The 72,089-nt window shown below is 40.7% G+C and overlaps 1 protein-coding gene across 2 annotated transcripts; it reads left to right on the forward strand.

The window, feature by feature from the left end:
- Positions 1-15,231: 15,231 nt before the first annotated feature.
- On the forward strand, positions 15,232-42,658 carry TRIB2 (tribbles pseudokinase 2). Of its 2 annotated transcripts, none has more exons than XM_058178687.1 (3): positions 15,232-17,000; positions 21,985-22,277; positions 39,860-42,658. In XM_058178687.1, exons 1-3 carry the CDS (start codon positions 16,731-16,733, stop codon positions 40,326-40,328), a joined length of 1,032 nt encoding a protein of 343 aa, XP_058034670.1. In that variant the 5' UTR covers positions 15,232-16,730; the 3' UTR covers positions 40,329-42,658. The 2 variants fall into 2 exon arrangements, with proteins under 2 accessions (XP_058034670.1, XP_058034677.1); XM_058178694.1 differs by lacking the exon at positions 15,232-17,000 and adding an exon at positions 18,955-19,119.
- The last annotated feature ends 29,431 nt before the right edge of the window (positions 42,659-72,089 follow it).

The following is a 72,089-nucleotide window of genomic DNA, read 5'->3' on the forward strand; positions in this document are numbered from 1 at the left end:
GGTTATTGCAGCTTCCATGAATGTAGGAATATTCACACAGGGCAGGCTCTCTTCCCCAGTGCTATCAATTCTCATCCCATAATTGATACTGCTTAGGAAAAACTACCATTGTCTCAGCAAACATTCCTGATTTTACAATGATGTGACCATTTCTCTTGTCTTTACAAGTTGGATTTTCATGACCGTAGGAATACATGATACCACATTGATTTTTCTTCAGTGATGACAATTTGGCTGCGTGTGTCAGATACTCAGTAGAGAATATGCAGGAAGTATATTGAGAAATCCCTTTGCATATCGAAGAATGACAACGCAACTTGGGAGCAGAATTTCTCATGGGAAACAGTATGAGAATGTTTCCTGTTTCATAGTTATCATGTTTGTTACTTTCTGAATGTCCTTTTTATTTTTCTCTCTCATGGATAATGGAATGATGAGCAATGAGTTGATGGTCATTCTTTTATCACAGGATGCAGCTACCGCCTAAAGGCATCTGGATTTCCTTTTGTAAACAAAAGATGAAGATGAAAGTCAAAATAATAATTATTTTGTTTCTCCGTATGTTCTCAGCCTTAGAAATTCCAGAACACGCCATAATCTTAGCAGATGTCTTCTATGTGATGGGTTTGCCGGGAATTGTATCGAATTCTGTCAGCATCTCATTCTAGCATGCAGACTTTCTGGGAGCTAATCCTTTGTCTCTAGTAGAACACAAATGGGCTTATTTTATATTTAGCAGCCTTCTTTTGTGTTTAGGAAATAAAAGAGCTTGATCTTCACTAAGCAGAAAGTACGTGGTTGGATTTAAAGGTTTTTTTTAAAAATTAATTATTATGGCTGTCAACTTATATGTAATTCCATTTATGATAGGCTGAACTTACTGGAGGAATTTTGAAGGCACAAATGAACAGCATTTTGAATTTTAAAAGCATGTTATGATCACTTTGATAAATGGCTGCTACTTGGAATGATTGTGTCTTTTATGGGAGACAAACTGATAAAGAAAGTGGTGAAGTTGCTACCATTTCCCCTTTTTAGTTCTCCAGATGTTCTTTTCCATCTTAGCTTAAATTTGTCTTTTTTTTTTTTTCCTTAGCTGGTGGGGACAAATCCAAAGCAAAGTAAGCACCAGGCTGTCGCTACCCATTATTTTTATTTTCCTAGAATAAAAATAAAGACTTATATGGATCCCGGAGGACTTGTTGGAAATAAAGTTGATGTTGGAAGCTGGCAGAGGGCTCTGCAATGCGTCACTCCTACTTTTAAAAAGGTTGTATATTGCGCATATTGTATCTACTGCAGTGGTGAAATTCAGCCAGTTCTATCCGGATTGCGCGATCCGGTAGCGGTGGCAGCAGGAGGCTCCGCCCAGCCACCTGGAGGTTATCACGTCCCATTTTTAATCCTCTGTGCATGCGCAGAAGGCTGTGCACATGTGTGGACACATTTGTGGTGCACTCACACTCACATTTGTGAACTGGTAATGAAGGTAAGTGAATACCACCCAGGATCTACTGTATAATACACATGTGCAATGGGGAGGGGTAAGAGTTCTATGAGCCTTCTGGGCATCAAGAGAAGTGTTCACAGTTGCCACGTTGACTAGCCTTAACTGGTGAATCTAGTTATTATTTGTAGCTTATCTATACAGTTGTTCATTTTGATTGTTCCCTTTTCTTTTGTCCTTTAAGTCAGGCCTGATTAAACAATGCATGCAACCTAACTTGAGACATATGCCATGAATGTGGATGAGAGTCATACTTATTTTACAGCAGAATTAGTTTCTTTCAGCAAGTCAAGGATCTCCGGTTCAGTTCATGTACACAAATACAATAATGGAAGGGCGGAATATAGAATATTAGGGAAAACTCACCAGCCTGCTCTTTCTTACATATGGTCAGTCTACATATCCTCTGTTATTTCTTGGAAATACCTCTGTTAGAAACATTGACAACTTCTTACAGGTCTATCAATGGACATCCTTTATAGCAAAACATATTATAAATCATGCACCTTCTCACTGAAATCTTTCTCTTCTTTCTTTTTTCTTTCTTTCTTTCTTTCTTTCTTTCTTTCTTTCTTTCTTTCTTTCTTTCTTTCTTTCTCTTTCTTTCTTTCTCTCTCTCTCTCTCTCTCTTTCTTTCTATGGTTTGTACTGGAAACCTTTTCATTACATAAAATAGCAGCTGAGAAGTAGGTGGTGGCAAAACTGTTCAAGCAAAATAGCCTCTTTCCACCAGTATTTGTTTCTTTATATTTATATCTAATTGATTGCATAAATGCCATTATTAATGACGTCTATGGTTGATTTCTGAAATGTCAATTTTAGAAATTGACATTTTAGACACACAGTTCCTGATTCCTTTTTGGCAATCCATCAGCTGTGGAAGCTATAAGACAAAACCAGAAAGAAAAATCAGAGATTAGGAACCATGTTCCAGCAACTTCCAGCAAATGTTTACATTGACATCACCATTCAGCTGGGCTATTGTAGCATGCTCTGCATGGGGCTGCTTTTGGAAGTGGTCCAGAAGCTGCAGCTAGTGTAAAATAAGGCAACTGATGGAGCAGTCCCACCCGGTATAGACTAATACTAATTTTCAAAATTGCTATACTCATTACCAGTAGACTTCCTGGTTCAATTCAAAGTGATGGTTATTGCCTTTAAAACTCAGCAATGGGATGAGTCAAGCAACATCTTGCCAGAATAGAATCTACTAACATAACTTTACTGTAAGTTTACAGTAACTGACTCTTGCAAGTCTGAAAGCACCATTCCATTATCTTCACTTTATAAGGCATTTTCTCCACTCTCATTCCTTCTGCGGGATGAGAACTCTTTTCTCTGACCATTGTCTAGCCTGTGGCTCTCCCTTAGATTGTTCCCACAGCCCATTAAATTGGAGGCTATATCAGGGGGAACCTCATTCCATAGAAGTTATATTGAGTAAGTTAAGGCAATTATCCCAAAGGTGCTTTTTCAAGAGGCAACTGGACTTTCTAGTTTTTCTTTGAAGACGTTTTGCTTCTCATCCAAGAAGCTTCTTCAGCTCTGAGTGGATGGTGGGGAGTGGGGGGGGAAGAACCTTTGGGACAGCCATGACCTGGATGATTGAGAATCTCCATAGACATTTGGGGCCATTATGTTTTTACTTTCCCAGCGCTGAACGGTAAGTCTTTAGCTCTCAGTAAGCAATGAAGGATCTTCTATCTTTGTCCAGATGTCAATTGCTATTGAATAGGATTGTAGTTCAAAAGTGTATAAGCATCTAGCATCTAAGAATATTAAATCCTGTCTCAAAGTTGAATTAATACATGTAATAACTTCCTCCCAACAAGGAATAATTATAGGACACTTTACAAATGTATGTTTTAATTAATTCAATCAATCTCACAGCAACCACCTGATGATTTAGTTAAGCTTTTTTCTATCTAAGCATAGTACAGTTCAGTGAATCTAAAATATTATTTTTGTTGAATAAAATGCAATCTAAGATCCATTGATGCCTTTGGTATCTTAAAAATGCTTGCTGTTTTCTAAGCAAAACAGGAGCCTTTAATTCTGCTCTCTAGAGATGTATTAGAAATTATGAAGATATTTAGAGGGCTCCAGATTGGCAAAGTTTGGCTAAAACATGGCAATTCTCTAATTCTACTATTGAAACATTGAATTCACACACTATGCTAAACTATATCATAGTATGGCTTTAGCATATGGTGTTGTGCAAGCTTTTTCTGTGGATAACAGTGGTAGCTATAAAAATTCAGGTTCTTATTCTAGACCATAAAATTAAAGTAAATAAAGCTATAAATAGTGGCCATAAGTATGCAGATATAATTCCAACGTGTAGAGGTAGAATCCTCTAATAATATTGAGAGGGACATGGCATTCATCTTCTTATTGGGTATCAAGAATCCAGCAAAAGCAAATGAGTTAAATTTCCTATCCTTCTTATAATCTCTAGAACATCCTGGACTTTAGGTAAGGATAAAATAGCTTCCACATTGCTAGTGATATAAAAACCAAGTCCCCCAATTACCAAAGGCTCTTGCACAGCCTTAAAAAAAACCAAATCTATTATGGTGTCAATTTTAGTAGATTAGTCATCAGTGCAGCAGATGTAATGGCTACAGTCCACCAAAAATATGCATAATCAATACATTCGCCTTTAAGATGTCATAATTCTCACCAATGCTTTGGCTGTAGTAGACTATCCTTCTATTTGTCTGAAGACTCTAAGACGAGCTGAAATTGTATTTTACTGTTGTTGGCAAAGGAGGCTTTCTGGAAAAGCAATTTTATAGGAATGTATCCAGATTCTAACCTATCATCACAGTGTTAAAGGTAAAGGTAAAGGTTCCCCTCGCACATACGTGCTAGTCGTTGCCGACTCTAGGGGGCAGTGCTCATCTCCGTTTCAAAGCCGAAGAGCCAGCGCTTTCCGAAGACGTCTCCGTGGTCACGTGGCCAGCATGATTCAACACCAAAGGCGCTGTTACCTTCCCACCAAGGTGGTCCCTATTTTTTCTACTTGCATTTTTACGTGCTTTCGAAACTGCTAGGTTGGCAGAAGCTGGGACAAGTAACAGGAGCTCACCCCATTACACGGCAGCACTAGGGATTCGAACCGCTGAGCTGCCAACCTTTTGACCGACATGCTCAACGTCCTAGCTCCTGAGCCACCGCGTGTTCACAGTGTTACCCTGCTGAAATAGGGGAATTGCCATTGGTTCTTTATTCTACCATGGTATATACAAGACTGGATTCCCTGAGCATCCATTCTTTCATCCTTGGTAGAGATGTAAAAAAGCTAGAAAATATTGGGATCAAATTTGTATCTTGATTCAGAAGATTTTAAAGGTAAAAATACAACTGAAACCAGAGGTTTTTCTTGTGGGATTACTGGATAACCAAACAGAAATATCCTATGGAATTTTGTTTTTATCTATATTTATCACATTTATTTTATCACATTTAATAGAAGAAGTGAGACTTTATATTTATAAATACAATAGAAGCACTGAGACGTCTATGTCCACAAAGTGGAAGGATTTACAAATAGCTACACTGGACGAAATGATGATTAAGTTGATGTAATTGATGAAGAGAGCTTTGATCAAAGAAAATATTTCGACTATTTTTAAAATCTTTACTTGGAAACCAATTTTGAACTTTTAGTGAGAAACAAATCAATAGTGAACTTTTGATATTGGGATTTGATGATTAGAATTATATGGGATTATAGAAATAATGAGGACTATTTTAATTTTAGAGTAAGACTTGGATGTGTGTTTTTTTATCTATATCTATACCAAATAAATTAGGAAATCATTCTTTTTCTTTGTTTCCTTTTCCTTTTCTTTTTCTTTTTGCATCTTTATCTTGTTTTTTTAATCCAATGTTTACTTTCTTTTCAATTCTTTTTCTTCTTGCCTGTTTGGTTGGTTTTTTTTAATCTATGGTGGGTTTTTTTTTAATTCAACAAACTTTTTTTTTTTTTAAATACTGAATTTCTACATCCTGCTAAACAATTGCGTGTTGAATTATGGATCATCTGCTCAGCTGTCAGGCTCCAAGAAAACAAGACAGACATGCTGAGGTCCTTCTAAGCTTTATTGTTCCTTACCTGTAGACAGAAATCTTGCCAAAGTAAAGCTAACTACTTGCACCGTTAAGCACATACTCTAAGAACTCCTGGGGAGAGCTGTCTTTTACTCTCACACAAACTGTCTAAACTGTCATCTGCACCTCTGGAAGGCCCTCCCTCCTTCTTGTGAATCTGGACTACATTTCACAGCCAAACCTCACCCATCAAGCTATGACTTACGTCTATGTGCTTCTGTTTATTTAGTCCATTGAGAATAAGCAAACCATATCTTGCCCTGATGCAGGAGGCCAGTCAAGCAAGGTACTAAGGCTTGAGATAAGTTTGTTGTATAACATAGGAACCAAGGTGCTTTTCTGCGATGGGGCAGTGAGTCCGCCAAGAAACTTGCCTTCCCTACATGTTACATCATAGAAAACCTGGAATTTGAGCCCAGGGTGTGGTGTTAACACTGATACTCAAAGCTGGAAAGACAGATTGTGCGATGCCAGTCTGTGCCAATTTCACTTCTCTTTTGCTCCTAGAGACTGCGTTTAAAACTCCAGTTCTATACTGTTTAAGATATTTTAGAAAACACTTCATCCTAAAACTTGGTTTTGTCAATGAAGCACTTCAGTCAGATTGGCAGGAATTTGATATTATTTGATGGGAACAAATAAGCTGTTTAATTATGGTGATTATAATGATGGAATGACCTCTTCAGAACCACTTGATTTGGTTTTCTCTTTGCTTTCTCTCCAACAGGCCTTTCAAATGGTTCTTTCAGTGGGCATCTTGGAAAGCTAATGAGAATCTTTTATTTCACAGATTCAGCTGCTCTTTTATTTTTTTATTTCCTCCTTCATGGTGGTTACTGTATGCTTTTCTACACCAACAAATTCTGTCTCCCATTGCACTTCTAGGAGAGTTTTCAGCATCCAAGGATTCTCAAGAGTTTGGGGTTCCATTATATCTTGCCTTTTTGTATATTTCTTGCAAACAGACTAGACTTCCTCTTCTTCTCCCTTGCCAATTAGGGGCTGGTCAGTGATTATTGTGATACTATAATGAATTCCTTTTGATCTTTTGTCAGACATTAAACAGCTTTTCTTCATGGCGAGTTAATATGAAAGCTCAAGAATCTCAGGGCTAGAAGCTGTGGTGAAATCCAATTTTTTTTACTACCAGTTCTGTGGGCGTGGTTTGGTGGGCGTAGCATTGCTTGGTGGGCATCGCTTGGTAGGCGTGGCAGGGGAAGGATATTGCAAAATCCCCATTCCCTCCCCACTCTGGGGCCAGCCAGACGTGGTATTTGCAGGTTCTCTGAACTACTCAAAATTTCCACTACCGGTTCTCCAGAACCTGTCGGAACTTGCTGGATTTCACCTCTGGCTAGAAGGCTTCCTGATGGGTCAGCAAGAACTTCTGTAAGCTGCAAGTCAGCATGATTAATTGTCAAGGATTCAGGGAGTAATACAGTAATTGAAAAGAACTTCTGGGAAACACCCAACCCCCTAAATCATATCACCGTCCAAACTTTTTTTTTTTAAGTGTAGTTTTGATGATGGGCTTGTAAATTGCACTAAAATTTATTTACGACAGCGTTTCCTAATCTGAGCACCTTCAAGAAGTGTGAACTTTATTTCCAGAATTCCCCAGCTGGTGCAGCCCTTGTTAGGCATTCTAGCAGTGGTGAAATCCAAATTTTTTTACTACCGGTTCTGTGGGCGTGGCTTGGTGGGCATGGCAGGGGAAGGATACTGCAAAATCTCCATTCCCACCCCACTCCATGGGAAGGATACTGCAAAATCTCCATTCCCACCTCATTCTGGGGCCAGAGTTTAGGCTAGGTGGTGTTTGCCAGTTCTCCGAACTACTCAAAATTTCTGCTACCAGTTCTCCAGAACCTTTCAGAACCTGCTGGATTTCACCCCTGAATTCTAGGAATCAAAGTCTGCAGACATCAAAGTTGCCCAGGTTGAGAAACACTGATTTAGGACTTTCCTCGCATTCAAGGATCCTCAGAATCTATTAGGGTTGCAAGTTCCAGAATTCCTAAATAGCACCATGAAACATTTATGTTGGCTGGATACTCTAGGAATTGCAGACCCAGCGCAAACCAACTCAAGTTAGGGTTGAGTTGATTTACACTGTCCTGGATAGCAGTTAATTTAATTCATTCATTCTTCAGAACAATGAGCCATTTGAATGGTATACATCTGTACCAAACAGATGTCACATCTCCAGTGCAGTTCATTACATGGTTGCACAGCTTGCATCCATTTCTTTTCTGCTGTTCCATTAGTGCAACCCGTAGTCCTGTGGCTATTTTAATCCACATCATATTCTGCTGGGTCACCGTTGCTGTCAGCTCCTAAAGTTAAAATCTTTGGGCTGGCAGCAAATCACACTCGGAGTCTCTGCAGTTCTGAAGTGTACTTATTTTGGATATCAGCCAGTGTCATAGTTTGGCAAACTGTAGAGTGCAGAGTTTGCTATTCATACTGGGTGTTGCTTGGTTTTTGTTTTTGTTTTTTGGTTTTTTTTAAAGTAACAGTTGCATCATTCTGGCAGCAGCACATTAATTACAAAACTACTTTCTCTCTTCCCCGACACTGAAAACAAAATGTACAGCTTTGCATTTATGAAAGCTATTCTGATGCTTTAACGTGCATCTCCCTCCATCACAGAAGGTATATAAACAATCATAATGGCAAATTATGACTAGGCAACTTTTGATGAAATCGAAAGAGCATAATTGCTGCCATACTCCTAGCCCACATGCTAAGTCGGGTGATTATAATTCAAAAGTTCTCACCCAGGGTAGGGTTTTATCTAAAACTATTCATCCTTCAGCCACATAAGGACTCCTGAGATCATTTTTTTTTGCTCTGGTAGAGAAAACAACCTGGATGAATCTGTGAAGTCTCCAAGAATCAAATTTAATTAAAGGGGAATCTGTATGCCCAACTGTGTTATTGAAATGTAAATATTTTTCCAAGTTCACACTGAATATCAGTGGCTCAGACGCTGAGCTTGTCGATCAGAAGGTCGGCAGCTCAGTGGTTCGAATCCCGAGTGCCGTGTAACAGGGTGAGCTCCCGTTACTTATCCCAGCTTCTGCCAACCTAGCAGTTCAAAAGCACTTAAAAAATGCAAGTAGAAAAATAGGGGCCACCTTTGGTGGGAAAGTAAACAGCATTCCATGCGCCTCTGGCGTTTAGTCATGCCGGCCACATGACCATGGAGACGTCTTCGGACAGCGCTGGCTCTTCGGCTTTGAAACAGAGATGAGCACCGCCCCCTAGAGTTGGGAAGGACTAGCACGCGTATGCAGGGGAAACCTTTACCTTTACCTATATTATTATGAGAAGCAAGAACCTCACAGGACAAGCTGAGTCCATGGCTTAGACCTATTTTAGCCAAGATAGAGGTGGATATTTTATCAGCTGGAGCCCCAGGTAACCATCAGGCCAAACCTAAAAAGTCTTTTGGGATACATGATGTATGTGGTGTCCCCCCCACATACATCATAGGCAAAAAGCAGGAATCTCCCCAGGCCTAGTCCTGTTCTCCAGCCACTGTGTCACACATTACACATTATGGTCTCACTACAAAATAGATGGAAATCTTTAATCTGGCTTTTTGTTTCTTTGACAATATTTCACTTCTCATCCATGAAGCTTCTTCATTTCTTCAGGAACCAAAGAATCTTCATGGATGAGAGGTGAAACATTTTCAAAGAAAAAAACCAAGAAAATCCAGCTGCACTGTTGAAAAGTGCCTTTGGGACAGCCATGACTGGATAATTGAGAATCTCCATAGACAACTCTTATAGAAAAAACAAGGACATCCAATATTGCTATAGGGATAAATTTAACTTGGTAGTAAGAAATTAACCATTCCAAGTTAAACCAAGTTTACCAGAAAGGGATTCATTGATTACTGACAGAAAAATGCTTTCAGTAACAGTAACAGAACTGAAAGGGACCTTGGAGGTCATCTAGTCCAACCCCTTGCTCACGCAGGAGAGCTATACTAGGGATTCAAACCACCGACCTTTCTGATCCACAAAGGGGGAACCACCTCTTTCCCTAATTGATTCCTGTAATATACTGTACATCAAAGGAACCAATTTCCAAAATATTGGGCTGGTAAGTACCGTGTTTCCCCGAAAATAAGACCCTGCCTTATATTTTTTTTGAACCCTGAAATAAGTGCTTGGCCTTATTGCCATGCGCTCAAAAGCCCAATTGGGCTTATTATCAGTGTATGTCTTATTTGGGGGAAACGGGGTATCTTTGCTGCTGGTTTTTATTGAAATAGCAATGTTGTTTTTCTTCTTAGAAAAATGACAGTAGAGATTTTTAGCTTTGGGGAAGAGTCTGTGGTTTTTTCCTGATTTGTTTCCCATAAACTAGGTGGGAAAGCTAGGAAGTTTTGCTTTAAAATATTAAGAGAAGCTGTGGCTTCTGTGCTCTCTTTCTACCTCTCATTTTGGTACCAATTCTATCTTTCCTTACCTTTTCATGTGTGCAGAAAGCAAACAATGAGTAAGCTCACTGTACTGAGTGACAATGTACTGACTTGGTTCTGGCTTAGGAATGTTAGGTAAACCCAAGAATTGTGGTTTGTAAGCCATGATGTATGGCTAAGGTCAGATTTATGGCATGGCATGGGAACCAAACTCCCAAGCTGGAACATCCAGAAGCAACTCAAATTTCAGCTCGTTTTTTGCAAGATGTAAAATTTGAAATGGGAACATAAAGCTTTTACAGGGTACCTTCTTTGCTCAAAAGTTACCCTTCAATGCCCCTTCCAACCAACAAGGAGCGGAAAGGTTTGATTACACCAAATCAAAGTAGCAGTCAAAGTCAATAATTCTTAATTCAGACTCTGGATGAAAAAAGGCAGCTTCCTTCTGGTTTAGTATTTCATATTAACAGAGCTGATAAAAAAAAGTAATAATAATTCCCTGGAGGCACAGATGGGTATTCTCCAAATGCTTTCAGGCATTTGGAATGCGTTACAGAGTTCTTTTTATTCTACTTGCCCTATCTTGTTTGTATTTTGATTAGCTCACATTTATATACCTTTTTTTTTTTTTAAGGAAACCAGTCTTCCTGCGCATTTCTTCTCTGGATACTTTTCCAGGTATAAGAAGCACATCAGAAATGGAAACAAAGGAGAAAGGATAAGCCTTTCACCATTTGTAAAGCAACCAACCATGCATGCCAGCTGGGTGAATTTCTTTTCCCCAAGTCTTGTCCCTAAATCACAGACAGATGACTACCTAAAACCACTACAGCATGGCAACCTTAGTTCTCTGGCAGATGGCCAGGAGACTGACATATGTAAAAAAAGGGGGTGAGGCTTTGGTCAGGAGGCTGCAGCTCCCCATCTTGACTTTTTAGAACCTTCTTTGGATTCCCTGTTCCAGGGGTCTCCAACTTGGTCCCTTTAAGACTTGTGGACGTCAACTCCCAGAGTCCCTCAGCCAGCAAAGCTCGCTGAGGAACTCTGGGAGTTGACGTCCACAAGTCTTAAAGGGACCAAGGTTGGAGACCCCTGCCCTGTCCCATTCTCTTTTTCTGTCCTCCACCCCCACCCCCCACCCAACAGAGCAAGTTACCTAGCTCACTGAGGCTCAAACTTTGCAGTAGTTGGGCTTTTTAGATGATTGGATCTGCCTCTCATCTCCTCTTTCACAATATTTTAGGCTAGTGCTCATGGCTTTTAGTTGTGTCTTCAGGCAAGGTCTTGCCTGCTGATGAATTTTAAAAAGGCACAAAGTAAAATTTTCGCACGAACATCTGTTTTTCAAGAACCTTGACGAGGATTGCTAAAGTTACACACATTTCAGCATTTGTTAAAAGCTCTTTGAACCTTGTCACCATGAAACCATCTCAATCTACTGGGTAGCTTTTCCAAGTTTTTCAAAGGGATTCCGAGCTATGCTTTCTACTTGAAGAAAATTGCTTTCACACTTTGCTAAAGCTAATCAAAAATTCATTTTGCCACCCATCTAGTTTTGATTTATATTGGTATCCTGGGTACATTTTCTCATCAGGAGATAATAGTAGGCTTTTTTTCTGTCTTCAAATGATACATTCTTTTATGAAGTTTTTTTTTCTTTGATAGTCATTGTTTTCTCTTTAGCATACTCTTGGGCTCAGCACTGTTTATTTGCCTTGCTGGCCTGATACAAAAAAAAAAGTAGTGAGCTATAAAGGGCAGGAAAATAATGATCACTGCATTCATTTCCATCAGTCACATTATTAAAATAAAGTGTTATTAAAACTATGGGGCCTGTGTAGAGAAGTTACCCCATTACAATGTGTCAGATAAAAATGTTTGGTTTTTTTTGCAGTACTTCTCTGTGTCAAACTCTTTAATTTATCATCCCAGAAAACAACCATGATACAAGTCAAGAATCCTCTAAGTTGAGTTTCCCCCATAGCTGCAGTAGGTTCCTCCCACCCCACTCTTAATTTTCTATTTTCTTCTTCCAGAATATTTTTGTCTCCAATTTCTCAGTCTATTCCAGGGGTCTCCAACCTTGGTCCCTTTAAGACTTGTGGACTTCAATTCCCAGAGTTCCTCAGCCAGCTGCGTAGTCTGCACTGGCTTCCTGTGGTCTTTCGGGTGCGCTTCAAGATTCTGGTTACCACTTTTAAAGCGCTCCATGGCTTAGGACCCGGGTACTTACGAGACCGCCTGCTGTTACCCTATGCCTCCCACCGACCCTTACGCTCTCACAGAGAAGGTCTCCTCAGGGTGCCGTCCGCCAAACAGTGTCGGCTGGCGGCCCCTAGGAGTAGGGCCTTCTCTGTTGGAGCATCAACGCTCTGGAATGAACTTCCCCCTGGCCTACGTCAAGTGCCTGATCTTCGGACCTTCCGTCGTGAGCTAAAAACATATTTATTTATTCAAGCGGGACTGGCATAATGGTTTTAATAGTTTTAATCTTAACTGGGGTTTTTATTGGGTTTTTTAAATTCTTTTATAATTTTAAATTTAAACTTTTAATTATCAGCCTTTTGTAATTTGCTAGGTTTTAATTGTTGGTTTTAATTGTATATGTATTGTGTTTTATCTTTGGCTGTACACCGCCCTGAGTCCTTCGGGAGAAGGGCGGTATAAACATTTAATAAATAATAATAATAATAATAATAATAATAATAATAATAATAATAATAATAATAATAATAATAATAATAAAAAAAAAAGGGACCAAGGTTGGAGACCCCTGCTCTAATTAATAGCCAGGGATTTTCTAGTGACCTCCCATCTAAGTACTAAAACAGGAGCGTCAAACTCATGACATCATGGCGGCACCACGTGACTTATTAGGACTTCCTCCCCATCGCTAAACTTGAGTATGGGCGTGGATAGCACGTGACACATCCGGCCCATGAGCTGGGAGTTTGACAGACCTGTACTAAAAGATCTAGTCCTACTAAGTTTCTTGAGATCAACCAAGAATGGCTAGATGGCAACAAAAATGCATTTATGCATTATTGATTCAAGAACACTTTGGTTTTTTTTGCTGAGGGTCCAAATCAACTGACAATACAAATTCATAAGCAGCCAGTTTTTCAACTGCACTATAACTTTGTCTTTGACTTTGTTCAACTTTGTTCAGTTCAAGGGCCACATTTTAGAGAGTTGTGCCCTCCGATACAGTAATTAAATACTCTAGGTCAGAGGTGGGTTTCAGCAGGTTCTGACCAGTTCTGGAGAACCAGTAGCAGAAATTTTGAGTAGTTCGGAGAACTGGTAATAAAACTTCTGGCTGGCCCCACCTCCATCTATTCTCTCCCTCCCGAGTCCCAGCTTATTGGGAGGAAATGGGGATTTTGCAGCATCCTTCCCCTGGAGTGGGGAGGGAATGGAGATTTTGCAATATCCTTTCCCTGGATTGGGGAGGGAATGGAGATTTTACAGTATCCTTTCCCTGGATTGGGGAGGGAATGGAGATTTTGCAGTATTCTTTCCCTGGATTGGGGAGGGAATGGAGATTTTAGAGTATCCTTCCCCTGCCAGGCCCACCAAGCCATGGCTACCAAGCTATGCCAAGCCCACCAAGCCACGCCCACAGAACCAGTAGTAAAAAAATTTGAAACCCACCACTGCTCTGGGTAATAGATGAGGTCAGGAGAGACTCTAATTTCATTTCCTTTTTATTTAATTACAATTAAATATAATTAATGTAGTTACTCTACAAAAATATTAAATATTTTCCATCTTCTGAGATGAAGCCCTTTAGCCTCTATATTCTGCAAAGGGTAACACTGGCTGGATTCTCATGTGCTAACCATAGTTTGTTGATTAAGCCATATATGTTAGTTGGAGTCACATGTTAAACTCAAACAACATCTACTACAGTGCAGTGTGGGAATTTAGCCATTTGGATTGCTCCAGAATAAAGTGGTGATGTAGTGGTGATCATATTGATACCTTAATATGTTATACCTCACCTATTTCACCAGCAAAAATGCTAGGCTCTGAACTATCAAATGAAAATTTGCCAAAAGGGCAAACGAAACCGCCTGCAGGTAGACTGCTGTTGACAGAGGTTGGGTCGAAGGAAGATTGGATGAATGGGGTGTATCTCATTTGAGCAAACAGAAAGGGGTTGCTCCATCAGATAAAAATCATCAGCTATCCCAGACTAAGCCAAAAGATGAGTTCACACCTTTACAACCATTAATGTTAAGTTTGATTGGGGTTGATAAACCATAGCTGACAAGGCTTAGTGCAGTATGTTCTTAAACCACGTGCGATTTAATCAAGCTGTGCTTCATCAAATCATGACCATTAACAGAATGTATCATCCAAATTGAAGTTGCCTGGGAAAGTGCAGCCTCCTGCTACCACGGTATAATTTTAAGACATTAGCCATTTGGGTGGGAGTATGCTGGCCTCCTGGGCTTTCCAGAGATTTAAAAACATGACCTGCATTTTCTCTTATTAGCCAACAAAAAACATAGGGGGGAAAAAAGCTTTAGTTTAGCATTATGCAATCTATCTAAATACTGTGCCTTGGTGTGGTTTTTTTTTTTTCTTCTCTCCTCAAGATGATCTTTTTATATCCCAGATGAGCAAACGATCCATTTTTGTTACACAAGGTAATAAGGAAAATGCTTTTCGGTGGAAGAGCCTGCAGTGTTTACACACCATCCGTTAAAGCGAGTCATTTTTAATTCATAAAAAAGGCCCAAATGCACTTGGATAATAAATGGACAGAGAACTCCTCCCATCTCTCCGGGGAAAGCGCACACACAACCCACACACACAGAGAGACAGAAGAAAGAACTCGGCCCAAACGGAAACGCGCAGAGGTCAATGAAACGCCGTAGTAGCAGTAGTAGCAACAGTAGCCGCTAGAAACTGCTCACAAAGCTCGTATTTCACAGCCTGCTCAGCGGAAGGATATTTCACCTTGTTTACCCTGAAACCGGCTCATTGAATGAGTGGAAAGAAGAAAGACGAGGAGGAGGAGGAGGAGGAGGAGGAGGGAGGAAGAGGAGGAGAGGGAGGAGACTTCGAGGGGGTTGGCCGGCTGCTCGCCTGATTGACGCTTCCTTGGCTCAATGGGAAAGGCGCTGGGGTCGGGGCGGGCGTTTCTGCTGGCAGCCAGAGCGCTGCGCCGCGGTGAGGAGCGGGCAGTCAGCCTGTGCGCGGTGTCCGTGTAGGGTCGGAACCGCCGCTGCTCTTGCAGCCGCCGCCGCTTCTGACCCCCGAGTTAGGGAGGCACGGCGAGCCGAAGAAAGACTCTAAGCCACGTAAGTAGCTATTCCTACGTGGTGAAGAGACGATGGCTTGCTGAAAGGGATTGGCTCGGCCATCCCTTTCCTCCCCACTCCTACCTCTAGGAATAAAGAACGGCGCCTGCAATATACATTTGTTCGCATTGAAGTGGCTGCATCGCCTCCTTCCTTCCCACCTTTTCTGCATCTCAGGACTCTGGCGAGGGGGCTAAGAAGATCGTAGGGAAGGTGATTTTTTTCCCTTTCTGCAGCGCTTTCGCTCTTTCTCTCTCTCTCTTTTTTTTTACGTCCTTTGTGGTCTTTTTTTCTTCTTCGTTTTGGCTTGCATGTGCAACTGCACTCGAACCATCCGGGGGAACAACGGAGAAAGACCGGACGTCCCCAGGCCAATGGAAAGCTAAAGAGCATCGATTTATTCTTGCCCTTGATTGCACTTTTCCGTCTGATCGAAGGAAGCCCCAACGCGCACGCAACCAATTTCCGCGCTGCAGCTCCTGGAGCTTTGCGCACTTCGTATCCTGGTAAAGGAGCGGCGCTTTTTTAGTTTGGGAAACGTTGTTTTTTGGGTTTTGTTTTTTCTTCCGCCGAAAAAAAAGGAGGCTCCTTCAATTCGAAGAAATCCGGATCTGATCCCGCACCGTTAGCGGAGCTTCTCGACCATCCGCTGAAGTTAAATACTCCGCTGCTATTTTTTATTATTATTATTTATTTGTCTTCGGTTGCTTCTCTGAATATAGTCCTTTCCACGAGGGGAAAAAAAAGGATCAGACGCCCTCTACAGTTTAAAGCAAGTTATTAAACAAAAAAAAAAACCCTATTGAAAAAGCAAGAAAGAGAAAGAAAGAAAGAAAGAAAAATTCAAATAACCCGTGTGAAGATTTCGACGCGGGCGACTGGGAATCGGAGACTGATAAAGGAAGCCTCGGCCCTTTGAAACGCCTTTCCCAGACGTTTGGATTTTAAACCCCGCGGCGTTTCCTTGGGGGAAGGCTCCGCTTTTGCTCTTGTTTGCTACTTTGCGGGACTTCGCCGCTTTTTGACTTACCGAGAGAATACGCAACGTTCGAATCGAACGCGGCGGGGAGAATCGTTCGATTGATCGCCGCCCCCCCGTCCACTCTTTTTTTCCCCCATCGACGAGCCATTCATATTCTCCTGCTTCCTTGCGCTGGATAAAGCGGACTGTAGACCTTACAGAAACCTGCCATCCGAAGCACTCTTTCCCTTTACTCAGCAGCACAAAGGCATTCTTGCGGCCGGCCTGATAATCGCCAAAGAATTGTGAGTGTGTGTGTGAGAGAGAGAGAGAGAGAGAAAGAAAAGAAAAAATTGGGGTTGGGGGATTTCTTGGGAGGGTTTGTTCTCCATCCCCATGAACATACAAAGGTCAACCCCAATCACGATAGCGCGGTATGGAAGACCTCGGAATAAAACTCAAGATTTCGAAGAGCTCTCGTCTATAAGACAGACTGAATCCAGCCAGAGTTTTAGCCCCAACCTTGGCTCGCCGAGCCCGCCAGAGACTCCGAACTTGTCGCATTGCGTTTCTTGCATCGGGAAATACTTATTGCTGGAGCCTCTGGAAGGAGACCACATTTTCCGGGCCGTGCATCTGCACAGCGAGGAGGAGCTGGTTTGCAAGGTAACTTTTCCTTCCTTCTTCCCTCCCCTCCTGCCTTCCTGCAACCGAAAGCTCGCAAGCGCAGCGTGGCCTTTCCCTGCGTCTAGCAAGTTTATTTTTAGAAGGATACTCAAAAAGTGTGTGTGTGTGTGTGCGCCTTGCCCGGGAAAGGGAGCCTCCGGTTTAAGGCGCTGGGTGAAATTTAATTAAACAAACAAAGCCTTGCATAATTAAACGGCTCTCGGCAACTTTGCAGACAATGGGCCACGTTTATAACGGTGGCCTAGAGCCAAAGCCGCGGGGGGAAGAAAGACTGGAAAAAGAGGGGGGGGGTTGGGTTGAGAAGCGGAATCCCTGGATACAGCGCTTTCCTTTCCTTCCGATTTTTTTGTTTTTTAACTTTGCACGATGCCAATTCTTCCTAGACTCAGGATATTTTTGAGGGGGGGGGAGGTGGAGGGAGGGAATAATATGGGGGGGGGGGAGAATAAAACATTTTTTTTTAGCCAAGTTAATAATTGCAGGCTGGTAGCTTCGCCTGCCTAAGGCTGCAAGTTTCCCTGTACTGTAAGTACTTATTTGGGAACAAGCTTGGTAGAGCAGCGGTTTCTCTTCCAATAAAAATAAAAATCATCCGAAGGTTTGAGCTTGCAGGTCTGATTTATTTTAATCCGGCTTTTTCTTTTTTTAAAACCCAGATGGGTTGTTTGCAAGCACCATCCCCCACCTTGGAGCAACCATTCAAAAACCTTGCAGAATTGCATTTTTAAGACAAATAATGTTGCTTACCCTTGCTGGGATGCTGGCTCCCCATCCCGCCTAGCGTCTTTAGTTTCATTGTCAATGCGGGGGGGGGGGGAGAAAGGAAACCCCCCTCATGCTTGTCTATAGGGAAACTAGCACCCATTCACCGAGGCCATTCTGTTTCCTTTGTTCCTAAAGGGCTGCCTACAGTATACTCTTCCTGGCTGCTTAATGCACCAGTTTTCTATGCCATTCATCAGTTTTAACAGATGGCAACATAGAGAAAATGGTCATTTTTGTACCTTTTCAGTTTTAGGGTTTTTCCCCCCCAAAATGCACAGTAAAGGTCCTTTGAAAGAATTAAGTAGAGGTCTTGTAATCCTGCGTTTCATTGAGGTCTGGAAGCAAACAAGAGGCCCATTAACATCTTAAAATAATTAAAATAGCTTTGTACAGTCCTGCTGACTGGTGAATGATTTTTATTTAGATTGTTATGTGGTGGGAAAATTAAATTGCACTCTCTGGTTGCTTGTAAAGACTTGCTGTGCAGGGCAGTGTAAATGCATTGGTCACTTGTGAATCATGGCTCCTGGATGTTAATGAAAATTTAGTTTTCAGTATTTTATACTGTTGTTTATATTACACTGAGGATTTGATCTTGCCTGTTGTCTATTGCAAGGTGCTGGAAAACAGGGATATTTGTATCATATTATTTAAAATGTGTTCATTGGCTTATTAAGAACGATGGAGATTAAAATATTCTGCAAAAAGAATAACTGATATTTCCAAATGAGATGTTTACATGTGAACATGCAAAGAGCTTGTATACATTCACTGGAAATATTTAAGAAGTGAATTTTTTTGGGGGGGGGTGTCTTCCCATAATGCCTCTTGCAACCAGGAAGAAATCTGCCTTATAACAAACATGTAGATTCCCCCAAGAATTACTACTTTCAATTATGGTCATGATAAATATCTTGCTTTGTCATACTAATATAACCTTGGAGGATCCATTAAGCATGCTTCATAATTAAAAGTTAAATGCTAATGAAAGATAGTTGAATTGCAACCCTTGTAAATTTCCAATAATAGCTGCATTCACATAGTTGCTGATCCTCGTTTCTTCTAAATATGATTTCTGTGTCAGATAACAATCTTAATTTCATTGGGCATCTCTTTGTGACTGTGACACTTCTTCTGTATGAACTCTGCTTTCCTTCTCAGAACTCAAAGTAGTTAAGAATCAGGCATTCTGATCTAAATAATACAATTCAACTAAGAAAAAAGCCTTTGAAAAATCAGCCAGTTTTGCATGGCTGTTAAGGAAAATGCTGTTGAAAGCCTGCACCTTTTCCTGTGCTTGAAAATTGATCTGATTTTTCATGGAGACACAGTTGTGAGTATAGTCATTCAAGGTTGAAGTCTACTGCACCAGCCCTACACATTAAATAGTTGATATTTCATTCTGAGTAGACTTCATACAGTATTATCAAAATCGGCTTGCACTTCCTCTTCCTCAGATAGGCACTGGGACAGTGATTAATCTGTCCAAGTAAAAGGTTTTCATTTTGTCATCCACATTTCAAAGATCTAGAGGAGCAATACAGATGTGGTGAAACAGTTCATAGAATGCCAAAGTTCAGTTCTCGGGAAACATTTTGCTAGAGTGTGATCAGACTGGTAAGGATAGATGCTTTAATCTCGTGCATGCTAACCTTGGAGCATGACCCACTGAATTAGGCAGTCTTATTTCTACATACGGTACATAGAAATGCAGCAAGTGTTGTCCCATGTCAGAAGATGTCAAAAATAGATTCTGACATACGATAAGAACAAACTCCCCTCCTTAGTCTTTCACTTATAACAAAAGCCTACATTTTTTCCCCTGTAACTTCCGCAGTAACAAAGTAAATTCCATTTAACCTTAAATTGGACAACCTGGTGTCTGGGGGCAATCTTAGTAGTAATATTAACCTGCCTTTGTAACTTTTCTGACCTTCATTCCTAAGGGAAACAAGTGCAGGGAATTTACCCATAATATTGGTCTTATCTACCTGTGGTACTTCACTATTTTCAATGAAATGATTGCACTCTTACGAATCTCCTACATGTCTCAAGCACTGATTCATTCATGATTGGTCGATTTATATAACTTTTTAGTGTTGGGAGTCTTGGAGCGCTTTCATTCATAAGTCATCAGGAATAAGCTTGCTCTTAAAGAGACACTTGCCTAGAAGTGTCAGAAGTCTGAATTCTTGCACTAAATGCAGTGGGGCCCAGTCCAACCTAAAGGTAATCTATGTATCCCTGTAATTTTCTTCAGAAGAATTTCTAGGCACTTCTGTTGTTTCCTTTTAATTGAAGTGGTCTGAAAGCTGAATCATTACATGTATCTTCTGTCTCTCTTATACAAGCTCTCACAAGCAAAGAGATTTTAAAACTTACTATATCCCACAACCTTTCTTATTCTCCTATGTATTTCGAATACATACCACGAGACTTGCTCAACTCCATATCTCCCTCCATCTTTTAAAAGCAAAGAAAGTTCCTGTGCCTCCTAGCTATAGATCCTTTTGAACCCGGTGAGACTGCTCATATAAAACCTTTGCCCATAGTTAATGCAACCACATTTTATTGAATCAACCCAATCGTTAAAAGTTTGCCCAAAATAGTGAACCAGAAACTGGTCCCCTACAGCTTGGGTTTACATAAAGAGCTAGATTAAAATGTGGTCATGAATTTCTCACATGATTTCAGCCAAGGAACATGTATGATTGAGTCCTGAAGTATATACAGAGATTATAATCTTGCTAAAATTGTAGTTATAAATCAGTTTTGAGTTCACAAACACGCTAACACCAAACCATACAAATTACAGCTGACAGTATGAAGACCATCTGCTGGGAGATTAATGGGCTTCCTTGTACAGTTGTTTTGGCCACTATGTGCACCGCTGGATGAGAAGGGCCAGGAGTCCAAATTGGGAGGGCACTGCTTAACATCCTTGCCCCAAAGGTGCATTTTCAAGAGGAAGCTGGGCTTCCTGGTTTTTCTTTGAAGACCTTTCACTTCTCATCCAAGACGCTTCTTCAGCTCTAAAGGTTGAGAAGCGAAACATCTTCAAAGAAAAACAAGGAAGCCCAGCTGCCTCTTGAAAATGCACCTTTGGGACAACCATGAGCTGGATGACTGAGAATCTCCATAGATGTTTGCTTATGTCCTTATTACCACATTGGGAAAGGGAAGAGAAGTATCTTTTCCTCTTTATCTTGGAAAGCACAGCTAGATTAGTAAGAAGCCTTGGCTGAAGGACCTTTTAGTTTGGTAATAAAAACCCAATATGGATGCAGAAATCCTTTAGCCTTGTCTGTCTCCCTGTCGGAAAGTGGAGCCAATATATTAATGACTGATCTGTAGGTCTAAATGGTTTTGCCCACAGTTTGAAAGGAAAAATAACCTCCCTGTTTCTTTCCACCAACCATCAGGGAAGAAAAGTGGACCTTTTCATGCAGGGAGTCCACTGTGTTATTGGCAGAGCTGTGCTGGCAAGGCCTTGTGTAGCTGTGATGACACAGGTCTTTCCAATAAAAATAGGGAGCCCTGCTTATTTTGCAAATGCTGTTCTAGAATTCCATTCGAATTATCAGTTGAAAGCACAAGACTTGCAGGCTGGTAAACTTCCTTTTAATGTAGGGCAGCAGCCATTGTATCTCAAATAGAAAATTAAATCAGATGCTAGGCCCATCAGGGATTTTTAATTCTCCCTCATCTAGAGAGCTTTTTTTTAAAAAAAATAATAATAATCTGTCCCCTTTTTGTTTTCATTGGGGGAAAATACATCCCTTCCCTTCCCCAGCTAAAACCTTTTACATTTTAACCAGCAAGCTTTGGGAGCTGGAGGGGAGGAGAAGACAAGAGTTTCATTATGGAAAATGCCTGCCCAGGGCATTAAGGATTCAAGTAAAAATGGCTCTTACAGTTTACTCCTTTGTCAGCCTTGTCACCCTGCAGACGTATTGGGATTGCCGCTTCCAGAATCCCCCAAATCTCGACTGTCTGGGGAAATTTTGGGGTTTATTGTCTCAACCCACTGGGAAATAGCTGATTTAATAAAGCTAATTTCTTAATCTTGGGTTGACCAGTTCTAACTCTGTATGCCTACAACAAAACTTTGAGGGGTGTGTTTTTTGGGGACGGGACGGGGGAGGGAATTGGTCTTTCTTTTGGTAACCCTTTCTTTTACTGCAAACTCCAATTCTAGGTGTTCGATATTGGCTGCTACCAGGAATTACTGGCACCGTGTTTTTGCCTGCTTCCTCATGACAACATCAACCATATTACCGAAGTCATTCTTGGAGAGACGAAAGCCTACGTGTTCTTTGAGCGCAGCTATGGGGACATGCATTCCTTTGTTCGTACCTGCAAGAAGCTGAAGGAGGAAGAGGCAGCCAAGCTATTCTATCAGATCGCCTCCGCTGTAGCACACTGTCACGATGGCGGGCTGGTCCTGAGGGACCTCAAGCTGCGGAAATTCATTTTCAAGGATGAAGAAAGGTGAGGAAAGGCATCTCTCTCCCCACTCCCCTCAGGGAAAGCATGGTTGTGGTTTGCCATTTCAAAAGGTTTCTTTTCTGACTACTGTTCCTGGTATCTTCCTCAGTTAAATTTGGAGTTTGGTAATAAAAGAAGATTTTAATGGAGTTTGAGGGAAGCTGGTAGCCCATCTTCACTTCCTTGAGAAGTCTGGGTTGAGGAGAAGCCACCATTTAGCTTGTTGGTCTCCCAGGTGTCTATTTGGTTACAAGATGGATGCCCTTCCAAGTGTTCAAGGCAGCTTACATGGGCTGAGAGGAAATGGTTATCCCAAAGTTACTCCCATCAATTTCCATGGGTGGGGGTAATCTTCAACTTAGGTCTCTCCGCTATCAGACCCAGAGCCGTGGTGGCGCAGAGGTTAGAATGCAGTATTGCAGGCTAATTCTGCCAACAGCCATCAGTTTGATTCTCATCAGCTCAAGGTTGACTCGGCCTTCCATCCTTCTGAGGTTGGTTAAATGAGGAGCCAGATTGTTGGGGGCTGATTCTGTAAACCGCTTAGAGAGGACTGTAAAGCACCGTGAAGTGATATATAAGTCTAAGTGCTATTGCTGTATCTTGGCTGCTGTACCTGACCTACAACTCCGAAAAGGATGAATAGGGTTGTTGGGGTATGTAGTTCAGTAATCTTTGAAAAACCATAGGTGCCCCATCCATATAAAACCTAACTATATCCCACGTTGACTAATCTACAAAAAAAGAAAAGAAAAAGAAATTTTCCCATGAGATAAACTTTTGGATTGTAGTTTCATAACAAGTTGCTTTAATATATAGAGCTATTAATATTACTGTTGCGCATGAGTTGTTTCAGCTGTGTTTTTGGCCTTTCCCCTTTCAGTGGGTTCACTAGGAAGAGCATTTAATGTGGTTGTACTCTTGAGCCCAACCTCTTGTGACAGCTAAAATCTAGAAGCACAAATTCTTTTCTTTCTACCCCCGAAAACTATTTTATGCACCTAGTCTTAAACTCTAGAGTTATGCTACAATTTTTAGCTGTTATGTGTACATTTTCATCATTTCCAAATCGGTGGCTATCTCCGTTGCGATGAAAACAAGAGTAACAGTTGGATCATCTCCGGAGTTTTCAGAGGCTACAGTTTGATTCATTCATTCATTCATCATTCATTTACGAAATACCTATTGGGAACATGGGGAAGGTGCCAAACCAACCACTTTGATTGTTTCTCAGGTTTTTTTTTTTAAAAAAATGTTGCCTAATCAGAATTGCCAGCGTGCTACTTTTAAGTGCTTTTCTAAAAGAAATAAAAAAATAATAAAACAGATGGGATATTTTTACAACATTTGAGTTGTATTTCAATTTTGGTGTGGTAACCTGCCTCGTGATCAGGGATGAAATGCTCCCGGTTCTGACTGGATCTCACGATCCAGTAGCAATTGTGGCCAGTGGTTTGGCAATCCGGTAGTGACTGCTGACACCCTCCACCCAGGTATCATTACTTCCTGGTTTTAACCAGGAAGTAATGTGTTTTTTACCTTCTGCATGGCATGTGGACTTCCGAGCCGGTAAGGAAGGTAAGTAGATTTCACCCCTGCTCGTGATCCTTAAAGATCTCATTCTAGAAAGTTGATCTCCTTCTGTTCCACTCTGCATCAGTTGCGAGAGTCTGGCATTGGTAGGTCACCAGCAGGGATATGTAGAGCTTGCCAATTTGGAAGCAACACATTCCAGTCTTCCTCTGGACCATGCTTTAATTTCATTTGACTTCTTGGCCCATGCTGTTCTGGAGGAATTTGTGCCTTCCAAAAGTAAGTTCTCTAGTCTGCTTCCAGTTAGAGAATTTGCTTCCAATCCCCTCAGAACTACTGCCAGGGTGGCATGTCGGGGTGGGGGGGGGCGGGTAGGTGCAGAAGGTTCAGTATGATCCGGAGAGGGAGGGGAATGTCCTATGGTTCTCCGGGATTGATGCACAATCCTTAAGCATTAGGCTGCCCTTCATTGCTTACTGGAGGTGATGCCTTTTGAAAAAGAGCATCTGACATAGCTTAAAGCTCTCACTTAAGTGGCATCAAAAGCAACACACAATGCTACAAAATGGCTTGTTTGGTTTTAGCTCAGAATGCTATATGAATATTTTGTATCTTGTAGTTTATAACTCATGGATCAGGCGGTTTAGGTCATTTTAAACAAACTTGGGTTCCATAGTATAGGGCAGTGTTGGCATGCCAGAAACCAGAAGAGCAGTTGCTTGGCATGCGCGCACCGGGCAGCTGTTCTTCCGGTTTCCGGCACACGCATGCGCACCGGCCACTTGGTCTTCTGGATTCTGGCATGCATGTGCATGCAAAGACCAGCTGTCTGGTGTGCATGCGCGCACCAGAAACCAGAAGAGGAAGATGATTTTCTGGTTTCTGGCACATGCATGCAGAACGGCCAGCTAGTCTTCGCACACACATGCGCACCAGAAAACCGGAAGACCAGGTGGCTAGTGTGCATGCAGTGCAGAAAACTGGAAGAGCAGTTGCCTGGTGCGCGCATGCGTACCAGGCTGCTGCTCTTCTGGTTTCTGGCACTCCTGTGCGTGTGAAGACCAGCTGGCCGTTGCGCCGGAACCCGGAAGAGCAACAGGCGATGGCTTGCGTGCCTGGAGAGATGGCGCTGCGTGCCACTTCTGGCATGTGTGCCATAGGTTCACCATCACAGGTATAGGGTTTAGATTCCCTCCCTCCACTGGAGAAATGGACCTCAGATCTGGGGAAAATGTTAGCTAATGCCAGTGTTCTCTTGCTCTTTCTACCCAGTGGTCCTCTTAATGACCCACATTGTGTGACTTAATGACCGCAATTGGGAAAGCCAGGATTGCAGGCCTTCATCAAAGCAGTCCTGTGGCATCTCACTTAATGACCACTTTACTCAACTACTCAAATTCTGGGCCCAATGTGATCATAGGTAGAGGGACTACCTGTGTGAGTCTGGGGTATGGAGAGGACAGGATTGTAGAGCATGTGACTTCACTTGGCTTGACTCTGCTCCCATCCCTGTGAGATTACATGTTTTATCCTGTACACACAATCTTTCAATGTGACTTTGGATTTAGAACTTTTGTAGGGAACGCAGTTGGATTTTGCAGCGTTCCAGCTGTGATTCAGAAGATACATTTTACAATGCACAGGAATATGAAAGGAACACCTGGTGTTGACTCACTAAAGCAGCTTCATCTGTTCTTAGGATTTCACTATCCTGAAGAACAACTTGATATTGGAAATGGACACCGTTGCTTTAATGAGTCCCCGTGTGGATGCTTCCTTTGTGTTTCCACACATTTCAAAACATTTCTTCAGAACTGAATCTGAAGCATTGTACAGAATTAGAACATAGGAGGAAAAATGGCTAAACACTTTTTTGTTGTGAAACAAAGCCAGGTTGCATAGGTAAAATAAAAATATTGATTTGGTGCGTAAATCTGTTAGGGTTGACCAGTTTACATGGCACTTATATCACTTCATTTTGGTCGTAGAATTTCTTCAAAAATCCGGTAATATTTCATAAGCCTTACAGAAATCGCTATCTGGGCAGGGTTAATTTGTGCAAGCCTACAACACCCTGTTAATATTAGTTATTCAGCAATACTATAGTGGCAATAGTTCTCCCTTTCAGCTTCACATTGAGTGTACGTTCTTGGTAATTACTAAAAGTTGTGGGCGAATGGTTGCTTTTAAGAGTTCCAGACTTCATCATTGCATTCATTCCTTCTGGAAAGTCATACGTGTTTAGAATCAGTATACAATGGCTGTTTGATTTAAGATGTGTAGAATGTGGAATGCATTTCTTCGCCTGCTGAGAAGGAACCTCTAATTCATACTGAGGTCTTTTGCTATGGTGTATAGTGAACGCAGAGGGTGAATAATGAAACACACCAGCTCAATCTGCGTCCCATGTGTTTTCTCCATGAGGAACATAGACCCACAACCAGAGGCTTCTGTGCTCTTTGAAACCGCGAAGGTTGTATAAAATAGGGCGGTAATTCCTTGTATAAATCAATCCCCATTCTTGTTCCATAAAGTGCACTTCTATTTCCTAGCATTCTTGTTTACTCCTTGCTTCTTCCTGATGAGGGTGCCTTGTCCACATGAGTCCTGCTTATTTCCTGTTTGAGAATAAAGCAGCATATATTTTGAGACGCAGTCTTCGTTCAGAAGTTCCACATAGCGGTGTATTCCCAAGTATGTACTTTGCTCTGAACTGGTGTCTTGCTTTGATGTATTCTTGGTTGTGATATAATATTCTGGTGCTCAACCTCATCTTGCTGGAGATTAATAGGCAGTCGTTACTACATGAATTGTGTTGCTCCATGCTTGGTATTTTACAACCTTGACATGTGCACAAGAGAGGGGAGTAAGGCCTTGGATCCTGATGAATAAGATCAACTATTATGTCTGAATTAGTGTTTAAAGAATGCTCACTTGAACTATTACCTTTTGTGTGGCACAATGTGATGTACCGTATTTTTTATATGTATTATTTTATGTTTCCATTAATAGATTTAAGAGATTTGCTGGCAATTGATATATCTCTCTCTTTTTTTTACTGAATTGTTGAGTGTTTTGCCATTTATGCCAGTGCCCAAACACAAAAGATCGATCTCTTCTCACTTTCATTTAATTGATTATTTTGATTAATGTTACTTATAGTCAAGCTATTAGCATTGCCTAAAAATAACTAAGATGATGTTTTGAAATTAAAATAATATGTTCAGCTTTTGTGTTATCACTTTTTTCCTGTTGCAATCATTTTGTCCTGCCAGTAAATTATATTCAGTGAGTACTTTTAAAAGTCTTCAATTAAATTCAAATGTTGGCTGTCATAATATTTAATGCTTAGCATTCATACTTGTTAATCAGTTTTGCTAGTAACATTTTTAAAAGGATTCTATTATTTTAGAAGCTTTTTGCATTCTAGGTGGCCATTTTTTAACAGTGGGAAGTATCTCTGGATTGGGAAGGCAGTAATGTTTTCTCATTATGTTAAGTGTTAGGAACAATACAAGAATTTTAATGCATAGATATACAATTTATCAAGATGGAGAGAGAGAGAGAGAGAGATAGATAGATAGATAGATAGATAGATAGATAGATAGATAGATAGATAGATAGATAGATAGATAGATAGATAGGATTCCATATGTGGACAGAATATAGACCCCCAAATCGGATGGATTTCTTATGACTACCTGGTTAAGACATCAGGCTAGAAACCAGGAGACTGTAAGTTCTAAGAAGCCATCTGGGTGACTTTAGGCCACTTCTCTCTTAGCCCAATTCACCTCACCTCACCGGATTGTTGTTGTGGGGAAAATAGGAGGAGGAAGGAGGATTATCTAAGTTTGCCCCATTGAGTTATGTATAAAGTAGTAAAGGTGGGATAAAAATCTAATTAAAGAAACATAAGGAAGTCACTTCAACGAGTCAAGACTTCACTGGAGGGGCTCAAACCAAGTATAACCTTACCTCTTGTTCTGAAGGTAGAATTAGTCCATTCTAGGCTTTGGTTTTGCAAACTTGGGGAAAGGAAATTATCCCCAAAATATGACCAGTGATACAAGCTCTAGCATTCCCTACTTCTTGCCAAGTGATAGATTCGTCTTAAAGCATTGGCTCTTTGTTCTTCACCTGATAATATGTGCTATGACAGTCCGCTGCTCTTCAGTTGCTTAGCTCTAACAATGCTTTCAGGAAGAACAAATCCATATGCTGCCTTCCTCGAAAACAAACCAAAGGAGCCCAGTCTTCTAGGAATTACAAGTGACACAATAAGGCTATTTTAAGATATATCTTAACACTGAGTTTCTCAGCTGATTTGCATGAAAACAGGCAGTAGAACAATGTATTAATCTTTGTAATAATAGGCGGTCGTGGAATACGGTGTGGTCTTTACATTAAATCGTCCTCTGTGCAACCAGATGAACAATATTGGTTTTATTTCCATTTTTGCAACTGAGGAACTGAATCTGACAGTTCCTTGCTGAAGGCCGCACAGGAAATTGGCGAAGCAGCCTCTGAGAGCAGATTTCCCAGATGTTTCTGCCACAAGCAGAAGTAATCCTAGGTACCCTCATCCAGTGATAGCACTAGCACTTAGACTTATATACCACTTCACAGTGGTTTACAGCCTTCTCTTAAGTGGTTTACAAAGTTAACCTATCGTCCCCAACAATCTGGATCCTCATTTTACTTGGAAGGATGGAAGGCTGAGTCAGCCTTGAGCTGGTCAGGATCAAACTGCTGGCAATGGGCAGAGCCAGCCTGCAATACTGCATTCTAACCACTGCGCCACCACGGCTCAACGATAGGGCTCACCATTTACTGAAGATAATCTTCCCGATTATTAGATGGCGATTCAGATTTTCAGATATTCAGCCCATCGGGGTTGCTTTAAAAATATATTCAATGAAGAGAGGAAGCTGGGCTGCAGCCATGCCATCTGAAAGACTGGTTTTTGAAAGAAAAAAAAATTGGTTGTTGTTAGTTGCGAAGTCAGGTCCAACCCATTGTGACCCCAAGGACAAAAAAAGTTATATACTTTTCAGAAAAAATATTTTGATATTTTAAAATATTAAATATTTTTTCTCTTTTTGCTACTCCCACTATGTACACACCAAAGCGAGCAGGGCCTGTTTTATGTACTTCTCATTGTATGTCTTGTCTCTTAATGGCATGTAGCGTCTTAAGTTCAACCGGTTTAATATTTGTGGTTTGCATCATTCTTCTTCTGGCAGCAATTCCCTGTGGCTAGCTAAACTGGAATTGTGGATAAAGAGGAAAAAAAGAGCGCCAACAACAAGTGGTGTGCTTGGTGCAGCAGTTGCCCCGTAAGCTCTGCTATTTGAACAGATTTGGCTTCTCCATTATCTTCTGTTTAGCCTAGCAGGGATCAGCAGAGCCCTCATGTAGTTTGTGGGTTTGTCTGACTCACTAAAAACTAGACACCAGGGAAGCCCTTGTTGTGAATTGCACACTCAGGCATGGGTAGGATGGTAACTTTACGCTAGCAGAACACTTGGAATTTAAACAGGTATGCTCCTGGTATGACTGCTGTGATGGGGCTTGTCTGTTCATTAAAGTCTGACTGACTAGTGCGTGTAGCCATGCCATGGAGCATATAATTTACTCTAGAAGCCAAATGGACGTCCTTTCCCCAACTCCAGATGTTTACCTTTGACTTTTTCCCTTCAGCAAGTTGGCCCTTCCCCAAACAAAGCAGCCACCCAACATTTTTGTCATCCCAAAGGTGCTTTTTCCAAAGGCAAGTGTTTTTCCTTGAAGACGTTTTACTTCTCATCCAAGAAGCTTCTTCAATTCTGTATCGCGTAATGCTTCACACCTGAAGAAGCTTCTTGGACGAGAAGCAAAACGTCTTCAAGGAAAAACAAAGAAAGTCCAGTTTCTTGGGGAAAACCATGACCTGGATTACTGAGAATCTCCATAGACAATCAACTTTTTGGTCATTTTCTAAGGATGCTTCTGTGAATCAAATGGAATCCATACTGGCATGTACTTATTTAGTGTAAACAGTATGATTTTATAGAGACTGATTTGCAGCTTTGCAGCATCCTTCCATCCTATCTACCTTTCTTCCTGTCTGTCTGTCTGTCTGTCTATCTATCTATCTATCTATCTATCTATCTATCTATCTATCTATTTTTGTTAAGAAAATCTACTGTAATCAAACAGGAAGAAACTTTGTAAAAATTCGATCAGTTGGGGGACAGAGCCAAGCAGTATAGCTGTAATGTCTGTCTTGGTTCATTTTGAACATTTAATAACATTTAAGAAGACAGAGAGGAATGCATTTGAAATACATATAAATCAATCTACATCATTTTAGGACAACAGGATTGGTTTTACAATGAGGGCAGATTGGCAATAATTGTGCAGTATTCCTAATTCCACTTCCCATCACTCTTTTCTAGAACCTTTCATTTCTCCGCCAGTAGATTTTTGTGTTTTTCTTTCTTTCTTTTGCTTGATCTAATATGCATGCTGGGTCCATATCATTCCTTGAATCTTTTTGCCTCCCTCCCCTCCCCCCCCCACCCCACCAAGACATAGTTATGGATATGAAGATGAATAGACCATATTAACTCGGAACAGAATGAAAAGCTGCAAGGTCAAATGGAATAGCTCCTTAGCTGTAGAAGGTGAAAGGAGAGGTTACCCTTCATCCCAGAAAAATAATGCCTTTCCTAATGAATTTTGAATTTGCCAGCGTGTGGGGAGGCGGATTTTTGTCCTCCCTGGCAGCACATCTCATTTATCAAATGGTAAAAAGTGGATTAGTTATGTAATTTCATTTGGCTTCAAAGTACCTATGTACTGCTTTTTTCTCTATTGAGCAAGCTCACTATTAGATTCCAACTTTCTTATTGGGGATTATTGTGTTTTGTAAGGTCTGCGTACGTTTCAGTTTTTTAAAAGGCGGCATTCTGAAATTCTGAATCAGGGAATTGGAAAATTCCTCGTTCAGTATTAAGAAAGTTTGTCCATTTCTGTGGGATGGGTTTGCCATAGTCTTTAAAACAGATGTGTTGCATTTCATAATTCCTGTTCTTATGGGGAAAGGATTATAATTCCAACGTATCCTAGGGGTAGGGAAGAGTACAAGGGAAAGGGAAAGGTTTCCTACCTTAAACTATTCCAATGTTCCAAAATTTTAGATGAATTTTAATGGGTTTTTAGTTTTTAAATGTTTTATAATTCCGGCCAATTGTATAATAAGTTTTTTAATTTGTTCTTAATTGTATATTGTTACTGTTTTATTTTTGGCTGTAAACCGCCCTGAGTCCTTCGGGAGAAGGGCGGTATAGAAATCTAATAAATACTACTACTACTAATAATAATAATAATAATTTCTATACTTAGCTTTTTTTTACAAACAATATTTGTATCTTTTTTGTTAGGTTAGTATCAAAACGATACAGGCAGTCCTTGATTTATAGCAGTTCATTTAGTGACCTTTTAAAGTTACAAAGCCACTGGAAAAAAGTGATTTATGACCGTTTTCTGCATTTACACCATTGCTTCATCCCCATGGTCATGTGATAAAAATTCAGCCGCTTAGCAACTGACTCATATTTATGACGGTTACAGTGTCCCTGGATCATGTAATCACCTTCTGACAAGCAAAGGGTTTTTGACAGCTCCTCAAAATCCCTGGATTATAATAGTGCCTTATTGTCATACTTGATTCATTCCTTTATCGCTGTTTGGAATGCTAGACTTACTCGTGGATTGCTCTCAATCCAGAAGTTCCAAAAACCATCCAATTATTTAAAGCCAACTTTTCAACCCCAGATGCTAAATGTAGGGCCAGCTTGGATGAAAATTGCAAAACAAAAATGCTAATGCTCACCCAAGAACAAATGATATAAAACAGATATGAAGAACCTGTGGTTTTATAGTTCTTGTCAGCAGCCAAAGACAGCATTGGTCAGGAGTAAGGGCTGCTGGGATCCACTTCTAAGCTGAAAGTTGCTTATGATCCACAGGTAGTCCTCAGTTTACGGCTGTTTCTTTAAAATAATGAGGCTTTGGAAAAAGTAACAGAAAGTCCTGCAAGTTAAAACTGTTGTAGAAATTTGGCAACCCACTTGCATTCATGATGGTTGCAGCATCTTGTTGGGTGATTGTGATTCGCAACCTACCCAGCTGGCTTCCAACAAGCTTAGTCAGTGTGGGGAAGCCAGATTCACTTAATGACCACATGTTTCACTTAATGATGCTGTGATTTGTTTAACAGCCTTGGTGATTTGCTTAACAACTGCAATAAAATTGGTCATAAAATTGGGTCTGGTCATGTGATGACTTACTTAATGACCTCACTGCTTAATGATTGAAATTTCAGCCCCAATGGTGATCATAAGTTGAGGACTATGCATGCTGAATTTTTCTGCCCAGGAGGGCTGAGTTGTCCTATTGTACAGAAGCACCATCAAGGAACTTAACTAAACCTTCTACCAAGATGGTAACTGAGTCCCTAAAGAATACTGCTAAGACATTCCACGAATGCATAGGCTATACTTAGGTTAATTCCAATAAAATAATTTGTTACGATTTGCCACTTTACAGAAAACAACATTTTTCTATCACAAAGGAGTGGGTTTGTGGTTCAGCTGTGGTTTGAATTGGGGACTTTTTAGCTCTTGTTCTTGGCAACGGCCGTCTCCAGGAGGGCCTTCCACCAGGTTCGCCTGGTTCGGCAGTTGCGCCCCTTCCTTGATCGGGATGCCTTATGCACAGTCACTCATGCGCTCGTTACCTCTCGCTTGGATTACTGTAATGCTCTCTACATGGGGCTCCCCTTGAAGTGCACTCGGAGGCTCCAGTTAGTCCAGAATGCAGCTGCGCGGGTGATAGAGGGAGCTACTCGTAGCTCCCATGTAACACCGCTCCTGCGCAGACTGCACTGGCTGCCTGTGGCCTTCCGAGTGCACTTTAAGGTGTTGGTTACGACCTTTAAAGCGCTCCATGGCTTAGGACCTGGGTACTTACGGGACCACCTGCTGTTACCACATGCCTCCCACCGACCCGTACGCTCCCATAGAGAGGGACTTCTCAGGGTGCCGTCCGCCAAACAATGTCGGCTGGCGGCCCCCAGGGGAAGGGCCTTCTCTGTGGGGGCTCCCACACTCTGGAACGAGCTTCCCCCAGGTCTACGTCAAATACCTGACCTTCGGACATTCCGTCGCGAACTAAAGACACATCTCTTTATTCGCGCGGGGCTGGCCTAAATTGGATTTTAATGGGAAATTTTATTAATTTTTAAACGGGGTTTTTAGTTTATGGTAATTTAATTTCAGGCTAATTTTTAAATAAGTTTTTTAAATGATATTTTAACTTGTATATTTGTATTGCTGGTTTTATCTTGCCTGTACACCGCCCTGAGTCCTTCGGGAGAAGGGCGGTATAAAAATCAAATAAAATAAATAAAATAAATAAATAAACCAAGTTGCCTAATTTCTGAGGCTTTGGTGTTACTGCTGTAAATAAGGCAGAATTCCCTTGTCCCAAAGGTGCTTTTTCAAGAGGCAACTGGACTTCCTGGTTTTTCTTTGAAGACATTTCACTTCTCTTCCAATAAGCTTTTTCAACTCTGACTGGATAGTGGGGACAGCTGGTCATTTGCATTCTTTTAAAGAGCCTTTGAAGCTAGTTGGATGTTTATCTGTGTCCTCAGGGTCACCTGAGTAGTGCAAATGGGTGTGGAGCCTTTTTGGAACTGCTGAAGGCACCACACCCGCTTGCACTACTTAGGTGACCCTGAGGACACAGATAAACACCTCAACGACGCTCTAAAAGAATGCAAATGACCAGCTGTCTGCAAGGAGTATAAATCCTTCCATTCCCCACCATCCAGTCAGAGCAGAAGAAGCTCCTTGGATGGGAAGCAAAACGTCTTCAAAGAAGAGCAAGAAAGTCCAGTTGCCTCTTGAAGAATGGACCTTTGGGACAACCATGACCTGGATGACTGAGAATCTCCATAGGCAGAATTCGCTTCTGCTCTTTTAAGATCCTATAAAGGATTTCATCATTAATACAGCCTGAATATTTACGCTGGAGAACGTGGCAGCACTGAATATGGGGAATTGCTTTTCTTCTCATCAGTTTATGCGAAATGGCTTGCAATTGTATCTGTGTGTTTATACTCCAGGGGCTGCCACCAGTATGCACAATCCTAACCCTCCCAGGGGCCTTTTAATTTATGACCAGAAAGTTATAAACATACTTCGAGTCAGTGACCTATCTCCACATGATTCATTTTCTTAGAAACTATCTACTCTTGGTCCTCAATTATACAGGTAGTCCTTGACTTACAATAGTTCGTTTAGTGACCTTTTGAAGTTACAATGGCATTGAAAAAAGTGACTTTCGATCATTTTTCACACTTGCGATGTTACATGGTCACGTGATCAAAATTCAGGCGCTCGGCAACTGGCTCATCTTTATGACGATTGCGATGTCCCAAGATCATATGATCCCTTTTTGTAAACCTTCTGAAAAGCAAAGTCAGTGGGGCAGCCAGAGTCACTTAACGTCCGTGTAACCAACATAACAACTACAGTGATTCACTTAACAACTGTGACAAGAAAGTTTGTTAAAATGGGGCAAAATTTTAACAAATATTTAACAAACAAAATTAACAAATATCTCACTTAGCAACAGAAATTTGGGGCTCAATTGTGGTCATAAGTCGAGGATTACCTGTACTTTCCCCATGATCTACCCGCCTCAGGTTGAAATCTCTGCAGGTATCAATTGAAGTGGAAGCATAAGGAAATTCTGCTACGTCTACTTGAAACAATTACGTTAAAATATTACTGAGATGTAATAAATCAAAAGTCACACTAACATTCTAACTGACGGTAATATCACATCCTTTTTCTGAGAGCCTTTTTTGTTGTTCCCCTTTCACGTAGGCAGAGCCTAAGTCAAATATTTTGTCACCCATCAATCTTCACCCTTGCAGGTACTTCTCTGTGTAAACAACATGAAGCCCTTCTCACAGAATTTTCCTGCAAATCAGAAATTCTTTAAAATCCCCAGATTTTTCTGAGAAGTGACTTAACGATATAACCCATGGTGGGAAATACCATAAGCTGTGGGCTAATGGTTCATCAGAAATAACTCACACCGCAAGTAGCGGTGAATATGAAAATAAATAAATAAAAGTGATCCGTGTTTCCTTCTACTGCTGAAGAGCCATGTCTGAATGCACTCAAGTAATGAATGTGGCATTGATAAGAATAGTATTGTTTTTCATGGGCTTCCCTGCCGGTTTCTATGGGGACAAAGACGCATTTCCCGTTTGAGTGCTGTTTGGTGCCCTCTGATTGCACTTTTGTGGTTTCATTCACCAGTAATGGGAAAGCATTCATAGACAGAATCGCTTCCCCTTTTTCAATAGCAATGCTTCAGGCTTGATTGTTTTCTTAAGCATTATACTAATGCAGGGTTCTGTCGGTGATCTGATAAATGCATAATGCTGTCTTTCTAAGCGTCGGCTGCATCTCCACTTTCTGAATGGAAATGATACACTGCAATTACGCTGGCCTTGGGAAGAAGCTTTGCATTACACAGTAAGTTTTTATAAGGCAGGTCTTCTCTCGTGGTGAAAGCCCACATTTATCAAATCTCAATGCTGTCATTCCCATAGCTAGAGTTGGAAGAGGAAGACACGAGCAGTTGCTGGAAGCCCAGTTAGAGAATTTGTGATGCCGGTAACTAGCTGCTTGAAGTACGACTGGAAGGGTCATGTCATCTCAGCTTATACCATAGGCTTTGACAATTACCGGCAGTGTACATTTTAACTGTATAACTGTTCCATTTGTCTAACCTGGAAGTTAGGTACAGCTTCTCTAATTCTTTGCACACTGTGCACCCAGAGGATTCTACCAGTTCGGGCGAACTGGTAGCTCCGACGATCAGCTGGGAGCTAACCAGTTCGCTCCAACGATCGGGTCAGCCAACCCACCTGCCCCTGCGCTTTACTTACCTTTATCCTCTCAGCTGATTGGTGTGGCAGAGCAGATTGCCGTGCCTCAGCTGTGTTACTCCCAAGTGGTAACAAAGAAGGTTAGTATTTGTAAAACTGTGCCCAATCACCAAACCAGTTGTTAAACCGGCAGCATCCCACCACTGCATACACCACTTGGAGAAACAAGCAAAGTGAGCTTGTATTTCTTGACAAGGGCTGCAGGGATGGGAGAGCTCCTGGGAACTCAGGTGCCTTTGGCCAGACTTGGAAAGTTGAAAATATCTCTTTTAAAAAACAAAAAACCCAATGCTAAGGAAAAGGCATGGGTGCAGTTGCCAGGAATCGAGCTAGATAGGAGTGTATCTTCATTTTTTCACATTAGCAGTGCTCCCTTGGCATAAGTAGAGGACATGGGGAGAGACAGGGACCAATCTATTTGACTGGCTTTTGGAGAAGAACCTTATTCTTTCCTGTTTTTTTTTCCTCTCTCAAAGTTGGCTAAATGTTACCTTGCTGCATACCAGTTACGAGAAGGTCAAACAAACCAGCAATCTGGATTGTTGGCTATTAGTTCTGACTGTATGGTGTACCTTATAGCAACAATTTAGAATTAAAATTAGAATTAGAATCAGGGGTGAAATCTACTTATCTTCCTTACCAGTTCGGAAGTGCTCGCACATGTGACATGTGCGTGCAGACCTTCTGCGCATGTGCAGAAGGCAAAAAACACATTACTTCCTGGTTAAAACCAGGAAGTAATGACACCCGGCAGTTGGACAGAGCTTCACTCCGCTATCGCTACCAGATTGCCGAACGCCATCACCCTAAACCGGGAGCATTTCACCCCAATTAGAATTTTTTATTGGCCAAGTGTGATTGGACACACAAGGAATTTGTCTTTGGTGCCTATGCTCTCAGTGTACATAAAAAAACAAGATACATTCATCAAGAATCATAAGGTACAACACTTAATGATAGTCACAGGGTACAAATAAGCAATCAAATCATACAAGGAAACAATATAAATCGTAAGGATACAAGTCGTAAGTGGGAGGAGATGGGTGATAGGAATGTTGAAAAGATTAATACTAATGCAGACTTAGTGAATAGTTTGACAGTGTTGAGGGAATTATTTGTTTAGCAGGGTGATGGCATTCGGGAAAAAAACTAAGCAAGGTTTGCTGGAGGAAGGTCTCGATCTTTTCTGGAAACTTCTTTGTTATTTTTATAATGGGTGGTGTGTGTTTGTGTGGGGAGAAGAAGGGGGGAAAATGTACGTGTGTAACACAGATGTTGATCTTGATGTATTTGCTTTGGTCTCATCCATTCAGCAGAATGAAAACATGGCTACTTCTCCTTTGCCTGATTCTGCCGGCGATTACAGTAAAACAAGTGGATTAATGCCAGCTGTTCTTCAGTGCTCTAGTTTTAAACAATCTGCTCTCTCGTGAATGCAGGTCCTCGATTCTTAAATACAGGAGATGATTGCGTTGTGTGTGGGTTTTTCCCCCCTGTTTTTATTTTGCTGGTACAAATCCAGTGCAAAGATAGTAGCTATTGCAGCGTTCATTGTTGAAAGAGGCAGCAATGTAACAAAGGAGCACCTCTCCTTTGTCAACCTCACAGTAATGTTTGGCATCAGATATCTCGGAGGAGAGGGAAGAGCGGAGAAAATAGGAGAGGGAGTGACATTTCAGCAGGATTTTTATCTCGGGAACAAAATTGGAAGAAGGTAGAGGCCTGGGGAAGTTCTTTTTTTAAAGGTAACCAAGGCTAGAACAATAAGGGAGAGAGAATGACTGCACAGCATGTTTCTGCCATTCTTTCCAGTCCTTTTACCAGTGGGCGCTTTAGGAAATATCTGAAGTTTGTTCTGGGTAGTTGAACACATTGTCTTTCACTCTGTGTGGGTTTTTTGCTCCCTTCCTCTATTCCGTGTGTGTGTGTACATTATGAAGGGCAGGGTAAGGTGTGTACAAGTAGTCCTCAGCCTACAACCTCGATTGAGCCCAGAATTTCTGTTGCTAAGTGAAACGTTTGTTCAGTGAGTATTGCCCCGTTTTACCACTTTTCTTGCCCTGGTTGTTAAGTGAATCGCTGCAGTTGGTAAATTAGTAGCATGGCTGTTAAATGAAACTGGTTTCCCCATTGACTTTGCTCGTCAGAAGGTCGCAAAGGGTGATCCCATGACCCCTGAACGTTGCAACCATCATAAGTGTGCCAATTTTGATCATGTGATCACAGGGATGCTGCGATGGTCATATGCATGAAAAACAATCACAAGTCAATATTTTTAAGTGAATGGTCACTAAACGAACTGTTGTAAGTCGAGGACTACCTGTATAGTCTGTGCTGGAAAGCATAACTAGGAAGAACAAGGATTAGAGTAAAGCCATCGGTCACTGTCCATCTGCCTATCTTGTTATTATTATTATTATTTTCTGGAAAGTTTTTCTCTGTAGCCCCAAGATGGATCTGATCTGTTTTCCAACTTAACTTTTATTTTTTGTTGATTTTTCCCACTGTGCAAAATTTGGTCCTTTTCTGATTAATTTTTGGAGAGTTACCCGTCTTTTTGATGGACCATCAAGGATTCTAAGCCCCATTACATGATTTCTTTCCGACAATCCGTTCAGGAGGGAGGGGTGGCAGGGAAATGTGCTGTGGTTTCTGGTATTGTTTCATGCAATAATAGGCAATTCAGTGTTGGTGACAGTGTTAAAGGTTAATTGGTATTTAATGAAAGGGACATGTATGTATAAGCAATCCAGAAGCTGCCATTGGGAAAATAGATTTATAATAAACCTCTGCATGTTTAATGTGATACGTGACTTCGTTTAAGTGAATGAGTACACTAAGGATTATCCACCCTCTACACCTTTTAGGGATATTTTATTTTCTCAGGGCTAGTAGGAATGGTTATATTCCCAAAGAACTGATGTTCAAGATTGAGATCAGCTGTAATAAAGTTGGTTTGATTTAGTGTCGTAGTACAGTTTTTGTAGATACTGAGCTCATACACTTGGATTTTATGAGACCATCATTCACGGGGACTAAGAGCTGTTTACTGATTTCTCAAGCATGGGGAAAGCTCTAACTCAGTTATAAAGCACAGGCTTTGCTTGCAAAAACTGCCAGCTGTTATGCTTGACATCTCAGAGTTAGCTTACGTGCGACCCAGCAGAGTGACTGACTGTCACCTACTACTGACAGTATTAAGTAGATAGAATAACCCTGGCCTGTATGATTTGACTGAAAAAGCTGACTGCACTCTCTTTCTTTATCTACTGTGTATACTTAGAGATGTACATCTCTTTATCTTTAAACTAAAATGTAAGCCAAGTTTTTAACCAGATGCCGGTGGTGAGTCAAATGAATTTGTTTCCGGAAAGGATCCAGTTCATGGGTGCGCTTAGTAGGCAGTCAGCCTTCCTCGTGCATTTATCTGAATGGGTCATTCAAGGTGGGACTTAGGGCTATGCTATAGAAATGGCCTAGATTTGCAAGTTTCCCATCTATTTTTGGAAATAGCTGGACAGGGGTTCATAAATATGATGGGTGGCCATATAATTTTTCTAAATAGGTGCCTAAGAACAGTGGGAATCAAACATATACCACATTTTGTGTGACATACCTTAATGGAGTATTAAATGCACAAAAATGATAAGCATGAACAAAAGATTTACGGGGACAATATGGAAGACAGGTTCAGATGAAAAGACACATCCACTCATAGAATAAAAGCTACGGGTGTTAACATTTACAAAAATTAATCTAGTCAGATTGCTACTTGATATGCCCTCTGCTTTTAACCCAGATCTAACCCAGAACATCCCCTGATACACCCATGCTTTTTCCAGAATGGGGATGTTCTTCAGAGTTACAGCTACTGCTCATTTGTTTATTTTCTGGATAAAACAAGAGGATAGGGAACCCAATTGGTATCGATATGCGTCGTAGCCTGAGTGAATATTCTTGCCTTTTCTTTGATACCACGTATGAGTCATTGTCACTGAGTCTACCCTTTGGTTTGTTATTTCTTGCTCTGCAGGTCTAGAGTAAAACTGGAGAGCCTTGAGGATGCTTACATATTGCGAGGAAATGACGACTCCCTTTCTGACAAGCACGGATGTCCAGCCTACGTGAGCCCAGAAATCCTGAACACAAACGGCAGCTACTCCGGCAAAGCAGCGGACGTGTGGAGTCTAGGGGTCATGCTGTACACAATGCTAGTTGGACGCTACCCATTTCATGACATTGAACCGAGTTCTCTCTTCAGTAAAATCCGCCGTGGGCAGTTCAGCATTCCAGAGACTTTGTCCCCCAAGGCGAAATGCCTTATACGTAGCATCCTGCGCCGAGAGCCCACAGAGAGGCTGACATCGCAGGAAATTCTGGACCACCCTTGGTTTTCCACAGATTTTAATGTGTCTAATTCAGGATATGGTGCTAAGGAAGTAACGGATCAGCTGGTGCCTGACGTTAACATGGAAGAGGATTCTGATCCATTCTTTAACTAAGCGTCAGGACTGGTATGGATAATGCATGGTCCAGAAAGGACAACGTGAAGGGAGACCTTTCTGAAAACGCAGAATTATATCTCTGTCTCATCCTGGTTTGATAGCAAAAAAAGGACCCACTTGGAGGAAGCTTTTGTTTTGATTTATTTTAAGGCTGGAGAAGGAACACTCTAAGAATCAATGTAGCCCATGAACGGTTAAACAGGAGGAATTGTTGCTATCAAGTCAAACTGACATCGAAAGACAAAAAAAAAAAAAGGAGGCGGTAGCAGCACAGAGCTGCTGTAGTAGCTTCTCGTCTTTATGAAGCCAAGGACACTGCACACCCAACGTTTCCGATGCAGCCACCACTTCGCCACTCCTGATTCCATTTCATTCAAACACTTACGATTCCCAGTGGACAGGAACTCTTGCATTTTGGCATCGCACTGTTAGATATTTAACTTCAGCCATTATTCAGGGAAGGTTACAATTAGCTATTATTCTGTTCCTTTGTTTCCTGTTTTCAGAATCTGGATGTGGCCCTAGGGCTTCATCTTTAGGAGGGCTGGTGGGATGCGCACAAAGGAAGATACGAGAAATGAATGCTAAGCAAGGTTTTGGAACATGTCTGGATTCCTAGTTTTAAATTGACAGATACAAGTTATCATTTTTGGGGAGTAATGATGTTTGGAATGTTTTATTTCTTTCGAGGGAGGAAAAATTCTCTCCAAATCAGTTGTATTCAGATGTTCTCCTCGTCAGACCCTACAGAAGACTCTTTGATCTGGTGAGGGCTTCGCTGCGTGACAAACAAGTTTGCTGATGGAGCAGTCCCTCTCCGCTTTGCCACTTGAGGGGATACTCTTGAAGAAACTATACAAGAAACTATACAGTAAAATAAATCGGTAGCTGATGACTTTCCCCACCTTCCATCGATAGCAGTGTCCACTGGATCAAAGAGCTTTCTGTAAGCGGAGTAGATTCAGTTGAATGCAAGCCGTTGGTTTTGGTGGGCTTGTTTTTTGGGTTAGAGCTTTTATTGCAGGGAGCCAGAAATCAGACTTCTTCACCATGCTGGCAAAAGACTCTAGAATTGTTTTCTTTGGGTTTTTTTTTTTCAAAGACTGTTGAAATACTGGCTTTCACCTTGACCCACTGTACATCAAGTTGACCCGGTGGGGCGAGAAGGATTTGCTTTGGGATTATTCAAAGAAGGAAACAAATTTGATCTTAGAACCAGCTAAGTCTCCACATGACCTGAATATGAACAGAAGGTGGATCTTTCTGAAGTGAGAAGTATATACCACCTACCCCTGCCCCAAATATCTTGGTAAGGCAGTGGCTTAGGTTCTCTTGCTTTCATTTTTTTTGTTTTTTTGGACTTACAAACAAGAATGCTCTTTTTATTTTTCTGTTTATTCACCTGTTAATAAGCTGAACATTGCTGGGACACAGACCTGTCTCCTGAAAAGTACATTGTAATATGCACCTTTTTTATTGTCAAGATTTTATTTATTGATGAATCTGTCACAGTTGTGATGAATTTAAGCCAGTACTTCAATTACGGGTTGACTTGGGGGTGACATGTTACATGCTGTAGTTAACAAACTTGTATTTTCTCTTCAGGTATTCCTGTCCCTGACTGACATATTTTAAACCCCTCCTCCCCCCTTTTTCCCTCCTGCAATTCCACCCCTTTGTTAAAGCTTTCATGTTGATTTAGACTGGCAAATGATTTTTATTACTGCTTTTATATTGCTATATGACATTGGAGGAAACAGCGGAAAACCAACACATCTTTTTTTGGCATCGCTATTTGTGTTTCCAGTACCTCAGCTGTTCTGATGTTACTGCCTGTATGCGTTTTTGTGAAGTGGTCCTGTTTTTTGGGATAGGTACATGTGGACTCTGTAGTTTGTAAATGTTACTTGAATTTTGTGCTTAATTATAGTCTGTGGCATGTTGCGTACAAGCTACTTGGCATTTGACGTATGAATGCTCTTCGCCTGCCCTGCGGGAAGGTTTTTGATCCCACTTGCCAAGATGATGGCTCAGAGTTCCTTAATCAAGAGACAAAGCTGCAGCTAACCTGCCTTGCTTCTATTTTGGTATCTAAGACTATAAAAGAGTTAACGTTTTTACACTCTGAAGATGGTGCTGTGTTGAGGGACTACTTCTTCTGTTTGTTTGTTTTTCCAAGCATTTATTTTATAAACTCGTAGGAAGAAAGATTGGTGACGTGCATGGTGGGATTTTACTGCCTCTGGTGCTTTTTGTCTTGTATTTGGTTTAATGTTTTTGTCCTAATCTCTTCAATAAACAAAATTGTGCATATTTAACTAAACATAACTTGTGATGGCTTTTTTTTCTCCCCAACCCCCTTCCAACCCTACACCAACCGTGGCCAATTTCAGGGAAAACATTGCTCATTGCCTATTTTTAGGAAAGATTTATTTAGTTATAAATTTATTAAATTTATATGCAGCCCATTGTACAATTAAGGGACTCTGGGTGGCTCACAGCTTCATAAAATAACATATAAAACAATTAGAATGTTAAAAGCATTGAAAACATGGAGCATTAAAAGTTAAAACATTAAAAGGAACAACAATGGATTTAAAAGAGACCAGTACGTAAATAAAATATCGAGTGGGGGAATCGCCTCCAGAATGAGACATCCCCATTGGGGCCCCATATGTTTACGCCATTTTTGTTTAAAGTTCTGTCTCATTGGATAACTTCCTCACCAAAGCAAGATTTTTTCAGCCTAGAAGTATCATCCAAGGAACTAACCAATCCTTGTACTAAGATAGGTGTGGATGACTGGAATGGGACAACTCGCCACAGCCAACTCATCACAACCAATTTGCCACAGCTAACTTGTCAGCCAACTCACCACGGCCAATTCACCACAGGACAACTTGCCGTGACCAATTTGTCGCTGAACAATTCACTTTAATGATTTAAAATAATTTGAAAATTATTATCATTTTTGTCATACACATTTTATTTTGTCCCCCTTCCTTTATTATATTCCACCATTTCTTCAATATCGGTGTAACTCTTGTTCCTCAGCAAATTGTCCCGTGGCGAGTTGGCTGCAGCAAGTTGTCCTAGACCCATGAATGACAGTCCCATACATTATATTTGTCTGTATTATATTAAATTCAGAGAGTTTTCCTTCCATGTAAAAGTGTCAGCCTTAAGTACCGTAAATAGCCTCACATGGGATGTAAAAGTGTGACTGGAAGATACTGTTACTAGTAGCCCTTGGTATCGTGTCAATTTAGTTCTTGAATACTCAAGCAAAAGATAACTGTAGGTAAGTAGAACAATATTAAACCGTGCGCTTGGTGGGCAAATTGTTGGAAAATACAAGAATTTTGTTCGGAACCTTGGAAGGCCAGGACCAATCCCTAGAGTTAAAGGGATTGATGGCTCTGCTCCGTGTAACTTAATTTACCTGTAAGCTGAGTTAGGCAACGTGTTCAGCCGTGGTTCATTAAACAATTTTCTGCCCTGCTTGAAGGATCTCAATTGCTATGGTCAATCCTGCTGCAATACCACTAGCAAGAATAAAGTCAATATTATCAGACCTATATTTAGTGTTAAGGGGCTTAGGGAGAATACGGAGAAAAATTAGGACTTTAAAGAGGCTTAAGATACCCATTTTGCAGTTTAAAACTGCCTAATGGGAAATAGCTGCTCTTCTTTGGAGAAGGACTTAAGTTTAAAGGAGTTTAAATTTATAGTCCTTTCAGCCTACAAGTTCATGACATTTGTTTAACCCTTTTATGACCACCACAACCACCCCAATGCAAAAATAGGCTCTAAAAAGGTGGACTTTACCTATCCTAGGCTGCAACTGAGGTATTTGGGGTGGCACCAAACCTGTGGGACACCCTGGCTATAAACTTCAAAACCCACGTAGTCCTTAAGTCACACTTGAATAATGCAATAGATGTACTGGATATTTCTACATAAAACAATGTTTCATGAGATTAAAACCTGTTTCAAGATGTGGTCATTTTGGACTCTCCATTCCTTGGGGTCTGAATGTAACATAACCTTCCCTGTGGTCACATGACCGCATTTTGGATTCTTGGCACCTGATCCCTATTTATGGCCGTGTGCCGCATCCCGTGGTCATGTGACCATGATTTACATTTTGCTGAAAACCAGCAATTTTTTTTACCGTTTTGCAACTAAAACGCCCCACAGCGAACAAAACAGGTTTACTCAGTGACCACGGTGTTTGCTTAAAGGAAAAGGTTCCCCTTGTACATACGTGCTAGTCGTTCCCGACTCTAGGGGGCGGTGCTCATTTCCGTTTCAAAGCCGAAGAGCCAGCACTGTCCAAAGACGTCTCCGTGGTCATGTGGCCAGCATGACTAAATGCCAAAGGCACACGGAACACTGTTACCTTCCCACCAAAGGTGGTCCCTTTTTTCCTACTTGCATTTTTTACTGCTTTCAAACTGCTAGGTTGGCAGAAGCTGGGACAAGTAACGGGAGCTCACCCCATTACACGGCAGCACTAGGGATTCGAACCACTGAACTGCCGATCTTTCGATTGACAAACCCAGTGTCTTAGCCACTGAGCCACCGCATGTTTGATTAGTGACTGCAATATTTGCTTTCTGACCTCTTCATGTAAGAACTTCTGCAAAAAAAAATAAAAATAAAAATGAAAATCAGGTCGTTCACATCATGAGCCACTTTATGACCGTCACAATGTATGACCATAACTGACAGGTCCCATTATGGTCGTAAGTCAAGGACTGCCTGTAGCTATATTTTTCTCCATTGTTTTCTCTGGAGGAGCTTTTGACTCAATTGTTGACTCAATATTTTTTCTTAAAGAGTAGCAGATTAAAAATTCACCTATATTTAAATTTGGAGAGAAATTTTAAAATGCAACCAGCTACTTTCCAATTAAACTCCCACAAGATGTATTTATCTAATTTATATAGCTTCCCATCTCGCAATTAAGCATTGCTGGTTGCCATACAAGTGTGCTTTTTTTTAAAAAAAAAGATGCTGCTCCTTTCTGCTTTTTGAAGAGCGGCATGCGTGAGAGTATTTGAATTTCCTTCCCATTCCCAGTTTGAAGAGAATGAGAGATTATTTGCACCTCCCTGTTTTCCAACATTTCTTTAGTCCACCTACTTCTTTGGAGCCTCTCTGAGTAGCTTCTGTTTTATTTGGGTGGAAATAGTTCAGAGTATTCATGTTTCCTCTCCACTGCCAATAATTATATAAAAATGCGGCTGACTAATAGCTGCTCATTTGCAGGGAACTGCATTAAACATTCAGGCCTATTTTATGCTGGAGTGAAGACAGCCTTTTGCCTCAAGGAGCCAATTTCTTAATAGGAAACAGATTGTAAAAACCTTCTTCTCCACGTAGGCCGAATGTACCTATTTTGACACATGAAGGAGATTTAGGTTTCCATATCCACAGAATAACCAAAAATAATAACTGGGGAAAAAAGTGAAGAAGTTCAAATATCATTGCTGAGGCAAAGTAGGCGTTATCTAACATAGACGTATATGAGGATTGGGTACAGGTGGTCCTTGACTTATAGCCACAAGTGAGTCCAAAATTTCCATTGGTAAACGAGACAGTTAAGGGACTTTTGTCCCATTTTACGACCTTTTTTGATACACTTGTTAAGTGAACCACTGTAGTTCAGTTAGTAACATGGTTGTTAAGTGAATCTGGCTTCCCCTTCTGATTTTGCTTGTCAGAAGGTCACAGAAGGTGATCACTTGATCCTGGGATATTGCAACCGTCATAAATACATGTCAGTTGCCAAGCGTCCAAATTTTGATCATGTGATCACGGGGATGCTGCAAAATTCATATGTGTGAAAAATGGTCATAACTAACTTTTGTCCAGTGCCGTTGTAACTTCAAATGGTCGTTAAACAAATGCTTGTAAGTCTAGGAACTACTTGTATTTACAATTTGTCTCATTCTGGAAAACTGGTTTATGTAGGCAACAGATTTTCTGTTTTTTGTTTGTTTTTTGTTGTTGTTAGTTGCGAAGTCGTGTCTGACCCATCGCGACCCCATGGACAACATTCCTCCAGGCCTTCCTGTCATACATAAACTCTTATGAACAGTATAATGTAGATAGATAGAATTCTTTATTGGCCAAGTGTGGTTGGACACACAAGGAATTTGTCTTTGCTGCATATGCTCTCAGTGTACATAAAAAGAAAAGATACATTCGTCAAGAATCATAAGGTACAATACTTAATGATCGTCATAGGGTACAAATAAGCAATTGAATCATACTAGGAAACAATCATGTATAAATGTTTGCAGAGTTGGAAGTTATTTTAACTGAATTTCTGAATCAAAATTATTAATTTTATTGGTTGAACCCTTATGCAAATGTAGAAATACCTTTTTCCAAACGAAACAAATGTTTCATTTTGAAGCAACATTTTGAATAGGATGAGGGATTATTTGCACACCCATAATGTATAATGGGATGCATACACTATGTGTGTGTGTGTGTGTGTGTAGATAAATAGATGATAGATAGATAGATAGATAGATAGATAGATAGATAGATAGATAGATAGATAGATAGACGACAGACAGACACACATACACACACACACAGAAATATCCAAGGAGTTTGTAGCATAATTGCATAACTGGTATGCTGATAGTGCTCAGCAAATCTGCTGATTCTTCAGGATCTTGTCAAAAATGTGTACATGGCTCAGCCTTAAGCCTTAATTATAACTAACACATATAAAACTACAGAAATGAGATATGTCAGTTGGAGGCAGATGTTCTGGTTCTCAAACCACAATATAGGAAAGCTGTAGGACAAATGACAAAATACATTTCAAACATTACATTTAAATTTTAATTAAATTCAAACCAGCTCTGATATTCACGGCGGGCTGGATTTTGGTCCTTTCACCAAAATGGCAAAATCGGCATTGCACCTAATGAATGCTTCTTTGAGTGTATGGTTTATTTTGAGCACCGTGGTTTTACTTTTTTTGCATGAATCTGTCATCTCTGAGCCTGGGAATAACTATATTCCCACAATCCATCTGTTATTAGGAGATTGGGTTGTGCTTTATAACATTCTTGCTGGTGGACATTACTACATATAGCTTTATGATCCAATGTCCAAGCAAAAATGTTGTATTTACATTTAAGCATATTTAATACGAGGCATGCTGCATATATTTAATAAATAAATTTAACAGATAAATAAATACATCCTACCACTGGAAAACAAATAACTCATAGAATGCATTTGCTGCTTGATCTCTCGTTTGATTTCTCTTTTTCTATGCAAACTGGAAATTCCAAATTATGTTGTTGTTATTCTCAGTTTTGATATCCACCACCACTTAGGGCAAATGAACTCACTGTATAGACCTGAAAGAAAACTCAACTTGAAAAGAAGAAGAAACCACAGCCACATGGACAAGACATATAGATGTCAACAGAGTGTCGACAGGCTGCTGAAAAATATGGGTGGCTTTGCTTAAAACAAGCTGCATACTTGGTGAGTTTAACAGGGCATTTTACTTTTGTTTCTCTGCCTAATTATCTTCACCCCACTTATCTCCATTCGGTTTTCTTCTTTCTTGGCTTTCATTTCTCATCCCATTTCTAGTCTATTTTTTTCATAGAAGAGGGGAAGGAATATACAGTATGTCAGTACTTGTTTCTGTGTGTCAGAAAGAGAATGGTTGGTACTAGCACAGGGGCATCAATTAATTTTACGAATCATCTATAGGCAATGTGCTTTGTACATTTATTTACTATTTCACGATTGCAGTGTTGCGATATATTTCTCCTCTTATACATAATTCTGCCTAACATGGACATTTTTACAAAAGGGTTTCCCTAGCATTCATTTTAACATAAAAACATCTCTGCTGGATCACGTCCACATCACCTCTTACATAGCATTTTCTGTCATCCGATGGCCAACTAAAATGTTCAGAAGACTTGCAACTGCTTATTGGGACAGTGACATCATTCTTGCATTCTGGATTCTCAAAAGTTGACATTTAAAGCAGGGGTGTCAATCTCGCAGCATCACGGCAGCGTCACATAATATATTGGGACTTTTTTCCCCTTTGCTAAACCGAAGGGTGTGGGTGTGGCCAGCGCATGATACATCTGGCCCACTGGCCTTGAGTTTGACAGCCCTGATTTAAAGTAGTCTGTGTCGAGAGGATTAGTAAAATCATCCATCAGGCCTAGTGGTAATTGACAAGCATGATAAATGGCAATTGACAAGTAATTGACAATTACCTACTGGTAATCTGAATTTCTTCAGTTCTCTTTTAAACCTTTCTTACTTAATAACCTTTCCAGTTCTTGTGGCAACAGATTCAACCGTTTATTTATGTCTTTTGCATTTGGCTTGGGGGAGGGTTCTTATTTTGCCCCCAGATTATGCCAATCTGACCGTACCAGTGGTAGTCCAATAGTTATTTTATTTTTATTTTTATATATATATATATTTTTTGGGGGGAAATACGTTTTCTGGAAGAGGAAGTTATTTTTGAAATGCCATTTCAGGGCTGGGCCTTCTACAGAACACTATAAGCTATCAGACAATTCAGGAGCATTTATATTGGTGTGTCTAGAAGAAGAACAATACATAGTCTGCCTCCAGAACAATACATTTTGCACATTTCTACTACAGACAACTGCAAGTGGAATTTCACCCTAGATTTATAGAAGGCCATTACTAGTCAGCAATTTATTTACTAATGATCTCAAACTACAGGCTAAAGTTATTGTTAACTTAAAATTACAAAGAAATCCTGAAGATAGAAGGATGTACTTGGTCATTCCAAATCAAGCATGTTTCTTCTCCATAGCCTTTCTCAGGGCATATTACAGACCAAGTTCAGTGATTTAGTCACAACTATTTTTTTAAAAAATCATCAGGCCTCTGAGTTTACTTTATACTTCTGTGGAGAAGTATGGCCATTATATAATTTGGAAGACATAATGGGCTGCATTCAAACCAAAACTGCAATATTTTCCAAGCAAATGGAACCTTCACTTAATAGAAAAAATACTGGGCAAAGAAAGATTATACTATTTAACCATTTGAAATAAAACTTTAAAATCTAAACACAGCCAAGGAGCCCTGAAATTAAAATCTTAGCAAATTCCAAAGTGGTTGATAAAAATCAGTTCTGTACTAGACTCAAGATACCTTGAGTTACTTTTACTCTCAGGGGTTAATCTGCTGAAATTCAACTCTATACTCCTATGATTTATAGGAGATACAGTTAACTTGTGATGATTATATTAATAGAGAGAAGGCTTAAAAATGACCTCCAACCCAATGCAAAGCTGCGATGTTCTTTATATCAATAGGATTTTCAGTCAGCTAAAATATTTTGGAGGTCATTTTGGTAGATAAGAACTTGAAAAGCTATGAAGTGTCTTTTTAATTAATACTACAATATTACAGAGCGATACTGATTCTGTTTATGTTATGTAGCTGCCCATTATTGATGCTTCCATGTTGTAAAGAAACATTTCCATATGGTAAAGAACATCAGAAGCGTGTCGGTGATTGAGTTTGGAGACTTAAGGGGATCTTCAGACATGCCAGATCCAGTCCAGGTCAGAAGATGAGCGTGTGAAAAAGCACTCATTTGATTTTAGCATGCCAAGAAAAGTTTCAGGGCCATATTGCTGTTTATCCTCCTAGCAGCAATCAATATAATTTGTTAACTGGCCCAGATGATTCTGACTTTCAAAGGCATATATAACAGAATAACGGAGGCTGAAAAACTTAAAGATCTTTGCAGAGAATAAGAACCTGCTGCCTTTTCCATTTTCTTCCTTGAGTTGGTTAACATTTAAATATTAATATGAAAGCCTCTAAGTACCAAGATATGCAACTTGCACAAGTAAGATAATAATTTATTTATTATGGCAGAATGCAGGAAGGTCTAGTCAATTTGCGCAATTCTCACAACTCCTCTGGGTTCATACAATGGACAGAAACTGTTCAGCTCCATCCCAAGACTGCTTCTACGTCAAATCTCTGTGTATCTTGGTGGCTAGAGAGAGAAAAAAGGCAAACAATTCAGAATTTGAAAGTTAGGCTCACACTCAAAGCCACAAAGAAGTTGTTCACTTCTGGTTTATAGTCACTGTGGGACTATGCCTAATGTTTTATATACTAATGGTGCATATTTATTGTATTCCCTCTCAGGATATTGGCATAGGAGCAGGTTGGGGTTACAAGATCTCAGTTTTAGAGACCTGTAACAGCAAGAAAATGCAAATGTAATTTTCTGAGAATGACGTCATTTCAGAAATTTACAATGGATCAGCAATGGATTGCAAGCAACCTTATATGATGGATGGGTGTAAGGGCAACTGAAAGTCTTTCATAAGTAACTGGTTTTTTGGGGGGGAGGGGGTGTTGTATGATAACCGACCCGTACGCTCTCACAGAGAGGGCCTTCTCAGGGTGCCGTCCGCCAAACAATGTTGGCTGGCGGCCCCCAGGAGTAGGGCCTTCTCTGTGGGAGCACCAACACTCTGGAACGAACTCCCCCCTGGCTTACGTCAAGTGCCTGATCTTCGGATCTTTCGTCGTGAGCTTAAAACATATTTATTCATTCAAGCAGGACTGGCATAAATAGTTGTTTTTAAATTGGGGTTTTAATAATATTTTAAATTTTTAAATGTTTTAATAATCGGCCGCACAGTAATAGTTCTTTTTAAATTCTTTTAATTGTATATATTCTGTGTTTTATTTTGGCTGTACACCGCCCTGAGTCCTTCGGGAGAAGGGCGGTATAGAAATTTAATAAAATAAAATAAATAAATAAATAATGTCTTTATTTCATTGTAAACTGAATATTGGGAGGAAGCAAGAGATAGCCAGCTTTAGATTAAACTGGGGTGAAATGCTACCGATTCGCATTATCGATAGTAATAAAACCTACCAGTTCAGGCGAACCGGTAGTAAAAAAAAATGCTACCAGTTTGTCTGAACCAGTATTTTCGACAATCAGCTGTGCTGTGCAATTTATATTTGCTAGAAAGTAAAAAATCCTGCTTTCTAGCAAATATAAATCGTGTGGCACAGCCGTTTTCCCACCCCCACTGTTCTACTTACCTTCTTATGCCTCCTTTTCCCATGCTGCATGGTAGCCTGTGGTGCACATGCACGCAAAGCGCATGTTTGGCATGCATTGCACATGTATGCGCATAGCATGTGTTTGGCACACCCTGTGCATGTGCGCACGTAGCACGTGTTTGGCACACACTGTGCATGCGCGCACAGCAAACCAGTGGCAAACCTCGGAGGATTTCACCACTGAATTAGACGTGCAGGATTCACAATCCAGCTGTGGTGGCCCTGTTAATCTTTAGCTAATGGCTCTTTGACCTGACAAATATACTGTGTGCATTTTTAGATCAGCCTTGATGTGAAATTATGTGAATCTGAAACAATGATGCTTCTGCAAAAATTTGTCTGGATTTGAAACGTTGCATGCTTTTGTAAAAACCTTATGGTAGCTGAGGAAGGTAATCGAATACATTACAATTTTATTTTACAGACCACTTCAGCGTCTTTGCTTTCTGCTCTCTCATAAGCTTTCTGTATTTCTTTTAGGCTGTTTTTGTGTGAATGTGGGATGGCTGGGAAAGAAGTCTTCCATCGTCAAACATTTGGGCAAATTGCAGAAAGAAATGACTCACAAAGACTTTCCCTTGATGAGGTCCTAATCTTTTGTAACCCATGGATTTACGAACTCTTTTAGAACAGTATTATTTCCTGTTACTTAAAAGTCCCCAGCAAATTCCTGTATTTTTCATTCATTTCAAAAACTCAGGATACCAAAAAACATCTTTATTTTCATTCTCTGGATTAAACAGCATGATCTTTGTTTAATTAAGAATGCTTGTATCTGAAAGGCTCACAAAAATGCTTGTATGCTGAAAGGCTCACTTCTGCCCAACTGTGTCTGGGCAATTCTCAGGACTGCTTTTCCCCTGGCATTGCCTACGTGCCATCCTGAAATCATTTTAAAGGACTGGAGGGATCATCTGGGACAGAACTGAGTGGAGATTCCGAGTGGAGAGTTGATGTGTAGCCCACTCTCACCCTGATCTTAATTATAAGAGAGCTTGAAGATTCATGGATATTCTCAGTTGTTCTGCACTAAGCAAGTGAGCCCGTATGTAAGGCCTTGTGGAAAGCACTACTCTAAATGCAGCGCTGCTATGTAAATGAACAGATTTTTCTCATCTTTTTAATCTTTGTCTACAATCTCTTACTAATGCAACAAGCCTTTTTAGTTTTCCGTAGTAAATTGTTTCCATGCACTCTGATATGTATTTTGACTGTGTTTTATATATACAGTATCTATATTGCTTTATCAAACTGTGAACTTTCATTAAATATTTATAAACTAAGGGACAAAAAATCAGTATAATCTTCTGAAATGTTGAAATTGTAAGAATTAGTTGCAGAGAAGGATCATTAAGTTTTCTGTTTGATGGAAAACCCATCCCCCCCCTTTTTTTACTTAGCCTCCCCTGAGCCAAGCACACCCATTTTAACAAGAAATATTTTCAAGAAGGTGAAGGACCCACTGCAGAGGAAAGGATAGAGCTAGCAGCTGGCTTGGTTTCTATTTTTGGAATCCAATTTGCTTTGTTTTTGGTTTCCCCATAATTCTGAGAAAAGAAAGGGAGAAGCAGAAAAATGTTCTATGGGATAAGCAAAATTATTTGACTATATCAGAACTACTTCTTTGATACACCGGAAATCTTGAACAAGGCAAGAATATCTAAATAATGTGAATGTTAAAGAAAATAATTAAAATTAATATTATCCTAAAATCCAGGAGTGAAATTCAGCAGGTTCTGACAAGTTCCGGAGAACCGGTAGTGGAAATTTTGAGTAGTTCAGAGAACCGACAGACACCACCTCTGGCTGGCCCCAGAGTGGGGAGGGAATGGAGATTTTGCAGTATCCTTCCCCTGCCACGCCCACCAAGCCACACCACGCCCATCAAGCCACGCTCACAGAATCGGTAGTAAAAAAATTGAATTTCACCACTGCTAAAATTCCATTTTTTCCCCCAATCCAAACTGTATGCCAAATTTGTCATGAAAATGACTGCCTACAAAAGCTCCTGGATTGGGGCTGAAAAGTGAAAGCGGAAGCAGTATTCTCCATCCCATATTTGGGTAGACCAGGTTGCCCTGATAGACCGGAAAAATACTGTATGCCAAATTGTTGAACCAATTTTGTGTCATTTGATCCTAGCAACCTGCGTTTTGTACATCATGATAAAGGTGATAAGAGATTTTCAAAACAAAACCTTAAAAAATTCAAAGTTCTTCCATTTTTTAAAAAGAAAAATTACCAGTTTTGTAATGCTATCCAGGTTTTGCACACCCCGAACACAACCATGCTCCCTGCTGCTACTGCACAAGTTACTGTGAGACTATAATTTTTTAGTTATTTAAACCAGGGGTCTCCAACCTTGGTCCCTTTAAGACTTTTTTTTTATTATTTGCATTTATATCCCGCCCTTCTCCGAAGACTCAGGGCAGCTTACACTATGTTAGCAATAGTCTTCAACCATTTGTATATTATATACAAAGTCAACTTATTGCCCCCAACAATCTGGATCCTCATTTTACCTACCTTATAAAGGATGGAAGGCTGAGTCAACCTTGGGTCTGGTGGGACTTGAACCTGCAGTAATTTCAAGCAGCTGTGTTAATAACAGACTGTCTTAGCAGTCTGAGCTTTGCTGACTGAGGGACTCTGGGAGTTGAAGTCCACAAGTCTTAAAGGGACCAAGATTGGAAACCCCTGATTTAAACTAATTCCTACTCAGCCACCCCAATCGTTTAAGCCCACCAGTGAAATGCTGCTGAGTCACCTTCTCTGGTCAGAGTAGCAGTTGTGAACCCTTCATTATACAGCACCTCACAATGGAGCAGTTCATTTTCTCTGTGTAGTGAAATAGTAGAGTTTTTGTGCGGGAGAATTTTGAGAACCAAGACGGTGTTTATATGCTGATGTTCAGGGATAGTGTGTGGTTTTAGGTTCCCTGCATAATAGAGAAGTTAGCCTTTGTCAATGGATAAGAACATTTTTCATAGTGTGTGTCCAAACTGGAGTGCATTGGACACTTTTCAGTTTCTTCCATTGTTAATCCAGTGTAGTAAATTATGTTGATAAACAGCATAAAACCGTCAACACGTTGAAGATATAAAAAGGGCTTCTTGTTATAAATGTAAGATAGGACTCAAGTGGAGATGCACAAAGAATCCCTGTTTAGTATGTTCCTATTTGTAGCTGAGGTTTACATGCCATCATCAACACCCTTGATTCATATGGACTAGAACCTTAGAGAGTTAAAAAGCTTCTGGTTTTCAAGGGGACCCAGAAACTTTTTTTTCTAATACCAACCTTAGTCAAGCCGTTTGTCTGTCATGCTCACTACATTTTGATTTAAGGAGAAGCATCCCTTTGTGTTATCAGGAAAGATTAAAGCATTTCTTCTATCTTTCCAGTGCCAAGGGCTGAGTTTGGAACCTTTTGCAGAAGACATAAGATCTGAATTACAACTTTTCAGAAACAAAGCAACAATTTATTTTGTATCCTAAATTCCTTCTTTCTTAGATTTTCTTGATGCCTTTGAGCCAGTCTTGATGCCTGGCAACTGCCTGGACAAATTCCTGCAGTTTTCTTGATAAAATTATCTGAAGCAATTTGCCACTGCCTTCTTCCTAGGCCTGAAAGTGATTGGCCCAAAGTCACCCAGAATTTATAATCTCCCGAGTTCTAGATTGCTGCCTTAACCACTAAACTGTATTGGCTCACGTTTCTTGGATTACTGCATTTCAACTTTAAAAAAGATAATCTGGGTATTCCATACAAAACTCAGTGTGTGCGGTCCAAAAGGTCTTTGCATAATTTTTGGTTTTATAGCATGGCAGATGTGGGAATGGATCGTTTTAATTGGGCCTGAAGCAGTGTTTCAAAATAAAATATCTCTGTCATTTCTGATACTAATCAAAAGGATCTGTCAGCGGACTAAGAGTTTGTTGCATGGAATTACAAATCTCTGCCATTTAAATTGGTTTTAATGAGGAAATCAAAAAAAATCTTTGCCATTAGACCAGTGTTCATATAAAACCAGTGTTTTTGGTTTACGTAACTCTTCCTCTTCACTGTAATGATATGTCGCTTTTAACGCCAGATCACTGTCCCAGCATTCTGGCACCTTGTAGCCAACAGCATCACTGTTCATTTGCTTGTTGGCCACTTCCCTTCTCTTCCTTCACCAATCAGAAGGCAGCAAGGCCAGCTCTTTCCCAGAGATTAGATCAGAGGTGGGTTTCAGCAAGTTCTGACCAGTTCTGGAGAACCGGTAGTGAAAATTTTGAGTAGTTTGGAGAACCTGTAGTAAAAATTCTGACGGGCCCCACCCTCATCTATTCTCTGCCTCCCAAGTCCCAGCTGATCAGGAGGAAATGGGGATTTTGCAGTATCCTTCCCCTGTCACGCCCACCAAGCCACTCCCACAGAACCGGTAGTAAAAAAATTTGAAACCCACCACTGGATTAGATCTGCGATGAGTTCTTCTTGGTTCCTTGTCCACACCGTCTGTCATTTGTTGTTGTTTGCCTTTGGATGAATTCTAGACATTTGACAAATATTTTTTCTTCGTACACATTGGAACAGGGCTGGGGGCAAAAGTTACACATCCGAAGCAATCTGGACATATAGCAATTCTCACCCTTTTTTTCCTTCTGAGAAGTCACCATCTGGGCTTTGATGTTCTCAGCTTCCTGGAGCCTGGACAAATTCCTGCAGTTTTCTTGATAAAATTATCTGAAGCAATTTGCCACTGCCTTCTTCCTAGGCCTGAAAGTGATTGGCCCAAAGTCACCCAGAATTTATAATCTCCCGAGTTCTAGATTGCTGCCTTAACCACTAAACTGTATTGGCTCACGTTTCTTGGATTACTGCATTTCAACTTTAAAAAAGATAATCTGGGTATTCCATACAAAACTCAGTGTGTGCGGTCCAAAAGGTCTTTGCATAATTTTTGGTTTTATAGCATGGCAGATGTGGGAATGGATCGTTTTAATTGGGCCTGAAGCAGTGTTTCAAAATAAAATATCTCTGTCATTTCTGATACTAATCAAAAGGATCTGTCAGCAGACTAAGAGTTTGTTGCATGGAATTACAAATCTCTGCCATTTAAATTGGTTTTAATGAGGAAATCAAAAAAAATCTTTGCCATTAGACCAGTGTTCATATAAAACCAGTGTTTTTGGTTTACGTAACTCTTCCTCTTCACTGTAATGATATGTCGCTTTTAACGCCAGATCACTGTCCCAGCATTCTGGCACCTTGTAGCCAACAGCATCACTGTTCATTTGCTTGTTGGCCACTTCCCTTCTCTTCCTTCACCAATCAGAAGGCAGCAAGGCCAGCTCTTTCCCAGAGATTAGATCAGAGGTGGGTTTCAGCAAGTTCTGACCAGTTCTGGAGAACCGGTAGTGAAAATTTTGAGTAGTTTGGAGAACCGGTAGTAAAAATTCTGACGGGCCCCACCCTCATCTATTCTCTGCCTCCCAAGTCCCAGCTGATCAGGAGGAAATGGGGATTTTGCAGTATCCTTCCCCTGTCACGCCCACCAAGCCACTCCCACAGAACCGGTAGTAAAAAAATTTGAAACCCACCACTGGATTAGATCTGCGATGAGTTCTTCTCGGTTCCTTGTCCACACCGTCTGTCATTTGTTGTTGTTTGCCTTTGGATGAATTCTAGACATTTGACAAATAATTTTTCTTCGTACACATTGGAACAGGGCTGGGGGCAAAGGTGACACATCCGAAGCAATCTGGACATATAGCAATTCTCACCCTTTTTTTCCTTCTGAGAAGTCACCATCTGGGCTTTGATGTTCTCAGCTTCCTGGAGTCTGGGGAGATTCAGTTGTTCTTTGCAATATAATTTGTCCCCACAGAGATGCACAATTTTGCATTGGGTGGATGAGTCTTGTCTCCATCTTGTCTCTGTTTCATGTTCCTAGGAGACAAAAAAAACCCATCATGACTCAGAGGATCTGGCCAGCACATAATAGTTTATGTGCTTTCTGTTGGGAAGATACCCACTATGACAATTTCCCCTTTTATCCTCATATAGGTAGCAATTGTACCTCCTTTCCTTTTCAATTTCTCCAGGGAATCACCTCTTCAGGATGAAATTCTGAGTTACTTTTGTGATTGAGGCAGCATGCAGCTAGCTGGCTAGCTAAATTTAGAGCTTAGGTTTCTACAAGGGACATGAAAACTTTTTTTAAAAAATTCTAATGGTACAGGGTATATGTTACTCTCTTCCTTATTTAGTGTCACTAGCTGATCATGTCCATTTGATTTCCCTTGGTTTGGAATATCATTTCTAGCTTTAGTTCCTGCTATAGAGTTTTGTTGGTTTAATCCAGAAATTTTAAAATGTTATTAATAAACTGATGTGTGGCCATTCATTGTCCCGATCTCTACTAAATTTGCAGGTGTTCCGTGTTAATATTTTGATGTTATGAGACAAGGATGCAGACATACAAGAAGCAAGGTAGATGACAAGTCCCCTCTACTCATTTTTTTTCTTACACTATCTATATCAATCTTAACTTTGGCTTAAACCTTGGCTTTAAAATGGATGGGTTTCAATCAACTGACTGGGGAATTTTGTGAAATTAAGTCCACACATCTTAAAGTTGCCAAAGTTGACAAAGGAGTGATTTCTTAAGGATTTCCTTTTTGAATGCTCCACCAAATTCTGCTGCCAAATTCTTGTAGGCTAGTCCTGTTTTGTTGCATAATAGATGGAACATTTAAAAACATTTGGAGCATTTTCTGAAGATTTTTATCCCATTCTAAATTTTAGAGAGATTCCCACCAATGTTTTACAGTATCCTCTTTAGGTTTCTGACTTCTAATTTAGGTAGTAAGTTTAATATTGTTGCACTAGATTGGAAGTTTGATATACTGAGATCAGTGGTGAAATCCTGCAGGTTCTGTCCAGCTCGCGTGAACCGGTAGCGGCGGCGGTGTGCAGTTCGGCGAACCGTTAGTGGCAGCAGGGCGAGGCTCTGCCCATCCACCCAGAGGTCATGACTTCCTGGTTTTAACCAGGAATTAACCCATTTTTGACTCTCTGTGCATGCACAGAAGACTTTGCGCATGCGGAAAGGGTAAAATATCGGACCTGACAATGGCGCACACACTTCCAAACCGTTAGGGAAGGTAAGTAGATTTCACCCCTGACTGAAGTGTCTAAATATATTGAGATATCTAGATATACTACATCTTACCACAGAGATTTCCAAGAAGAAAACATTCTTAAGAAATCTTGTTGACCATTCCTAAAAGTGCACATTATTTAAAAAGCATACAGCTACATTTTGGGGAGTGTTTGCTGAATTCATCACAAAATGTCCTATGAAACCGCATTTATTTCTCAGGTGAATTTCCAGCTCCTGGAAACTTGGCCCAGGAAGATATTCCTGGTTATCAAATGCATTTCTTTGCTCTTTGCAAATGGTTTCAGCAATTATGGGAGTAGAACAGCCTTAGCAGCAGCTAAGAAGACAGATACATGATTGATAGAGACACCTCATTTAAGGGTACACTGCCTGGAGCTACGTTATAATTAAGGTACATACATAAACATTTACCTAACATACTTTGCACCCTTGGTAGAATGTTTGGTGATAGATTTTCCTCTTGAGTTATCAGAGTATATGTTAAAGAAATCCTTACAATAAATGAACATTTGCTTGGTGTTACCTTTGTCTTGGGTCTCTTGTGACCATGGATAAACACCTCTCTAGGCAAGATGACAATTTTCTCCCTCCTGTGCATCTTAATCCATTTGTTCAGCTCTGTGTCCTTTTTAGAGTGGGGGGTTGTTTGATGTTACACCATTTCCATTGGTGTATGTTTCGCTTACTTAAGAGAACCGCTCTGATGCATTATGCGGAGCTTTGGAACTGGATTGTGCTTACAAGCTTTAGCACATCCTTGACCGAGTCACAACCTAACAGGATTGATTGCGAATAACATGCGATAACAGGATCTATATTGCCCTCAAGCTCTATAGAAGAGAGATGGGATATTTAAACATGAATGAAGGAGGAGAGGGCATAATATGAGTGTATTTTTCATGTGCACAATCGGTTATTTGTAGCTCTCCTTTTTTTTTTTTTTGTAATATCCCTGTTGGACTTAAATTATCTGAAACATGCAGAATGTTCTTTCGTGGGGAAATAAGTCAAAATGTTTAACATCATCCCCAGAATGGTGTGCTTCTGCTCAGAAAATACACAGGCTATTCTATTTATACCAATATGGATTGCTTAGCCCCCCTCCCGTGCAGATGCTAAACTAATCCATCGAATCAATTAACTCAGAATCAAAATCTGTTGTGCAATCTCTTAAAATATTTTCCCATGCAAAAGAGTATCATCTTTGTCTGATGCTCTGAGTGCTTGGAAGTTTCTTTTTATTTTGTGATATTTTTAAGCTATTGAGACTGTCAGAGATGGAAGATGTGGTGGTGTTTCCTGTTGCAAGCTTCCCATTGCAGGTAGTGCTCAATTTACAACAATTCATTTAGTGACCATTCGAAGTTACAACAGCGCTGAAAAAAGTGACTTATGACCCAGTGGTGAAATCCAATTTTTTTTACTACTGGTTCTGTGGGTGTGGCTTGGTGGGCGTGATGTGGCTTGGTGCGCGTGGCTTGGTGGGCGTGTCAGGGGAAGGATACTGCAAAATCCCCATTCCCTCCCTACTTCTGGGGGAAGGATATTGCAAAATCTCCATTCCCACTCCAATCTGGGGCCAGCCAGAGGTGGTATTTGCCGGTTCTCCAAACTACTCAAAATTTCCTTTACCGGTTCTCCAAACAGCTCAAAATTTCCACTACCAGTTCTCCAGAACCTGTCAGAACCTGTTGGATTTCATCCCTGTTATGACCGTTTTTCACACTTATGACCACTGTAGCATCCCAATGGTCATGTGATTTGCATTTGGATGCTTGACAACTGATGTTGCTACATGATCCCTGCATAGCATTGCTTTGAAAACCACACTCATTTTGACGTCAGTATTTTTGGAAGTCACTGAAGAAAGAATTACAAGGTTGGGGGTGGAGGGAACTCAACTGCCAACTTTGCATCCTGTTGGGTAGTAAAAAGATGGAGGAAAGTATTTTACCTTCAGTAGAGAAAAGCACTTTGGCATTATCTCCATTGGCTCCATTCCTGATTGCAACTTGCCATCTGTGCCAGAACTTGCCTTTAAAGGACTACACATGGTAGCCCTATGACCCCACCAACCAAAAAGCAGAGAATGCCAGTCCTATAGTAGGAGCCTTCGTGTAGAGGCACATATGCACACAGATCCCTGATTGTATGAAATGGACACAGAGCCAATGGACACAGTTCCTCTTCTCAACCGAATGTAACGAGTGGAAATCTTTAGCTGCAGTTCTCCAGGATTGCTAATTTCAGCGGGAAATCAGCCCAGCCTGGAAATTTCAGCTGGAATCAGCCCAAATTGGAAAAAGTTCCCAAGGTCATCTCTTGGCGAAAGGGCCCTCTTTCCCGGTAAGTAAAAATTAGAAGGCACTGCTATTCAGTATTAATTTTGTTTGGCTCTTTGGGCCGGAATAGCTCAGGCTGTAAGGAGCCTGTTATTAGAACACAATAGCCTGCAATTACTGCAGGTTCAAGCCCGGCCCAAGGTTGACTCAGCCTTCCATCCTTTATAAGGTAGGTAAAATGAGGACCCAGATTGTTGGGGGGGCAATAAGTTGACTTTGTAAATATACAAATAGAATGAGACTATTGCCTTATACACTGTAAGCCGCCCTGAGTCTTCGGAGAAGGGCGGGATATAAATGTAAATAAATAAATAAATAAATAAAAACAGCATTCCAGTTAAATCTGGCCCCTTCCATGATCCCATTTTGGAAAAGACAAATGCTAAAAACGACATTCTTTCACAAAGATTGAAGAAGCTGTTGATTATTTGGTTGGCTACTTTATGATGTATTGATTTCAGATGCTTTTAATCAGATGCACTGTGAATGTTTGTTTTACTTCATATGCAAATCAAGAACCACTCATACAATGAATAAATGCAAGAAACAAACTCATCTCATCCCATTCTATCCGGGATGGAATGAGAATTACCTTGAAGGACAGGAGGAAGAGATGCAGCCAAAGCAATGGTGTGATAAGAGAAATTGAAATCCAGAGCAGGAATGTAATTTGAGAAAGCACATCAGACTTGACTCTTGATCTCTTTGGGGATAAAGGCAGGGAGGAGGGGAGACCCATTCAGGCTTGCAAGATTCTGTTACTGCAACCCTATAATATAAGTAGTTTTAATATTCATGACTTTGGCGTTCAAGTCTGGACTACCAAATAGGGCAGACGCGATCTCTGCTTTCAGAAGCCTGAATCAATCTTGCATCTATCTAGCTCAGCATTTTCAACTCTAACTAGTGGCAGCTTGGTAAAGCATCAGTCGCGGTGTTCAGCAGTAATCCTTCTTATTTGGAATCTTTTGAATTGAAAGATGAGCAATCTTTCACCAGGCCTCCTTTTTTATTGTCTTCTGAGGAGCAGGTTACAAACGAATCAGGTTATTCCCACAAGTTGCGGAGAGTACTGGCAAAGAGCCTTGAAAAATTAGGCAAAGGGCCGTATGCGAGTCGAGCACAGATTGCCTGCGTTGCAGTAGGCAATCTAAGGCACTCCAGATAGGATTGAACTAGAACTCCCAGCATTCTTAGCAATACTGGCCAATGATAAGCATGCTTGGATTTGGATTTAAGAGCATCTTGACATCACAAATTACTTATCCCTGCTTCATGGCCATTGATTTCTCAACAAATTGCTTTATATACATCTTTGTTTGTCGGAGCTGAAAATGTGTAGTTGGAGATTACGATACTCAGATTGGCTCTCTGTGCCATGTAGAACCATGTGCAGGATCAGGCCATCGGGGTTGTAATGGAGGGGGTGCAACCAAGAAGTATATTTGTTCTTGTTAAGCAACGAAGAACAGTTTCCATTACTGTTGGTAGCCATAGTAATTCTAACTCTGCATTGTCAAGGTATGACTTTTATTCAGTCATTCTCAACCTTTTCTTCACCAGGACCCATTTTGATACATACTGTATTTTTCAGAGTATAAGACACACTTCCCCCTCCCCCAAAAAAGGGGGTCTTTGGATCTTATACTCTGAATATTGTGGTGGGGGAGGGGGGTTGGTGCGGCGCCGATCAGCTGTTCTAGAATGGGCCACCATGATGGTGGTGAATGGGCCGCAGAGGTGGCGAATGGGCAGCAACAAACGGGTCATGCCTAACGGGTGGCGGTGGCGGCGAATGGGCCACGGCAAACAGGTGGCAGCAAATGGGCACTGGCGATGAACAGGTACCGGCGAACAAGCTGCGGCAAATGGGCCGTGGCAAATGGGCTGTGGTGAATGAACAGCGGTGAACGGGCTTCAGAGAATGGGTGACAGCGCTGATGGCAAATGGGGGGCAGCACTGATGGCGAATGGGCCACCATGGCGGCGAAAGGCCGGCAGTACGCAGGCCAGATGAATACTGGATGGATGCTGGGAGGCAGAGGCAGTTTTCTCCCCTTTGTTTTCCTCCCGAAAAGCTAGGTGAATCTTATAGTCCGGAGTGTCTAATAGTCTGAAAAATATGATACCTTTTGTGGCCATGGATCCCCAAGATGTAACTCAAGATTTAAATCATAACATATCTTCAAGTCTTTTCAGACCCCCTGTGATGACATTGTGGGTCCCCCCCTCCCCGCCCCCCAGGGAGCTGCTGATCAGAGGTTGAGAATGAGAACCATTGACTTATCTGACCGTTATATGATGTCATCAGCATTCTACAGTTGATAGCATACTCTTCAAGGCCTCGTTCTTTGATGAACACAGATCACGATCCTTGATAGGCCTTGTTTCCAAAAAAGGAGCAAAAGTGATAAGAGTTTTGTTCTGAAATTGCCCTCTGAGTTCTGGAAACAGGAGTAAAATATATTGTGCTCTGAAAAACTGAGCATCAGATAGCAAAGGGAAATAAATGAGCTATGTTGTATAATGTGACAAGTTGCAATCTTCCCGTTTCTTCTTGGCTTCATAATTCCTTTAAGATACATATAAAACTGCCCTGAAGATGAATGTATCCCGCTAAAAGCGAGAAGCTCTATAAACTCCGAGACAATAAAAGTTCAATTTCAACACTCCCCCTGTTTAATACGATTGAGTCTCTCATAGTCAGATATACTGATGGTTGATATAAGACCCTGCTGGGGAGGATTCCCACAAGTGTAGAGGAAAAGAGATGAGGCATGCAGAAAACTTCTGCATTAAAATAAGCTCTGGTGTCTAGTCCCTCAAACTTTGTGGGGATCAGGAATTATGATGCCTGCAATCTTCATGCTTCTAGCCAATGCAGGCAATTCAGAGTAGCAAACTGGAGCAGGGGGAATTACGCTGAATATATAACACCCAAGAGAGCCAGTTTGGTCTAGTGGTTAAGGCCCCAGGCTAGAAGCCAGCAGACTGCGAGTTCTAATCCTGCCTCAGGCATGAAAGCCAGCCGGGTGACTTTGGGTCAGTCAACCTCTCTCTGCCCAACTCACCTCACAGTGTTGTTGTTGTGGGAAAAACAAGAGGAGGAAGGGATAGTGTGTGTCTTTTCCACCTTGACTTGTTTATAAAGACACCCAGAATCACCTTATAGGCGAGATGGGCAGTATAAAAATTTAATACAAGAAAGAAAGAGGGGGGCGGAGGAGAAAGAAGGAAAGGAAGGAAAGAAAGAAAGGAAGGAAGGAAGGAAAGAAAAAGAAAGAAAAGAAAGAAAGAAAGAAAGAAAGAAAGAAGCAGGAAATAAATAAAATAAATAAACAAATCATATGGCAACTCTATCCTTTATTCTAGAACTGACTGGAGAAGCAGGCAAGATAAACATTAGAAACATATTTTGGTGGAGACAGGGTTAAACCTTTACCTACTATTTGCTGAAGACCACAGCCAAGGTCACAGCACATTATCAAGAGAGTATTCCTGTGCCTTCATGTTTACATGAGTGCTGTTCTTCATGAAAGGGAAAGCCTGATCTACCCTAAACAAGAGATAGAACAATGTGATAGATAAAACTCTTGACTCAATAAACATTCCTAGGAAGAGATTCTAGGTGAAGTGTTGAATTCTCAACATGAACACCCTAGACTCTGAACAAAGGAAAACTCAGACAGGCCCTAGATAATCAAGGCAGTTCTTCTTCACGCAACCTATCTCACAGTCATCGGTCAAATGAAAAACTACCACCATGGTTTTACAGAAAAATAGAAAGCCAGGAAGAAGCCTTCTGATGAAAACCAAATACAGAATTTCTGCAATATCCCTTGACTCTAAATGCACCCATTTGGTGAGCAATCTCTGAACTCTCTTCTCATCCTAAATCCTGATGAATTAGCTAAAATTTAGATAAAATTGGTGGTTATTTTTTTCCCTAGATTTCTGTATGTTTTTCTTGAAAACTCTCCCAAACTCTTTAGCTGCTGAAGTTGGATATTAAACTGCTAACAGCTGCTAATAGATTCAAGATGAGAGGCATCATGTAAAAAACAAAAAAAGTATGAGTAAAATGAGTAGGCTCTGGATGTATTAAATATTTGGCTTAAATGCTGCTAATGCACGTTAGAAATTATGTTCCCAGATGAACTATTTCATTTCACCAAGAAATAAATATGCCAGTAATCTCCAAATTTTGTCTGTGTTTATGTAACGGTATGCGTCTGAATTGCTTATTTGTTTGTGTGTGTGTGTGTGTTTTGTTCACAAAATCAATTCATTTTGTGCACATTCTTCAGTTGTGTGGGCTTTGCAAAGCAGACTCAACCCATGGTGATAGCCTTTGTGAACACAGTTGATAACAGAAGTGATGAGGTGGTCAGTGAGTAACATCTGTGAAATATCTGTATGTAAATATTTCACTGTACAATTTTATATATTGGGGAATTTTTCCAGAATGAGTTCAATAAACATAACACGAATAGGAATGGTATGGGCGTAGACTAGCTGGCCTTTGTGTATAGCTGTTCAGACTGAATGATTTCTTCCTATTAACCAACCTTGATGTAAGAGATGGCCAGGTTGAGTCAAAGGGAGGGGTCAAGCATGTCGTCAGTCTTGAGTCCTTTCACGCCCACAAGAGATCTTAGTCCAGCCCACCTTGAATTCTATTGACCATTAGTAGCTCAGATTCTTGTAGAGAGTGTTACCATGCAATAAATCTGGATTCATTTGAACCACCTGGCTTCCTGATTTCCTGCGCTTAACACTTGAGCGCTGTTTTCCTCATCATCTTTGGGTTATAAGAAATAAATAAATTTTGTGACTGAATTGGCATGCCAGCAAATAAATAAAATAAATAAATAAGCGGTGTGGCCCAGGCTGTAAGATAGCCTGTTATTAAACACAGCTGCCTGCAATTACTGCAGGTTCTAGTCCCTCCAGGCCCAAGGTTGACTCAGCCTTCCATCCTTTATAAGGTAGGTAAAATGAGGACCCAGATTGTTGGGGGGGCAATAAGTTGACTTTGTATATAAATATACAAATAGAATGAGACTATTGCCTTACACAATGTAAGCCGCCCTGAGTCTTCGGAGAAGGGCGGGATATAAATGTAAAAAAAAAAAAATGTTCAGTACCAAATACTTTGGCTTAAGACTCGCATATCTTCCTTCAAATGCCTTTCCTTATATGGCTGATACCTACTCTAGCTCTCTGTCTGTCATATATCAACTATTTTATTGTATTAAATACCATATAGGTTTGATTCATGTCTTGGTTCACCGATTCAGAAAACAGCCCAATTTACCTTGGAAAGATACAATATTTTACTCAATCCCAGATGAAATTTACAGTCCAAAGTTGAGAATCTCCCATTGACTGTTACTGGGAATCAACACGTATCTATAATAGTTTAATTTTGCATTTTAAAAAAGTTTAATTTTAGTTAGGCAATGCTGCATGCATATATTTTCAAACAGTTCACCTTACATTGTGTTTTCTTTGTCCGTTTTCATTATAAAACCAAGAATTACCAGTAATGTTTAATGTTGTTACACCCACAAGTTTCAACACAAGCCTTTTTCTCGAGGGGGTGGGGAAACGGGAGGGAATGGATCACAAAATAATCATGCAGCATTATTCCAGCTCTTTATAAAATGTGATTGGGCTAGTGTTGATTTTTTCCTCTCTTCTGGAAGCAAAAAGAACCATGTGTGGGATGCCTCTGGCAACTTATCTTCATCATAACTTCCCCTGCAGACACAATCTCTATATTGTTAGCATGTTTTAAAATCATCCGCTTGCCTAATTTGTCTGAGCTGGTTTGCTAAAAGGCACTCTTTCTTTCTGGGGGAAAAAAAAGACTAGAGGATTCATTTGTGCTCTATTGTTTCTTCTTTTAGTTCCTTTTGTTTAATGCTCTTTATTGTTCAGGTGCCTGGCTTGTGTGTGTGTGTGTGTGTCTCTTTCTCTCCCCCTCACTCCCTCCCTCCCCCTCTCTCTCTGTATGCCTGAGAGAATAAGATAGACATATAATTTAAAACTGTCAATCTAGCAAGCAGCTCTGGTTTCCACTGTCCTTGGAATTAATTACAAACATCCTCCCTTCCTCCTACCAATTTATCTTCCCAAATAGACACAAGGAACTCCGTTAACTTGTGATTTTTGACGAAATATGTTGTCTAGAGAAATACATTTTTACTTTTCAAACATGTCCTCATTTCAACTATACAAACTCTGATCAAATTTCGTCCTAGCAAAAGGCCCATCCAGTAACTCTGGAATGTGGCTTGTACCCTTGAAATCTCTCTGAAGCTGGATAATAAGTGTGTGGATGCAGAGAAAGAGGCTTGCATAAATATCCTCAAACATATTCTAAATATATATTCACTTTTTTTTTGTTTTGGTTCTGCTCACCTCTCAGAAGTTTAATGTGTAGTTCCAATGATGTCAGCTCCCCATAAAAACCCATACGAGCAAATTTCACGTTGTGGATTCTTTCACTTCAGTCACACAGCAGATGGTAACCAGCTGGGAAGCCAGACTTATTTCTGAAAATGCATCATCCCCTGTACAATATCTTAATCACTATCAGTCCATGGAAATGCTGCTCTAAGCCTGGTCAGTTGACAGAACAAAAGCTTCCTTCTCTCTGCAAACTATACCTACAGGGCTTTAAATGCTGTTATTAATGTGAAAAACCTTAACCCACAGTTTCTGTTTCATTGATAGCTACAACAAAACCATTCTCTTCCTTTTCATTCTTTCAAGCCAAAATTGTAACTGTGCCTGTAAACAGCACCCAGATCAAATATTGTTCAGATCATTGAACCCATAGGCCTATGATACAGCTTAGTATAATGAAATAAATTGTGATTTGTTTTTGTTTTTTCCCCTTCTGAAGGATTAGCCTGCCCTTATATAATCAGGATGGAAATCTGTTATTATTTTGTAATAGTGGCAAATCCCTGTAGCTTGGGTGTAGGATGAGGGTGAAGGTTCATTCTCAAGCTTGTGGGTTGGTTTCCAAACATTTTGTTACCCGGATAGGTAATATCTTCAACAGAGTTCAGGGCAGTGGTGGGATCCACCCGGTTTACACCGGTTTTGGCGAACCGGTTGTTAAATTACCTCCCTCCTGCTATCAGTGGACCCTGGGCACTGCGGTGCAATGGAGAAATGGGCAACGGAGCAGCTGGTGTGAGGGAAGGAGAAGGCCGCTTTCCTATTTTCTTCTCCCTGCTCCGCCTCCTTCCCTTGTGCTGGCTGCTCCATTGCTTTTTCTCCATTGCAGCACAGCGCCCAGGATCCACTTTGATAGTGGGTGGTAGTGGTAATTTAACGGTTTGCCCAGGGTCGGATTGGCCATTGTGGGAGGCCCCTCCTGCATAGGCAGTGGAGCTGGGGGACGGAGATGGGCCACTCCTCCTACGACGATCAACTTGACCCTGGGCAAACTGGTTGTTAAATTGTTTGAATCCCAGAACACCTAAACTACACTGAAGATGTTACCTAGCCTGGTAATGAAACGTTCAGAAACCAAGCCACAGGCTCGGAGAATGAATCTTCACTCTCATGCTATTATTTTTTTTTATGGAGTTTGAGTGAAAAATCAAACCACCAAAACAAAATAGTCAGAAACTGGGTGGTTCATTCCCCAAAGTAAAATCAGGCTTTTAAATGCAATTACATTGACTAGTGCAATGGAAACAATAAAAATGAATATTGTCTTATTGGAGGAAAAATAGGTGGGAAGAACTAGGTCCTTTAAGGTTGCAGTTGTCTTCACTGCTGATGCGCCATGCAACAGGAAGAAGGAAACGCCAAGGCCCAAGGAAGAAGATGCCACAAGGCGCTTTGGTTACATGCGGATGAGTGCTTGTGTACATTCTCTTTTTTACCTGCTGGTGGTTTCAGAAAGTGCAATGTTGACTCCAACAGGAGTCAAAAGTAAGCAAAGCAAAAGCACATACGTGCAAAATATTAGCCAAATATTCGTGCCCTAGGCACGACCACTGTGCAACTCTCAAGCTGTGTTTTTCCCTTCCTTTCCTCTATGGAGATTTTCTGTCAACTAGGCTGTGGTTGTCCCAAAGGAGCTTTTTCAAGAGGCGACTGGACTTCTTTGTTTTTCCTTGAAGAGGTTTCACTTCTTATCCAAGAAGCTTCTTCAGTTCTCCAGTTGCCTCTTGAAAAAAACATCTTTAGAACTTTTTTCCTTTTCCACTTTTATTTTCTGAGGATTGTTAACAAAGAGCCCAGTGGGCATTCAGGAAAATATCAGCAGCGGACTCAAAAATAAGATGGGTAGCAATCAGAATAGAGATCTGATCTTTTGCGCCTTTCTACCGATAGATATTGAAACAGGTTTACTGCGATACTGTGATGGTTGTACTGGACTGGGCAGAGGTGAATTAAAGGGTGTCATTCAACATAAGGCAGCAGCTTAGCAGCCATGTAATGTGGTTGGTCAGGTGCTTCCCACATCCTCCTCTGCCTTTCAAGCAAATTGCATAGACAAAAGGGTTTTGTTCAGCCTCTGGAAGCTCCCAGTGGCTTTAAGGCATAAGACTGAGGTTGTTTACTGATTCCCACTTCTCCATTTCGCAAGGTTTAAATTATGGAAATTAGGCATGAATCAGAATGCAGCATCCCAAACCACAACATATATTTCTGACACAGAACTAAACTACATTCTCAGCCCCAGCTCAAATCTGTTATATAAATAAAAACCTGCTTTCCCTCCACTCCCAATTTTTATGATTCTGTTGGTGAGATTATTTTATTTCTTCGTCCTCTTCCCCATCGCACGCCTCTCACAAATGGAACTTATTCATAGACGCATCATAGAATTGTGGAATTGGAAGAAAGACAAAGATAGCTAGTCTAACTCTCTATAACGGGCAGGAAAATATATATTTAATTATCAGCCTTAAATTGCGAAAGAGCCTTTTCTTCAAAACCTTCAGAGACGGAGAATCCACCATTCTTAAAGAAAAATTATTCCAGGGTGGCCCAGATCAGGAAGTTTTACCTTATGTTTAAATGAAATCTCAGTTGCTGTACTTCATGGTCATTATTTCTGGTCTTAATTTCTGTGGCATGGAAAATACGTTATTATCAACCCAGATGATTATCCAGAGGAAGTCTTCCTGAGGAAAGATGCATATTTAAGACATAGTGGGAAAACATGGAGGAGAAGATTTTTGTTGTTGTTGTTGGAAAATCAGCGAGACAATTCCTGGAAAAAGTAGCAAGGAGGTATAAGCCAAAGTGATGGCAGAAGAGAAATAGACGGCTAAAAGACTTCCAAGCTGACATCAGTTCCCATTAGAGTTGTTTCAGTAGTTTAAGATTTTGGCTTAATTACCAAAAGGAGGGGAACTGCTTATTATGTATGTCAAAAGTACTTGGATCAGCAGGTAGTACTACAGATTTTTTCCCCTTTGCTTATAATTTCCCCTGCTATTTTCCAAAAAAGTAAAGAGGATGTGAAATCCTATCTATCTGACACCCTGGGGAGAACAACATGTAAAGGCATCTCTGGGAAGATATGCGATTGCAGCAATAATTACCAAGGGCAACATCTAAGTAAAAAGGCGGGCCATATTTTATAATCCAGAGGGCTTCTTGGAGGAAAAGATTTGAGAAATATACTTGTGCAACTTAGATATTTTCTATGACCGTAGAAAGTAGGACATTATTTCTGGTCCGAGTTTCTGCAGCTGCAGAAAATACTTATTGTATGTTCTAAAATAACTTTCCAGGTATTGATGATGGGCTCATTGGTTATTAGGATCTTGGTTTTGCCTCTCTTTCTTGAAAAACCTTATTTTGCTTCTTATAGGAATAGTGGTGATAGACACGGGGACAGTGGTGGGTTGCCCCCGGTTCGGACCGGTTCTATAGAACCGGTAGTAAAACCGTCTGGAGGCTCCACCCACCGACCCAGATGTCGTCATAGGCGATCTGCATATGCGCAAAAGCTCGGTGTGTGCATGATCCCATTGCGAACTGGTAGTAAAGGTAAGTAAAACCCACCCCTGCATGGGAATATTAATCTTATGGAATGTAGGTGCTCCAGAAGATTAACATTCCATGTCCATTTGAACAATCTTTTAAAAGTATTTGGGCTGAATATTAACGCACACTGATGATATCCAGCTTTCTGTCACATCACCAGGCTGTGCTGGTAAAGCTGTCAAAATACTGCCACAATGTCTGGAGATGGTTTGGTTCTGAACGGGGAAAAACTGATTTTGGCTTCATTTTGCCAAGGCTGAATGGCTGTGGCTGTTTGCCACCTGCCTCCAAGGTCAGGGATGTTCCCATTATTGGTCTTGATGGATTAGCACTTCCCCATTCTAGACTGGGATACAACTTTGGGGTCCATCTGGATTTGCAGCGACTCAAAGAGCAGGTGGCAGCTTTGCACCAGTTTATCTTATATGCCAGTTGCGTTCTTTCCTTAATCAAAAGGCCAAAGACAGTTACTCATGTTCAGGTCAGATCATAATTGGATTATTGCAATGCATTCTACATGGGGCTATCTTTGAAAATCATCCAGAAGCTACTGCTGGTATAAATGCAGTGGCACAATAGTAATGGGTGCCTCCTGGTATGGCAAGGTGTTACCACGGCTTCATCAGTTGGATTAGTTGACAGTCAATTTTCAGTGCAGTTCAAGGGGCTAGTCATTAATACAAAGCCCATTATAATATAGGGCCTGGATACTTGAGAAATCGCCTATCTCCAACCGGTTTTTGTGGTGGCATAGTGGTTGGAAAGCTGTATTGCAGGCTAATTCTGCTGACTGCCGACTGCCAGTAGTTCAGCAGTGCGAGTCTCACCGGCTCAAGGTTGACTTGGCCTTCCATCCTTCCCAGGTCGGTAAAATGAGGAGCCAGATTGTTGGGGGCAATAGGCTGACTCTCTCATCTAGGATTCTGGAAATCTGGCCTTGGTTCCAGGCCTGGACTTCATGAGTTTGTGAGGCCCTAATTTAGTTTGATTTATCGTTTCACTACTTTAGTCTGGGCTGCCTTTGGGTTTTATGTTTTTGACTGCTTTTATTGTTTTGTATGT

This window comes from Ahaetulla prasina, chromosome 1 (genome assembly GCF_028640845.1).
Source record: "Ahaetulla prasina isolate Xishuangbanna chromosome 1, ASM2864084v1, whole genome shotgun sequence".
Taxonomy (NCBI): Eukaryota; Metazoa; Chordata; class Lepidosauria; order Squamata; family Colubridae; genus Ahaetulla; species Ahaetulla prasina.

What these genes read in the sequence shown, in the direction of transcription:
- TRIB2 (XM_058178687.1), top strand. Translation starts at nt 16,731, where the DNA reads ATGAACATACAAAGGTCAACCCCAATCACGATAGCGCGGTATGGAAGA. An exon ending in AGGAGGAGCTGGTTTGCAAG is followed by an intron (nt 17,001 to 21,984) that starts GTAACTTTTCCT and finishes CTCCAATTCTAG; the next exon opens with GTGTTCGATATTGGCTGCTA. An exon ending in ATTTTCAAGGATGAAGAAAG is followed by an intron (nt 22,278 to 39,859) that starts GTGAGGAAAGGC and finishes CTTGCTCTGCAG; the next exon opens with GTCTAGAGTAAAACTGGAGA.